The sequence below is a fragment of the Amborella trichopoda genome, chromosome 1 (assembly GCF_054954075.1).
Source record: "Amborella trichopoda isolate Santa Cruz 75 chromosome 1, AtrichopodaSantaCruz75HAP2 v2.0, whole genome shotgun sequence".
Lineage (NCBI taxonomy): Eukaryota > Viridiplantae > Streptophyta > Magnoliopsida > Amborellales > Amborellaceae > Amborella > Amborella trichopoda.
The window spans coordinates 20,911,103-20,983,191 of record NC_142336.1 but is presented as its reverse complement, the minus strand read 5'-3'; the positions used below and the strand labels follow the sequence as shown (position 1 = coordinate 20,983,191).

Sequence of the window (72,089 nt, the reverse complement as noted above, 5' to 3'; positions counted from 1 at the left end):
TAACACGAGTGCTATGGATGATTTGTGAGGGTGCACTGTGATGGTGCCTCTTGTACTGACTAGGTTATCTAGATTTAGTTTGAGTTGAAGCCATAGGGTTGAACCTTATTCTGCTATGATTCTGGGTCATGATTTCTAGACTCGACGCCTTAGGGTAGACCTAGTCTGACTCTAGGGGTAAAACCCTAAATAATCTCTAGGCTAGGCCTAGACTGGATGAAACCTGCTAAACTCGATGGGTTTTGGAACAGACTCTGAACTAGGGTCCTCTTAGTCTAGCTCTAAAGACAACTCTAAGCTTAGACCTATGCTAGAACCTAGACTAAGATCTAGACTAAATGGGTATGAGTCTCGGCGCGAACAAAGAGTGGGTCTAGGTTCGAACCTGGGTGTGAGGCTGGTTCAGACCTTGACTAAGCTGGGTGTAAGCCAAAACTTGAACCTAGAGAGTTTTGATGATCAGACCATGTGTGGACCTGGACTGGATCAAAGATGAACTAGGAACGAGCCTTCGACTTGGATTAAGAGGGGGCCTAAGTTCGAACCAAGGCGAAACCTAGTTCGGACTTGAGCTAAGCTGGGTACAAGCCTAGACTTAGACTTAGAGAGTTTTGATGATCAGACCAGGTATGGACCCGGACTGGATCAAAGATGAACTAAGAACGAGCCTTCGGCTCGGACTAAGAGGGGGACTAAGTTCGGACCAAGGAGAAACTTGGTACGGACCTGGGCTAAGCTGGGTAAAAGCATGGACTTGGACCCAGAGAGTTTTGATGATCAGACCAGGTATGGACTTGGACTGGATCAAAGATGAACTAGGAACGAGCCTTCGGCTCGAACCAAGAGGAGGCCTAAGTTCGGACTAAGGCGAAACCTAGTTCGGACCTGAGCTAAGCTGGGTACAAGCTTGGACTTGGACCTAAAGAGTTTAGATGATCAGACCAGGTATAGACCCGGACTGGATCAAAGATGAGTTAGAAAAGAGCCTTCGGCTCGGATCGAGAGGGAGCCTAAGTTCAGACCAAGGCGAAACCTGGTTCGGACTTGAGCTAAGCTGGGTACAAGCCTGAACTTGGACCCAGAGGGTTCAACTCAAACCAAAAGCGGGTCCAGACTGAGATCTAAGATTAACCAACAGAACTAAGCAAGCACAACATACGAAAACTTTTGACCTAGATTATAGGTAGGCTCGAATTGAGAATGGGTTCCTAACTATTGAAATGTGGCTAGATTGATATATGTCCCCACATAGGTCCTGACCTCCTGTTATAGAATTTTCACTAGGTCCTAAATACGCGAAGTTGCTTCGAGACAAAAGATTACGGAGGGGCGCTCACAGTTGAAGTTACGCGAATCCCAACCGCCTCGACTCTCAAAGCTAGGTTCCCCTCACGTCGTTAACGGGGATTTTGGGGGTTTTGGAAATATTTGTTTGTTGGTTTCTCGGGCATTCCCAGTCCGGTGTGTGTTGGAGTGTGTAAAGAAGCACACAATAAAAAATAATTGTCAAGCACACAATGCAATGAAGAAATAAAGCGAATGCTGACATTGGTCGTGCCAAAAGATGCGTGCTTCGAGGCGAAGCTCGCTTGAAGCACAGTATAGATGGAGGGGTAAGCAACCCCTAAGAAGGTATGGTCAAGACAGTGAGACCAAGCACAGTCCGTGCTATGTCGAGCGCGGCCCTAGTCGAGGGTGACTTGAATGGGACACGGTTCAGGAAAGGTGAAGCAACCCTCAATGTATTGTTTTTAATTTTTTTTTTATCTTTTTAAATTTGATGAAAAAAAATTAAACTAAGCATGGTGAAAGCAGGGAAAATATGATTTCAATCAAAATTAACAAATAAAAGTAAAATCAGAAGGCCAGGAACAGAATAGACCTACCTGAAGCAAAATATTTTTTTTATATTTTAAATATTTTATTTTAAGCCAAAAATTGGTGAACATGAAGCCAAAAGCCTCTAGAAGAGGTTTGTGGGGTCCCATGAATTTTCTGGGACCACTGCAACTAGGCGACACTGATGGTGTCGCTCGGGTGGCACTACTGGTGTCGCCCTTGCAGGTTGGGCGACACTGCTAGGGTCGCCCAAAACAATATTTTTTTTAAAAACACGATTTTAAAGTAAACTAATCAAAATAAATGAAAATAAAATTAAAACAATAAGAAGAAGAAGAAAGAAAGGGGAAGAAGACAATACCAAACCGGATCGATTGGCTCTGGACTCCCTGGCCATCGAGGGATCGCCCATATTAGAACCGGCATCCTCTTTGCCTCTTTGATTCAGATTTTGACCAGCAGATCTCTGATTGAAAAGGATTGTTGTGGCCTAAGGATGGTTTATAACTAGGGTTGTTGTGCCGTAAGGATGGTTTAGAACTATGGTTGTTGTGCCTTGGAAAGGTTACTTAGGCTTAGGGTTGGGGTTTTTCTCAGCTAACTCTTTTCTCTTTTTGAAGAAGTATGTCTCCTGAATAGCCACGAAAAAGGGTTTATGAAGACCAAGGATACGTTGGGAAGGGCATCTTTCCATAACCAACAGATCCTCTAGCCAAAAATTTCATTTTTGGGATTCGGGTTTGGGCGACACGCCTCGTGGCTCCAAAAAAATATGGTAAAAACCTTCCAAAAAGATAAGAAATTGAAGCCTTAGGGAAATTTCTAATTTGGGCCAAAAGGGACTGGGCGACACTCCTAATGTCACTCAAATTAAAAATGGTCTAAATTAAAAAATTCCACTTTAGGTATGTTCCTTAGCCTCTTGTAAAGCTTTCAGAGAAAATTTTGGTCAAAAAGATTTTTTTTTACTATTTTTAATGATTGTTTTAGTAAAAGAAGGTGTTTGCAAGATTCTGGGTCAAAACATAGTATCTGCAGGGTTTTGGGTAGGTAGAATGGTTCTGGGTCACAGGGTAGGCTGTGGGAGCTATGAATTTGGGTTTACTAGGACGGTGTGATCCTAACGGTTCAGGAACCCATTGAATTTGCCAGATTTAAAATGGGGTGTCTACAAACAAGGGCGGAGGGAGTTGAAGTCTTAACAAGGGTAGAAGGGTACTGAAGCTAAGGGAGCTCAATGTTGGCGAGCTTAGATCCGAGATTGAAGAAGTTGGCTCTAATACCATATAATAAAAATTCTATTTTTTATATTCGGGCCTTAAGCCCTATGAAAGATGTATTTCAGAGCTTATCGAAGATGTGAACAAGAGCCCCAATTTATAGGATTACAAAGCTATATACTACTAAAAAAAGGAACATATGCAATGAACCACCTTCTTAATATGAGTACACACAAAAGGAAGGAAAATATTATACTAAAAAATAAGTGCAGGTTTTTATAATTTCAACATGGATCTAGGAGAACCATATCGTGCTTATTTCAAGCTCCTGTTGGGCGTTTTGAACCTAGATCCATCGTGCGTATTTCAAGCTCTTGTTGGGTGCTTGGAATTACTGTTGCTAGATGCCTTTTTGTTGGTGGGAGTTCGGAGATGGTTTCCTTCTCCTTCCTTTTCTTTGGGTCCTTTTTCCTCCCCTCTGGCCACTCTCTTTTCTTTCCCCTATGTTTTTTCTCACCCTTTCTGGCTCTCTTTGGACCATATTTTGTTCCGTTCTCTTTTCTTTCCCTATGTTTTTTCTCACCCTTTCTGGCTCTCTTTGGACCATATTTTGTTCCATCTTTGGGGCTATGGGTATGCACCACCACCTTCCTGTTAGCCGCTATGTTCTGCAAGCTTTTTATATGGGTGCCAGCTCAGTGTTCGTTACATGTCGCTTCAACCCCCACCCATAATGTGTTCGTTGAACGATAGGTGTTCAATGGGTTTGGATTGAGTTTGTTTGGATTTGGTGTGGATTTCTTGGGGTGGATATGTTTGAGAGTACTTAGTGGGAGTGTTTTTTGAGGCCGTTGTGGGTAGAGTTGGATTTCGAAGTTTGATTTCTTGGTTTTGTTTGGATGTTTGTGATGCATTGTCTCTTGAAGTAGCGAGTATGGCTTGTATTCCCTTGTGTCTTCCTTTGTTTTGTTATTTAATAGTTCAAAAAACAAAAAATGATGTGGAAACATGAACCCTAAATATCGAGATTCCACTAGGTCTGGCATTTAATAAGCTAAAGATGAAATAAGCAAATAAAAACCGTAATACTACTATAAGGATTAAAAAATAAATACATAGATTTAGACATGATAAACTAAAATCCACTATATCAACCAGAGTCACATCACAAATTTTTAGACTTCTAAGTCACTTCCTTAACCTCAATAATACCATGATAATATTTTTTAATCATTTCCCTTATCATCCTTACTTGCCAATCTTCATTTGGTTTCCCCTTCACAACCTAATATAAATGTACACCGGCACACCGTTCTATATAAGAAACCACTCTCTCAATAAGAGGCACCATATCACTATTTTTTCATCTAAGAAGCTCACTATCAAGATAACCATTCTCTTTGGGCAGGAAGCCTTGCTCTCTCTAGTAAAGCCAATTTTCCATTTAGTGACCCAACTAGGGGCATAAAAGATCCAACAAAAGTGGCCCTACCATCTTTTCAGTTTACCTAGTTTTCGTAATAGATTATCCAAGAGATTAAGCCTCTTTTGTATCTTTATTTGTTGTTTCTTTGTGTTTCCACATAAAAATGGCAGAGGCGAGAAAGATCAGGCTTCCTCTGCTTATGTTTTATGCTAAACAAAATCAAAATAAACTCAGTAGAGATTGGCGTTGCTCGAATTACATATCATTAGAGGTTGGCCTCATAGCTTCCCTTTTGTGATCCGTCCGCCATGTCGCCATGAAAAACAAAGAGAGACATTGGATATTTTAGAAAACAACAAGGATTTAGACAAAAGCTTTAGAAAAGGGAAAAACAAGTTACACTAAGCATGCCACACAAAAAAATTTTTAAAAATGAAGGACACATGATTAAGGCGAGCTGATTGGCCCAAAAACCCAAGTTGGGGCCTTGATTAGACATAGAGAGTGGGGTGACCTCCTCCTTGATTCTTAAAAATTGCTTAAATGAAGAGATCACTTGGAACTGAATTCTCATATTAAAATTCAAATGAATTTATGGGGATTTGAGTTTTGCTTAGAGGCCTAGAGAATTTAAGTTAGGATTTATTGGGTTTTTAGAGGCCTCTAAGGCTACTGAAGTTATAGGGAAGCGAACCTAAACTTAAGTTTCTACAGTTTTGGGAATGGAAGGTCAAAATAGTAAAATGGAAATGGTGAAAATCTAGGGTTCCAACCCTAAGGCAATCCTAAAGTGGACATTTTAGTTTGAAAAGGGGAGAAAATAAGGAGATGGAGATAGATGGTTCAATTTGGGCCTTTGATCTACCAAAGATGCATTGGGCATTGCTAGCGGCCCTTTATACATCATCGCATTGCTAGGATCCGGATTGCAATGCGGTCCTTTCTTTCGAATTTTAAATGCTTGCTATTTGAGGCTCCCTCTTTTGAATTTGGGTAATTAACAGCCTAAATGGGATGATTTAGGGTCTTACATTATAGTTAGGCCAGGGTCGTTGGGCGATTAGAGCTGTTTGGGCAAGTTTAAGGACCGGTTCAGGCTAAAACTGGGCATTGTTGAGCCCAATTAGGCAGGTTTGGTGAATTAGGGCTTTCTTAGTGGTGGATTCCTATGGTACTTTTTAGGATATTTCTAGAGTGTGCAGACTAAGTTTTATAATATATTAGGGATTGCTAGGCTAGTATGATCCCTGGTGTGGTTTAGGGTTGCGTATTCCTAAGAATTTCCTTAGCCAAAATTAGGACGGGGTGTCTACATTTCCCTTAAAGTAATATTTAGGGATATGCTTGAATATTCCACCTCACTTCTATTACATACAACTTACTAAAGTTTATCTATGTTGACGTCAATTACATAAAAATTACCCATCCTTAAAAACCAAATATCAGCTTGTTGAACCAGCTGATTACTAGGCCCATTCAGAACAACAACCCCATGATTTGGCCCATCTGAAGTGCCTAGCTCCATGACAGCCTTGCCTATTCTCTAGCAGAATTAGGCAAAGAACATGGATAAGAAACTACTATTTCCCAGTTTCAGTAAGGAACTAGATCGGTCTTACACCAATTCTGATTCGAATAGGCTATTCTCGATTTGAGTCAATGATATCTAAAACACCAGAATTTGCCAAAATTAATCCATGTGAATCCCATTAAATAAAGAGCTTCATTTTGGTGTCATCGACTTCAATAAAGTGGCAAGCAAAGTTTCCTCAACTCAGTCAAGTTTTTTTCAGGGTTGATGAACGATATGGATGGTGATTGCATAGGAGTTGCATGAAATAAGGTCTAGTTCAAAAAACATCAGGAATGCAAAATAGGTATTCCCTGAAAGCATGGAATTCCATTTTAATCTCCATAAAATAAATATACTTTTTCTTTTCTGTTTTTATTTCTAGTTTTATTTTTTTTTTAATTTCTCTCCAAAATTTCTCTTTTAATGCATTACATTGGGTATCATGAGCCTCTATTTTGAGCAGTATGGAAAGTGCACAGATCTTCATTTCGATGTTTTTGGGATCTTCTTTTCCAGATTTTGTTGTTTTAGTATTGGGATCGCCAAGTTCACCCTTATTACAATGTACTCGCATCAAATTTCCCTCACACGATTGTTCCAATCATGGAGAACTGTGTGCGCGGGAATAACTAACAAAAGTCCGGATTTATGTACAATGTGAGCAGATGGGACCACCGGCTTTCTTAAAATCCACCAAACAATACAGGTGGGCCGAGGAGTGTATATTGTCACTACCTATTTTTTGGATGGCATAGTTAATAACCAATGGGTGGATACTGGATACGAACAATTTTGTGAATATCAGAGCGGACCAGAAGAATAAGACGCCGGAAGACTTTATACTCCCACGGGAGTGTAGTGTCGCATTACTCCCTCACGTAAAACCCCAATATAGGAGTAATTTTAGGACTCTTTTACGTTTTGAGGATGTAACCTTTCCAACCACCCATAGACTTATCTCATAAAAAAAGTCTTAATTGAGATCTCTATGTACTAGAGAAAAAAACAGTTTAAGACCCTCCTATTTTTGAAGGGCGGAGATTTATTTTTTATTTTTGACAAGAGTACTTATAATTTCATTTATGTCTAGAAAAAACTAAGATTTACCACAAAAGAAAGAGAAGTCAAAGAAGGAGTTCTTCAGCAACCACCAAATCATCTGCTATCGAATTTGCCTCTCTCTATACACATGTTGAAATGAGACTATCATCTGAACAATAATATCGAATTTGAAGGGAGAGATTTAAGTATCAAAAAACTCAAAATTTAATTTTTGTATTTAAAAACAATCATCTAGTGATTCTTTTGTGATTTTCAAAAAAATTTGACAAAAAAATCCTCCCAAATAGGAGTAGATGTGCAACATGCTCCCACATAAGAATAGTATACTCGCTAATACGAAAAAGGGAAAATTAAAACAAGCAACCAATTTCTTTTTTTTACGTATACTTCATAACATTAATCCCTAGGGATTTGATTCACATACATGAATCAAGACAAAGAATTCATCAAACCACAAAGGTTTTGCATTAAAAGAAGAGCTCTCTCCCCTCCCTCTCTCAAACTCCCATATTTCACCGACTCACTCACTAACTCGACCTCAATGAAAATCGAAAGAAAAGTGTGCCTCCCCCATGAATATCTTAGTCCAAAACCAATAATAAAAAACAAACACAAAATCTCGAGATAAGCACTCTTTGAGAATCTTCACTGAAAAATATCGAAGTGGTGTGTCCGGTCATGGTCAATCCCAAACCCCACTTGCAACGTCTGGAAATTCGAATTTCCAAATCCCACTTTACCGCAAGGACCCACGTGCCGTTTTATCGGTTTCCGTTTGATCAAATTAAATACAAATAAATGTTTTTGAAAGCTTAATTAGGTGGGGCGGTGAGGGACTATTTTGTGGCTTATGACTAAAAGTCAGTCATCGATTCTCGGGCCCACCGCTTGACCCAATTAAATACTGGTCCTTATTTTTGTTGGGACATTAAAAATACAATATATGTGACACATATATAAAGAGCCATAAATTAATCCTCTTTATTTTATTGAGAAAATTAAAAAATTATATGCATTTTCCTATAAGTAAAACCTCCCTCGTCTCGTCTCCATGTTTTCCGCACGTCTGGTTTTTCCGTGCATTTTGCTGCTCATTGCTTATAATTTAATCATTTTCATATTAGTGTTTTGCGAAAATATTTTCTACTCCCGCCGGAGGATATTATCCATTTCCTCCCCCATACAAAACACATGCTTGCCATACTTTTTGGATATCAAATTTTACATATGTAACATTTACAACCTATAGAATAATCTTGGCAAAACAAAATTTCTAAATAAGCTATCTGTATACAAGAAAAACAATTGTACCTCAAGATTGAATATGGACCGTCCAATTTTTTGAAAGGTGGAATCCAAGTATCACGAGAACATAAAATTCAAATTTCTTCCTTTAAAAATAATCATCTAATAATTATTATATATTTCTCAAAATTTTAGAATAAAAAAATCCCAAGTAGGTGTTTGGAGCGATGGAGGATATGCACAGTGTGCTCCCGTATGAGCATAGTAGACGAGCTGTTAATTTTTTTTAGTCGACATCTTTGGGCCGATATGACGATATCTTTTAAATTGATTTTATTTTTCTTATGAATTCTTATCTTCTATTTTCTTTTTGGTCCAATAAAACTACTTCGCGGATTGTACGGGTCGTGTCGCGGCAGTCGAAGATAGTGGAGTGACCGGCTGTTGCCGGTGGGCCCGACGGTGCAGTCGGTAACCGACGCACTTTGCGGCTTGAGATGCGCACGTGCCTTCCTTATGGTCAGCATGTGGCTGCGACGCGGAGGCCGGGCTTCGGGAACTGGAAAGGAACCATGTGGTCTTGCTGGAGCATGTTGTGCACTTGCTCCCTTGGCAGAAAACTTGGGGAGATCTTTCCACCATGAAATATTGGGAACTAAACCACTAGGCAAGTTTGGTACACACGAAAATATTTTTACTCGAAAGAACCCCCGTATTAGATGTGGCAATTGACCCGATATTGGGGGCTTGATAGGTATACCCGACCTCGGGTTTGAGTATAGGTCTAATTTTTGGATTCGAGTACTATTCGGACTTGGACCGGTTTGAGTATAGGTCTAATTTTTGGATCCGAGTACTATTCGGACTTGGGTCCAAGTCCTGTCGGACCTATGGTACTAGGTGGGAGTTTTTGTATGAATTGGTTGTCAATCAATGTGAAAAAACTCCATCTAATCACATAGACTAAGTTTTTTCATGTGAAAATATTTTTTTGAAAATATTTACACACATACCAAACATCATTTTGGTTCTTCTTTGACATATATCGCTGACTATGGCTCAAAAAGATTCAAGAAATGGGTAACTTCTATAATCGGATGTATCGGGAGTCTATATCTTTGTGACATTAAAGAAGCCATCTAGGCTCCATAAAACATTCTAAGTGAAGTCCATAAAGCCCAAAATCTTCAATATGAAAAGTAATAATATTAATAGTAGTAGATGTTCTAGTACTACAACTTCTACCTGTAACCATTATAATATAAATAACAAGTGAGAAAAGAGGCATTTAAATGTGGATTTGGTGAGCACCATCGTATAATTATATACACATATGACAAAATGGAAGAGAGATTACGATAAAAGAAAGTAAAAACAAGGATAGCTGTAACACAACTTCTTCATGGAGGTTTGTAGTAATAGTGGTCAACAAAGATTGGTTGGCATTGTGTACGCTGAACACTTGTAAGGCCAATCATACACCGGCATTTCATAGTGGAAGTAAGGTGGATTGGACCTGGACTCTTTCACCAGGAAGTGGAGGTGGAATATTTTGGGAAGCCAAAAGATTTCATATTCTTGCTGGAGTATCTTATCTATTTACTCCTTTGGGTAAAATACCTGATACGGATGCCTTTTAAATCTTAAGTGTTCAAGATAAAATCTCTATAATCCATAAGATAATCTCCGCAAAAAAAAAAAAAGATATTATGAAAAAATTAATGCCTCAAGATTGAATAAGCACTGTCTAATTTTTGAAGGGCTGGATCTAAGTGTCGAAAATTCAAAAATTTTACTTTTAATATAGAAAAGTCAACTTAGGTGTTTTAAACGAGGGGTAGATGCGCAATATGCTCCAGCGGGAGCACATTATATGCCCTCCGGAATTATATTCTATTGGAGACTTTTATTTCAGAATTTTTTAATGTATATTTTACTGGAGACTCAGATATTAGAGAGTATCCACCCACTCGTGTGCACGAATCCCTGTCGCAACCAGATCACTTGAATATAATGATAGGCACCAACAAGAGGCTCACACGTGCAGACCCACATTGAGTCCTGTGCGAATACTATAAAAAAAAGGAAAATGGTTTGATAGGGCTGCAGCCCTATCAAAATAAGTAAAGCCTCACCTCGTAACTCATCCAAAATTGAAATTCTAAGTGTTGAAATACAACTAAATCGATCATCTAGGCTTGAACATTATATTTCTACAAAATAATTAAGATTGCAAAAAATCATGTAGACCATCCATTTCTCTCTAAAAATATGTGTTTATATATCCACAAGATCTGTAGTATTTTTTGAGTTTCAATTTTTATTATCGGCGTTGGAAATTAATTTTAGAGGCATCATGAAGATTTCCGATGCCAAAAGTGCATTCCAGATGAGGATTTGAGGTGAGGCTTTATTTTGTCTTCATAAAGCCTAGGCCCTATGTAACCTTCATCGATAAAAAAAAAACACATGAAAGAAGAGAATCAATGATGTGTGTGTGAGAGAGTTTTTAGGGACCTAGTCTCACATTTGGGAGACAAGAAATGTACTTATTAAAATAAGTGTTTGGAATCACTTGACTCTAAGAAGGAGAGAGAGGGAGTCAATATTATCTAGTGGTAAAATAATGAATGTATGGGGGGATACTTAATGTGGAAAGTTTGAAAATATGGGTGAGGAAAGAGATCTCATGGCCCTATACATTTTTATCTCAAAGCTTATGGATGCTACCAATAAACAAATGAATATCAAAGGCTTTTATGAGCATGGCATGAATGGTTCAGGTCATAGAGATTTGCATTTCGTGCGATAAGATTTGGAACAAAATCAAAAGCCTCTAGGGTGAGCATGACCACACGTGTGCATAAGTGTGTGCTTGTGTAGTAGGGGTAATTTGGTTAAAAAATTTGTTTGGGATTTGGCATTTTTTGTGAACTTTTTCAAACGCCCCTTCCCTCTTTGTTGCGCTTCCTTGGTACGTACGAGTATTCATTTATTGTATTCAATATTTTTAGACACTCAATGCTCTTATTTCATTATATAGTGGCATTTTTGTTTAATGGTATTTTAGGAAATTAAACTGGAGTAAAATTGAAATTCTTCATATAGAAAGAAGAGCATTTATTTTTTATAGCAAAGAATGATGTCATCATCACATCATTTATATCGAACAATGATTCATTCTTAACAACTAATAAATACGACTACTTATTTATAAAAATATCTATCTTACTCCTATTTACGAAAAGTACCTTTACTAAAAATAAATTGTATTACAAAACAAGGGTATATGAATGTCCAAAAGAGTTGAGTACATTAAAGGAAGGAAAATTGTTTCTTGCGGGCTGGATCACATTTCTACAATATGCAATTTAGAAGTATAAAGCATCCCTCTAAAAACAATTGTAACTAATGGTCCAAATAATTTCTTAATATAATTATTCTTTCTAGTTTTCAATTTTTTGTACATGGTCTAATAATGTTGGTATTGTTTAAATGACTGTCAACCTTATCTTTCACGTTCAATTAAACATATTGAAATTGATTATCATTTTGTACATGACAAGATGGCTAGTAAAGATCTTAGCATTCAATACATAAACACTCACAATCAACTTGCAGATATTTTCACCTTGGGACTTAGTGGAGCTACATTTAATTCCTTTTGGGACAAGTTCAGTGTAGGAGATGTATTTCTTTTATTCACGATTTCCTATCCAATATTCTCTCCATTGGGTTGTTACCATAGGTCAATAATGAGTTCTTGTCCCAGTTGTTGTGTTGTAAACAATTGAATTGTAATTCCATTTAAAATTTTGAACTCAAGAATGCATCTTTTCCAACATGAGAGAGAAAACATTCTCCTATCGTTCCTCTCTCACCATTGAATTTTTAATGAATTTATGATAGAAATCTATAGGAAGTCCACAGGAATAGTGAACCAAACCGACTCCATCGATTTATTTCTTTGCGAGTTAAGAGTGATCCGGTTTTCCTATTATTCATGCCAAGCTTTTTTGTTTGTTTGTCATTTTCTCTAGGGGCGGGTTAGGTTGTAACCTTAGACAATCCAATTAAGGCACACCTACAAATTTTATCATAACATGTAATTTCGGTGTAAAAAATTCTTACGATTATCTAAAAATCTATTTTCATATCTAATTATGAAATTTTAAACTCTAAAAATGGTTAAAATCAAATAGATCTATAAACATATGAAAATATTGAAGATGGACGGTCTAGATACTGTGTTGTAAGATGCACTATTTCAGGGACTTGATTTTTTTATTTTCATATTCATACATCTCAATGTCAAGATGATCAATTAGATGGTTTTTCAACATTAAAACAACCTTTTCGATAGATTTTTGAGGTGCATCTGTAATTCTACATTTTTAAGGTTGCAACCTTGTATAAACTTTTCCCTTTCTCTAAAAGGATGCCGTTTTAAAAAAAGGACATGGTTTATATGCGGCCGGACCGCATATCGTAGAAATACAGGCTTGACAATAAATATATATTTAAATATAATTTGATCTTAATTTTTAGAGAATATATACTCTTTAACATGGAGATCATGAATATGAAAAAAATGCAATAAAATTGAAAGCTAAAAATAATAATTATATTAAGAAAACATTTTGACTGTTAGTTACACTTGTTTGTAGTTGGACCACCTATTTGCATCCATCTTTAATATGGATGCTTTATAACTGTGGGCCGCATATTGTACAAATGTAGTCCAGCCAACACAAAACAAGTTTTCTTTTAAAAGTAGTTTTGGAATTCCAAATGATTCACTGAAATTCCAAATGATTTACCGAACAGATAAGAAGCTTGAAATCCAAATGAGTTAACATGAAAAAGAAAAGCATGTTCGGATTTCTAACTACAACTTCCATTGTTAGGAATCATCAACCAAAAAAAAAAAAAAAATGGGCACTTGTCCTTGCATTTAGGATGACAAAAGGAGGGCATTCCAGCGTGTAGGCCTTGAATTAGGTTTGAAAAATCACCGATCCTGACGGGATTTGAAGGTTTAGTGGGCCGATGCTTACCAATTTCAGGAATGGACTCAACTCTCTAATTTATCATATTCTTTATTTTTATAATGTTTGTTTGATTATTTACATGTATTTATATAAACAATCAAACATAGAATAATGACTCTCTCCAACCTTTGTTTTTTTTCCTTTCTCAAATTTTATATTTTATTTTTTTTCTGGATTGCCAATCCACTAGTATGATCTGTTTTTCAAACCCTACTTGAAAAACCCGGGTTTCAAATCATTTATTTGGGCTTATAAGTTCAAAACTATTATGGGGTTGCATTTAGGATGACAAAGACTGTTTCTCTCTTCTCACTCTTTCTATATTCCTTTCAGTCTTTTGAGAGTGTCCTTCTATCATGTATACAGGAAGCAAATGACCTGGCCGATGCATTAGCAAAAAAAAGGTGTCTATCTTCCTAGTTTTGTTATCTTCCTAGTTTGGTTGTTTATGATGATGTAAATGTCTTATTGTCAGCTGAGCGATGTAATCTCATAGTTGATTAATAAAGGTACCGAATATTGTAAAAATAATAATAATTAATAAAAGAACAAAAGAAAGTGACTCTACTCCTTGATGGAGACTCCAAGCCATTTGTTAACCAATTGGTTCACAGTGGGAGATTTGATGGGGTCCACAGTGGGAGATTTGATGTAAAAGTAGGCTTGTGATAACCATTAGGTCAATCCATTGTCCATAGCGATATTGAAGGAATCATTAATAGTAGTAATGAGCATGATGCTCTTCTGAAGTTCGAATTAATCACAAAAAAGAAAATTGAACGACGTAAAACATCAATTGCCACTAGTATTGTAAAAACGCTTTTGAATATGGTAGAAGAGTGTAAATGCGAGGTAGCCAATTGTCTATGGTCAATGAATGCTTGTTATTTACTTAGAATTTATGAAACAGTTGTATAGTGCTTTAGATCTTCTTGAGAAGGGAGGGAATCAAAAGAAAAAGAAAAGAAAAAAAAGTAGGTCTAGTCTTTTGAAACGAGCTTGTAAGGCTTTGACCTAAATCATAGGAATCTCAATGGTACCTAAAAGAAAGCATAAAAAGTATTGAAAGGAGGCCTAATAAACTGGATCTAATTAAAATAAAATAAAATAAAGAAAAGAGAGCACTTGGAATGATTGATGATGAATCAATCTGAAAATTGACCTTTGATTCTAGAAGATGAAAGTGATTTGATATCGGTGAGCAGATCCCCAAGATGAAAGTGTACAAACTTTAATTGGAGAAATATACAGTTAAATCGAGTAGATCTAGGCTGCAGGAGGATATCTTGAGTTTTATGGTGAAAAAGGACTAGATCAATATTAGGAGAGGTCACGTATGATCAGATATATCATATATGACTTTCAACGGTTAGATCTAACTAGATCTCAGCTCAGGGACTGAGAAATTTGTAACTGGGTATGTGGCTAGGGAAACAGATCCCAGGGTTGAAACCTTGGGTTTTCAATCCCAAATCTAAGGCTAGGATGGAAGGGTATGGGGTGGAAGCTATTTTTTATAGAATTCTCTCCAGATTTTCACAATAATCCAATCCAAAAACCCCCAGATATATGACCTGTCCAAAAGTCCTCATAGCAAGGAATAACATATCCAAAGCTAGAATTATTTTCCCGTGGGGTTTAGGAGCTATTGCCTCCATGCAAAATCATTGATTTGCACTGCTTTCCAAAGTATTTTGGGGTTTTGAAGTATCATGAAGATGGATCCTACTAAAGTACATGCCATTGTAGACTGAACGACACCCAAAACAATGACTGAGGTGAGACGTTTCCATGGTTTAACGACATTTTACAGGAGGATTATTAAAAATTTCAGCAACATAATGGCCTCCATAATTGATTTTATGAAGTGAGATGAGGGGTGACAGAAAGAATGACGAGTACCTTGGTCTTTGCACTTCCAGACTTTGAAAAGGTTTTTCAAGTGGAGTGTGATGCCTTAAAGGAAGGAATTGGAGGTATGAGGGTTGACCCGTGGCCTTCTTTACCAAGAAATTGAGTGGGGCAAATATTAATTATTCTACTTACAATGTGCAGTTATATGCTGTAGTTCAAGCCTTGAGACATTCTAGGCACTACTTCATTCAAAGATAATTTATCTTATTGTAAGACAATGAAGCTTTGAAGTGTTTGAGTGCTCACAAGAAACTGAATTGTAGGAACAAGTGGGACTCTTACAAGAGTTCACTTTCATAATCCACCACAAATCAGGTAGCAAAAGCAAGGTGGTTGATACCCTCAGCTTAAGGTGTCATCTCCTTGTACAGCTGCCACCTCAATGGTAAGTTTTGACTCCCTGCCTGAGGCTTATATTACCGATCCATGCTTCTCTAAACTCCTTGAGCAACTTGCACAAGGAGAAAGGGAAACGTGTTATTTTTGTTCTGTAGAATGGTTTCCTCTTCAAAGGGCTTTGCATTCATGCGGGGTCGCTTTGCATTGAAATCATGGGTGAGATGCACGATGACAACCTCAGCGGTCACTTTGGGTGAGGTAAGACCACCACCCTAATGGAAGAGAAGTACTTTTGGCCAAAACTAAAGAGAGATGCCAACCACTTCGTGCAGCGCTGCCGATTGTGCCAATTGGAGAGGAGTAGATCTTAAAACACCGGCCTTTACACTCCCTTACCCATCTTTGACCGACCATGGATAGATGTGAGTATGGACTTCGTGATGGGGCTTCCCCGCACCTAGAGAGGCAGTGACTCTATTGTCGTGGAGGTAGATAGGCTCTAAAATGGCCCACTTCATTCCTTGCCAAAACACTTTAGATGCAACTCAAGCGGCTGATATTTCTTTAAGGAGGTGGTCCACCTTCATGGTGTGCCAAAGACCATCACTGCTGCTTGAGACATAAGATTTGTGAACCATTTTTTAGAAAACCTTGTTGAAAAACAATAGACAATAAACTGCAATATAGTAATGCCTATCACTCTCAAATTGATGACGAAACTAAGATCGTCAACCAAAGCCTGGGAGATTTATTGAGGAGCCTTGTCAAGGACAAGCCTTCTAAATGGGATCAAGTTTTACCTCAAGTAGAATTTTCTTATAACAGTTCTCTTAATCGATCCACTGGGAAGGTGGTCTATGGCCAGCCACCAAGCAAGGTGCTTGATCTATTCCCTATGCCGAAGGGGGGTGCGAGCTAGCGTTTATGCACAACCGTTAGCCGAGAACATTGAAGGACCCCATTAACAAATTATGGAAAGGCTACAAATGTCGTACGACAAGTACAATGCCGATGTCAACTTGTATAGCTACAAAAAGACCTTCGAAGTAGGAGACTTGGAAATGGTGTCCTTTGGCTGGGTGCTTTCCCAGAGACAATTACCATAAGCTTTACATACCCAAAACCAAAATTACCATAAGCTTAATCATAAGAAAATTGGCTCTTGTCGAGTACTTCAAAAGATGGGGCAAAATGCCTACAAGGTCGAGTTTCTTGAAGGATATAAAATCTCTCAAATTTTTAACATTTTCAATCTATATGAGTATTCTAGCGAGGTTGATGTGGAAGGTGATTCTAGGTGGGAAGCATATTGTCTATCTAGGGACAAGGTAGAGAGGATATTGGATAGCTAGATCATCTCTGACCGCCATAGATATTACATTTAGTATTTGATACAGTGGAAGGGCCAACCCAATGTAGAGAGTTTGTGGATTTCTAAAGAAGAATCGATGAAGATTGAGCCTTGTGATGAGATGCGGACATTCCCCATGCTGCAGTTCCCTCTGGTCTGTTCCCAGATTGGATTAGGAGAACATCCGAGTGATTGCCTTCACAGATCCAAACACGCTCTCACCAGTAACACAATAAGAATAGGACCGACGTAGTTGTTGTAGGGATCCAGAATTTCTAAACTCAATGTATTTAAGAGTCGTTTTGTTTATTGATCAAGGTTCAATGAGGAGCCCAAAGGTGCTTTTATAAAGATCAAAAAACCCTTGAGGAGTTCTTTGTGGATTTGAACTCGAGGACGAGTTCTCTTTAACCCGATGAGATTGATGAAGAAAATAAAATAAAGTCTTGTTGACATTTTGTGAGGTATTTTGGGTATCTTTTTTTGGAATGGACTTTTATAAATTTACAAAAAGGGTAGGAGATTCCATTTAAATTTTGAGCATGGGAAAAATTAGGAGGGAAAGGTTAGAAATTGAATCTTAAATTTTGTTTGGGAAGAAGTATTGAGCATGGGGATGGTGTCCATTAATACTCCTAAAAACTTTAAGTGTACATGGCTCAGGAAAAGGTTTATTGTATGGCTTGGAAAGGGGTAAGGTCCATTAATGTCCCTAAGAAAATTCAGAGAGCTTTGACTTAGAAGCCAAATCAAGTATATTAAAAGAGGGGGATTTTACCTTGTTGGAATCAATGTTTTTGCTATAAAATCTCATAAATGTGGAACTTAGTTCTCATTTTTTGATGTCTCTGAACCCTCATACAAGCTATTGAAGCTAGGCTTTGTTAGCTTTAACCTGTTATCTATGAATAAAAAAACGTTACATTTTCTGCTCATGATCAATAGCAATGAATGTATGCAAAAAAAAAAAAGTCATTTGTTGAAGGAACAGAAAAAAATACCTGTTGAAGAGCCAAACAAGGAAGGGAATATAAGGAACTTACCTTTCTCGCTCCTCATCCTCCTCGCTATTCTCTCTCCATTGAATCCCCAAGATATCTCAGATGAGCTTTTGCCAAAAATTACGAGAAAATCTCTCATTTGGAATGAATTTAGAGAGAGAAGAGAAGGGCGTAAGGGTTTACCCCTTTCTTTCACGGGAGTTATGGATCGGGTATATCTCATAGGTCAAAAGTTGGGTATTATAGTTTGGCGGAAACACCTTTATAAAGACTTTGGATAATTAAGCAACAAATTGGAAATAATTACTTGTTATAGACTTTATAAGGAAATATGACTATAGAACTTAAAAAAATAGTCCCTATTTTTTCTTAATTGGCACAAAAAGAAGAAGAAGAAGTCTTGTGCATATAGATCTTCCTTGTATCAAGTCAATGAAAAAAATAATAATAAAAAGATCCAGTAAGTTATATATGGGAGTAAGTGTAGCAAACTGACTCTGATACCAATGTTAGGACCCAATAATATATCAATAAATAAATATAATTGATAAACAACTTATTCGGACAACCTTAAGAGTCCTCATTGGTGAATCTCATTCACCATGCATCTCTATTTTTCATCCTTCTCTATCTTTTCTTTACTTAAGGGGTTAACCTCTTTTTACAGATAACCATTTGGTTGTAACTCTCACATTCATGGTCTATAGGAGTTGAGATCCAAGTATAACTCATACCTTAATTCCATAAAGAGCAGCTAATTAGGATTAACAAGTTGTCACCAAATTGTTAATCTTATGTAATGAGCTAAACTTGTCATTGGTGTAATGACTCACATAATAGGATGTCATCCAAGCATTCCTATAATTTGATAAAAGATATTTAAAAATTAAATAATTTTGTACATCTATAATATAAAAAAACAATTCTTACAAGGAATCCAAACATATCACTGGGTTTTCCCTCTAGTGACAGTAGGTTTTCCCTCAAATGCAACATCGTATAAAAGCTAGAAAATTGATCCTAGTATATAACAATGCCTCATGTCAACCACATGGGATTTCATATATACCATACAATATGGCTTTTGTACCATTATTGAAAAATAAATTCCCGGGAGAAAAGGGCTTGATAGGCCACATTTCCAACAAATTGAACTCCTTAGTTTCTACCTTTCTCTGTCTTTTATCTTTGTTCTACATCTCTAGCAAGAAAACATAACCAATAAAGATTGTTTGTCATGAACTCACACTTTTAAGAATTACACATAGTTGTCCATGTAACAAGTCAAACACCAAGTGCTCTATATGTGCCTGCTCACCAATAATGTATACTAGACTATCAACAAAGTGAACCACCACAAATTTACCAATACAATGTTTAAAGACTTGATTCATCACCCTCACAAAAGCATTAGGAGTATTAGAGAGGTCAAATGGCATCAACAACCACTCATAAAGACCCTCACATGTTTTAAATGTCATCTTCTACTTATCCCCTAGTCGAATACAAATTTTGTGGTACCCACTTTTCAAATCTATCTTCAAAAACACAGTAATACTGGCCAGCATAACTAACATATCATTAAGGCATGGAATTGGGAGGTGGAACTTGATCATGATCTAGTTAATAGGCCTGTGTCTACACACATGCGCTAAGTCCCATTTTAGGTGTCAATAAGGCCGGGATAGCACATGGACTCTTTCTCTCTAATAATCGCCATATGTAGAAGCTTTGTGACCAGTCTCTATAATTCTTTATGCTTCTTTGGGCTGATTCTATTTGTGGCCTTTTTTGGTAGGCTAGACCCAAAAATGAGGTCTATGTAATGTTGGATGCCCCATATGGATGGTAATCCCTCAGAAAGCTCATCCATATGATATCAAAATAACCCCTCATTAATAGCCCTAACTATTGTAGAACTGAACTAACATGCTGCTTCTCCACTGCATACAACATTCTGGACTCCACCAACCATTCTATAAACTTGATGGAGGGCAAAAGTCTTTTTATTTTTTATTTTTATTCAATTTCAATGATGTATATTGTAGTTTTAGTTTTAGGGTTTATTTCTAGGTTTTTAGGATTTCTAGGGTTTTTATTTTTTTATTTACTATTCACTCATTATTGTTCATGTGTTACTGTTCACGTGTTACTATTCATACGTTACTGTTCACATGTTATTGTTCACACATTACTATTCACGTTTTACTTATCACAGGGGTATTTTTAGAATTTTGATAATTTTTTAGGGGTATTTAGACTATTAAATATTTACTTCAGTCACAAGTTAAGGGTTTCATAGGCTTATAAATGTTGGATGTCATAGTTTAGAGGAGATGTTACTGAAATAAATTTTATTTTGTGAAAGAGAAAAGTTATTCTTCTCTTGGCTTGATATAATACAGCCATGTTCTTTCTCTCTTCTTGCTAATTTTACTGGTTTAAGGTTCAGGAGAACGGTGGATTCAATTTCCCACAATTTCTCCCTGCATCAAGTGGTATCAGAGCATGGTTCGAGGACGACTGGAGATTGTAATGCCTTATCGTAGAGGTCTTAACCATAGGGAAGCCCATCCGATCCGACTACACAAGGAAATCAACAAGTCCTACTGCTGCGCAAGCGGTGCCAGCAAAAGCATGCCCCAAACAAAGAGGAAACTACAAGGATAGATCCAAATTGTAAGGGTTTTTATGGAGAATGGCACAAATCAAAGTCCAACTCAGAGTTGGAGCGGAATGATGAAGTTGCCTTCAACCACCCGTCCTACGCACGCGCTCCATGTTGGAAGCCTCATGTTCGGGAGAATAAATTATAAGATTTAGTCGATTTACATAATTTGAAGGAAAACGAAGTTGATCTTGGTGTAGGTTGCATTGAAAGTCAGAAGGTTGTAGATTGGGATCTGCCACCAATTTTGATACATACTTAGATGATGAACAAGATTTTAGAAGAGATCTAATATCTTATGGTGATCAAGATTTCGTGTGTGAACCGATCTTTGACGAAGAAAGATAAAGATCTAGAACATCTAGGAGATTTACGTTATTGAAATCAGAGTAGTGTAGTTGAAGTGTGATCGACTCAGAATCAGCAAATTGTGGCCCTGATTTCAAAAAGTGATCAAATAAATGTTGAGAAAACCTCTAAGCCTATAAATTGAGTTTAAAAGTATCTTACATGACTTTCGATGCGAGTTTACAAATAATTGAAATTGATAAATTTGCATGGATTCCTCATTATCCCTATCAGGACACATTTCTTGATGAATTTTTTTTTACCTCGAATAGTATATGAACCGACAAAGAAAAAGAAAGTCAAAGAATGGGGTTTTGATGTTGAATTCATCTTAACACACTTCAGAACTCAAGGACGAGTTTTCTACAACAACGGGAGAATAATTGAGGGAAAAAATCTTCTTATTTTGTATTTTTATTCAATTTCAACGATGTATATTGTAGTTTTAGTTTTAGGGTTTATTTCTAGGTTTTTTGGATTTCTAGGGTTTTTTTTTATTTATTTACTATTCACACATTACTCTTTATGTGTTACAGTTCACGCGTTAGTATTCATGCATTACTGTTCACATGGGTATTTTTGAAATTTTTGTATTGTTTTAGGGGTGTTTTAGAGTATTAAATATTTACTTGAGTCTCAAGTTAAATTAGGGTTTCATAGGCTTATAAAATGTTGGATGTCATAGTTTAGAGGAGAAGTTATTAGAATAAATTTTATTTTATGAAAGAAGAAAGTTCTTATTCTCTTGGCTTGATTTACAACTATGTTCTTTCTCTCTTCTTGCTGATTTTACTTGTTTAAGGTTCAGGAGAGCAGTGGATTCAATTTCCCACCTTTGCTCCCTACTTCAAACTCCACCAAAGAAAGGAGGTTAGTACACTCATCATCTGATTTAGAGGTATTTTCCTTCTTAGATGGACCATTTGACAAATGAATAAGTATTTATAAACCCATCATGAATAGTATGCCTATCATATTTAGAGGTATTTTCCGTCTTAGATGGACCTTTTGACAAAGGAATAGGTATTTTTAAACCCATCATGAACAGTATGCCTATCATATTGCAACGGTCTACCTAACGATAAATTATATGCATTCATAGATACGACAACACCCCATATCTCATCTTTATAGTGCTCTGCAATAGAAAAAGACACGAGGCTGTTACCTCATTTCTTTTCTTGAACCAAGCTATCTTGTATGGCTTTCGGTGGCTTTCATCTTAAATTTCAACTTGTCCATTGTCTTCTAAGAAATAATATTTTTTCAACTTCCTCTATCAATGATAAGATTACACACCTTCCCATGGGCAGTGCATCGTATGTGAAAAAATATTAGTGTGCAACCATTCAGCCTTGTCTACTACTAGAGTTATGGTCATGTTGCGTCAGGTCACCAAAGCCTCCCCATGGTCATTAAATGTCACTATAGGCTCTTCTTCCTCAAGTTCTTCATCATAAGTAGGATCACCATCAAATGACAACTTGTTGTCCGCTTCAAAAACTTCTTCAGAAAAAGTGTAGCCGACTTCTTATTCGGATACTAAGAAGAGATGTGTCTGATTCATGAACACGTAAAGGACTTAACAATGTTATTATTTAAGCAATTTGGGCGACTAGAACTACCCCTAGTACCCGCAGTACCCTGCTATTTGGGTGAACCAACAGACCGTGAGATCTGTTAAGCCATCAAATTCCCACTTTTTCCTCTAAAATCGCTTCCACAACCACTTGTACCACCTTGAGCTACGCTCACCTTGATGATGGATGCCTTTGCTAAGCTTCAACATTAACTGTAAGGTTGTAAGCTTCATCTAAGGTCCAATAACATTGTAGCATCACCAATCTTGTATAGATGCTCTCAGTCCACTACATAGCGAGCTAGGGATTATTCCACTCTTTCAAACACATTACTTCAAGCCATCAATTGATAAAATTCATTTGTGTACTCTTTCACACTTTTCTCCTTGATAAAAGGTATTCATCCTATGATATAGGGATTGCAAATAGAGTTTAATTAAGTATTTCTACTTTAAAATCTTTTTCATTTTCTCCGAGGTATTAATTTTTGGACTTTCTCATTCTCCACCTTCTAGCTCTAAGTTGTTCCCACAATGTCAAGGCACATTTCTTCAATTTTATGCGAATAATTTTTATTTTTTATTTTCAAGTGCCTCCTTAAAATCAAAAACTTTACTTGGAGTATTTAGTCTGTCTATGAACTCCTCAGGTTGAGGCTTACCATCAAAGTCGAGGATATAATCCATGTCATAAACCTTAGAGTCATGCTTCCCACCTCTAGGCTTTATGTCGTTGTCCTCATCACTCAACTCCTCATGCAGAGCGTGACGATGAAAATGATTGAATTCGACATCTTCATGGGTGGAAAGATCTTTGTCTTGCCCACAATTGATATTTGCGAGCTACTGCATAAGTCGTTGAACTTGCCTTCTAAGATGATAAATCACCTCATCCTTGGGATCACATGGTAGATCTATGAGAGCTCCCCTTCTCAGCTTCGTCCCATTGCTTTGAGCTTTTCGAAATCACAAATCCTAGTATCGAATCAATAAACCTAGTTCAAATCAGTAAGTTTGTAGGCTGAATTTAACAAACCATAGCAAAACTCAACAAACATTTAGCTAAAGAAAAAACAATCCTGGTCAAAAATCAGCAAATCGTAGGCTTCACTGTAGTTTCTTAGCATTGCTGTTGAAGAAACCTAGGCTGACTCCTGATTGATGTAGAAAATTTGAACAGAAAATCAACACAATTTTACGCAAATCAAAGCAAATCTCCTGAAGAAACTCGAGGTTTCCCCTACACAAAACCCAAACTAAGACTCACCAAAGCACCAAGCTTCTCTTTCTTTCCCTGGAAATCACATGAATGACCCCTCAAGGTCCCACGGACCTTTATTATATTATTATTTAATGTTCAAGATATTAAATGTCCATATAATAAATAAAATGACCTAAAAGTCCCAACTTGAGTGACTTTTAAATTAAATGATTTTGAATATAAATAAAATGGCTAGAAAGTTCCTAAATGGTCCAGAAAATAAAAGCAATTAAAACTAGTAGAAAATAATAAATGTAAATGACACTAAAATAAATAGAAAATCATCCCTAGCAACATTTGTTCCTCTTGTTCTTCTTGGTAGCCCTCCTAGGATTCACATCCTCTAAATATACATGAGAATAACGAGGAATATACTAGAAGATACACATACTTTGTCAACTTGATGCACTTTGCACATCATAAGCAAAGAGAGCATAAAATGCTCATGAGAGTCGAAATGTAGATGAAATGTAAATCAATAGAACATCTTAAAACCTCTTAAACTAGAGTATACATGTAGGCATCATGATATTAGTTCTTCACTCATGCCCAAAACTAGAATATATATCATAGAGTTTATAGCCTTCATCCTATTGTACATATCATTTAAGAATTAAGATTAATATAACCGGTGGCTTCCTATGAAAACCCCACTATTTAACTTTCCCAAAACTATAATTTAATAGCTCTTTGAGTCCATTTTTCCTATCCCAAAACTTGTTGGCATTGGACCACAATCAGCCACTGATTTTATCATAGCCATTCTCCTGAGAAGTTTGAGATACAGCTGAACATCAGACCCATTGGCCATTCAAAAAACATAGCAATCAATATTACAATTAGAAACACATATCTACTATTATTCCACAATAGTTAAAACAACTGAAGTAACCGTAGCAGAACTAAGAACCAAGGCAGACGAATATACAAAAATTCCTTCACAATTGAGATCATTTAGTCTGATATACAAAATACATACCTGATCTCAAACCAAAAATTTCAAGAAAATTGAGGTAGTAAACAATAACAACAGAACCTGACTACAACCATGCCTATCCAGCAGTGCTTACAACCCATCAAATCAAGCAGCACACCAAGAAGAACAAGAAACTATATCCAGAAAGAAAAACCAATCACATACCACCTATTTCCTCAAAGGTGCACTGCCCTCCTGATCTAAACTCAGTAAAGCAGCAGCATAACTATCCTCTAAATCTGCAAAACATTTCACCCTCGTCTATGAAACACATCCAAAGAACTTCTGCAACTACGAGAAGGGATACCAATCTCAGCGACTCCTTTATAATTCATAGAGAAACAATCATTTCTTCTGCATTTCCCATCACCTATTCTTGCCACATGCTCGCTAACAGCAGCCCTCTGCAGTTGAAGCAGTGCAAGCATGCTCCCAGCAACCACTATAAGTCTTTGAAACATCGTTCTATTCCACAGAAACCTAAAAGATAAGCTAAATAACCACCTCCTCTTACCATGCATCCTCATATTAATACTTTTCAGAGTGTTTTGCTCAGGAGTATTTTCTGGGTTTTCAGGTAATGCGTTCTTAGGAAGTGGGCAATACGCACATTCAGAGAATGAGTCTTTTGATTTGGGATTGTGGAATTTCAACACATCAGTTGCTTGTTGCCTCTTTAGGAGGGACAGGCGGCTCTCTTCCAGCCTAAGTATGGCCGTATGCCTTTGTGATTGATGCTGTGAAAGCAGTCTCTGGACATAGAAATCAATAATCAAAGATTTAGTATCACAGAGAAAGGGGCATCTTTTTCAACTCATTGAAGAGAACTGTTCCAAAACATGTGAAAGGATTAAGTTGAAAATACCAAGAAAGAAAAGAAAAGCAAAGGAAACCATAACTGTATGCAATGCTCTCAATGCATGATAGCTGCACGGTAGTGGTAACAGCAGTCAGAAGCCAATAAGAACTATAATGACAAAAAAGAAACAACAAAATTAAAAAGGGTGTTTACACAAGGTTGCAATCTCAAACAATCAAATTAGGGTGCACCACCAAACTTTGTCATGGGATAGAATTTTGGTGTTGAAAATTCTTAGGATGGTGTGAGAATCTACTTTTTTCTCTTATTAAATTCCAGAAATGGTTCAAATCAAGTAGATCTATAAACACATGAAAATCTTGAAAATAGACGGTCCAGATAATGTGTTGCAAGATATATTATTTTTACATGAAATCTCTATTTTTCTCCATATATATACATCTCAATATTGATATGATCAACTAAATAGTTTTCCAACATCAAAACAACCTTTTTCAGAAGATTTTAGAGGTGCACCTTAATTCTACATTTTAAGGTATCAACCTTATATGAACTTTTTTTATTTAAAAATAATAGTAATAATAATGAGAAATCTTGGTCTTTCATCATGCCTTCATGCTGCTTGATAGAATAGGAAATATCAGTAGCTAAAATCGAACGAGTAAATTATTTGAAGAGCTTTGGGGCATTGTTAAAGAGGAACTCATGGCGTTCAGTCAAGTGTTTTTTGGGAGGAAGAGTATCAATAATAGCTTGAACTCCAAATACATAGCTTTAATTCCGAAGTAGTAATATAAAAAATCTTAGTATTCATAGAAAACAAGTATACGTAGCTTGAACTCCACAGTCATGGCTTCAATCTTTCATAGGATTTTAGGCTATTAGTCAATAGGGAATCATGTATAAATTTTTTCCAAATGTGCTAGCATTGCATGAGAAGGTAAGCTTCAAATATAACATATCAATGTTTTAGGGTATTTTTCGACACTTGTATTCCCGATATGAATAAGGAGAAAGCCAATCGTGACCTAGGCCCGTAGGCGCTAAAGGGCCTGCGGACCGTGGAAGCATTGTTGAAATAAACCTTGATCCGAAGTGAATTTTTGAAAGGCAATAGATGGGTCCCAAAAAGCATGTGTAGGTAGAATTTGACTCCTTAAGGACACCCGCCAAGTTTCGTGGCGATCCGACGACGTTAAGGTGGATCAAAGACAAAACCAGGTTTCAAGTTCGGCCTCTAGCATGCTGAAAATGCACCTTATAACTACAACCCTATCACCGGAACTTCAGATAAGCACCAGACCACTTCCAATGGATTCTGAAGTTCTGAAAGCCCCAGATATCAAATTTCAATTCATTTGGACGCTTCTGGACCATCATGTGGACGACTTACCCAAAAAAGGTGGGTTACACACTATTCTGGTGCACCCTCGGTAAATCAGTTTCCCTTATAATGGAAATTGTATAATATGATTTCGGGATCACCTTTGAAAGGTCATAACTTCTTCATCATAAGTTGGTCGAGCTCAAATTTCAAGAGAGAAGCCATATTAGAGAGAAGCCGCTTAAGAAAACTCATGCTTTACAGATTTTTGCAAAGAGATCCCTTCAATCAAATGGTCATATCACAAAGCCCCGACTCGGATCGACTTGAAAATGGGTCTGTTGCGATCGTGACGTTGAGGGCTTCGATCCAAAGTACCATCATACATGATAAGTGACCGAAAATGCCGTATTTTGAGGATGCAAAAAAGGGTATTTTCCGGCGACTGGAATCCATATTCCGAGCAAAATTCCCCAATTCGAAAAGTGAGAGTCCGGCCACCAAATTGAGCCATTCTTGTCACCAAATGACTGTGACGACTTCCCGTTGTTCCATGATAGAAAGATCGAACTAAAGCACCAAGAAAAGGACAAGATTAGAGATCTAAGATGGCAAAATCCCCATCTTTTGTTGGATTTCACCAAGAGCTCAATACTTCAATTTGAGGATCAAAAAATATGTCAAAACCATTGCCTTGCCAAGACCATCACTTTCGCGACATTCTTTTTGCTTGAAGGTTGCCGACAAGACCCAAAACGGGCCTTGGATGACCACCACAGCCTATGGCCCCTTTTAGGGAACCATCTTGCCATTTTCGAGATTGTGAGTAAGGGCAAAATAGTCATTTTGCCCCAAAAAAGGGATTCAATTTAATTCATAGAAAATGTATTTTTTAGCAATTTTAGTTACTTTTGAGCATCCATCCTTGTTTTTAAGGGAGTGCTATATAAGAATTTGTAACCCTAAGATCAAGAGGAGAAATTAATGAGATTTGTCCCTCAAGCTTAAGAATTCAATTGATTTTTACTTGGTTTGGCAATATTCTCCCTACCCCTTTTTCACTCAAAGAGAGGAGAGAGAAAACTTTCTCCATAAGCCACTACCCCTAGAACTTCCCACTTCCAACTTAGCTACCGGCTCGGTCCAAGGAGCCCACTAGGTAATTCCTTCCTCTTTCTCTCTCTTCTCTCACTTTCTCTCTCCCTTCTCTTTCCCTCTACATTTCCCTCTTTCTCTCTACCTTTCCCTCTTTCTCTCTCTTCCTCTTCCTTTCTCTCTCTCACTCTCCCGTTCTCTTTCTTTCTCTCTCTTCCCTTCTCTCTTTCTCTTACCCTCTTCTCTCCCCTCTCTTTCCCTCTTTCTCTCTCCTCTCTCTTCTCTTCTCTCCTTCTGTCTCTGTCTCTTTCTCCCTCCTCTTTCTTCTCTCTATTCTCTTCTCTCTTTCTTTCTCTTTCTTTCTCCTCTTTTTTCTTTCTCTTCTCTCTTTTCTTCTCTCTTTCTCTTTTTTTCTCTCTTCCCTTCTCTCTCTTTCTCTCTCTCCCTCATGGTTAACCGGACTGGCAGCTAAGCTGCTGGCTTGCCTCTCTCCCTTCCTTTTTTCTCTCCTCACTTCTTCTTTTCTCTCTCTTCTTGCCTTTCTTCTCTCTCATCTCTCTCTTTCTCTCTCTCCCTCATGGGTAACCGGGCTGACAGTTAAGCCGTCAGCCTGCCTCTCGCCCTTCTCTTTCCTTCTCCCTTTTCCTTCTCTCTCTCTTCCCCTTCATTTCTCTCATCTCCCCCCTCTTCTTCTCTCTCATCTCTCTCTTTCTCTCTCTCCAAGCCCGACCGACAGCTAAGCCACCGGTCCCTTCTCTTTTCTTCTCTTCTCCTTCTCTCTCTTTTTCTTCTTCTCTTTCTTCTCTCTTTTTTTTCTTCTTCTTCTTCTTCTTCTCTTTCTCTCTCTAAAACCAATCGGCAGCTAAGCCGTCAATCCCTTCTCTTCTCTCTTCTTCTCTTGTCCTTCTCTCTCTATCTTCTTCTTTCACTCTCTCTTTAAAAACCAACCGATAGCTAAGCTGCTGGTCTCTTCTCTCCTCTACACGTTCTCCCCAGCTCTCTCTTTTTCTTCTTCTCTCTCTATCTAAAACCAACCGGTGGCTAAGCTACTTGTAACAATCCTAAACTTAAAAAAATAAGAAAATAAAAATAAAAAAGATAATAAATAAAAAACCTTTTACCTTTGATGGTCCATACAAATAATTTGGTCCTTAGGGACCATCATTTTTTTTGCACTTTACTTTCACTTTTTGTTTCGTGTGCCACGTCCTATAGGGACGTGGGCTTTAAGTGTTAACGTAACACCTCATGTATGAGGTGGGTTAATAATATATTATAATAATATTTTTTTGTGTTTAAAAAGAGGAGAACGAGTTGGATTCTCTCTCTGCAAAAACACTTTCTCTTACGCCCCTCCCTCTCAGTAACGTTGAGCCCTTTTTGTGAATTAAAGAACGTAGTGAACTCCTTCTCTCTAGTAGAATTTTACCGAAAGTTCCCTCTCAAATATTATAGTAAATGATTTCACTATCCTGAAAAAATAGTCGGTTCTCCATTTTTATACTTTAATTCTGTGAGCATATGGTATCATTTTTTTCTATTAAAATTATTATTTTTGTTTATTAGAAATTTAGACATTGTAAAATATTAAAAATAAAATTTCTGCCTATTATTATGACTTTTAGACACTGTAAAATTTATGTGTAAGTGATGTCATTTCTGGTAAAATCATTATGTGAAAAATTGATATATCTACAATTAATTATAATACTGCCAATACTGTGAGATTTATGCATTTAATTGTATTTTTGTTTGTCTATGAATTTTAAATACTAGAAGTTTTACCTATTCCTGTAAAATAATTAATTATGAAATTACATTCCATAAAATTGTGATATTTATGTGTTTAACCTACGATTTCTATAAAAGCTCATTGATAATTGACTGCCTATTGGATTCCAATTCAAATATGCCTGTTCGATCTGCTACCTTTCTGCAATTTTTATCCAAATTGTTTGATTGGTTACTTACAAATATTTCAACGAAAGTAATTATTTAAATTGCTTCAAGTGAATTCCTGTTAATGATTTCAACGATCCTTTGAATATACGATGTTGATGCTTTCTGATGTTAAAGAGTTTCTGAGAAATTTTAAGTATGCGTCGTGGTACGCCGGTGAGGTAAGTTTGGACCTGCAGGGATTGTTTGGACCTATCCGATTATGCCCGTAGGGACTATTTGGACTCACCGGGACGCCGGTGAGGTATGTTTGGACCTATCTGGTTACGCCTGTAGGGACTATTTGGACTCATCCGGGACGTCGGTGAGGTATGTTTAGACCTGCAGGGATTGTTTGGAACCATCCAGGACGCTGGTGGGGTATATAGGTGACCTACTTGGGACGCCAGTAGGGTATTTTGTGAAATCCTTTGAGTTATGCAATGCTGTTAAAATATTTATATGCATTTCAATCATTTGGATTATGTTTAATTGTGCATTTCTGAAAGTGAAATTGTTATCCATAAATGCCTTTTGGCTCGCATTGTTTCTAATAGACCTCCCTTTTTTAAAATGCTTACATCTTCCGACTATGATTATTTTTGAGGACTATGATGATTACTTACTGAGTATCCAAATACAAGACCAACTTTGGAAGAAGTCATAGTTATGATGAAATTTTCTCTCTGTGACTTCTGTTCAAATTCACTATTGTAAATTTTGTCCCATCAAAAGATGTATATCTAAACCTTTATGTTAATACTAGTTATGAGTAGACTTTGTATAGACTCTTAGAAATGGAAAAATCTGTTTTAGTTCAATTAATGGTGAAGTAGAAAAATTTCGTTTTGTTAAAGATAGACTGTTACATTTCAGGGATTCCGGTGTTATAAATTGTGAATTAAAGAACGCAGTAAACTCCTCTCTAACCGAATTTTACCGAAAGTTCCCTCTCAAATATTATAAGTAAATGATCTCATTATCCGGAAAAATAGTCTGTTCACCATTTTTATACTATAATTTTATGCGTATATGGTATCATTTTTTTTCTGTTAAAATTATTATTATTAGAACTTTAGACATTGTAAATTATTAAAAATAAAATGTTTGCCTATTATTACGACTTTTAGACACTATAAAACTTAAGTGTAAGTGATGTCATTTCTGGTAAAATCATTATACGAAAAATTGATATTTCTGCAATTAATTATAATACTGCCAATACTGTGAGACGCATTTCTGCATTTAATTGTATTTTTGTTTGTCTATGAATTTTAGATACTTTAAGTTTTACCTATTCCTGTAAAATAATTAATTATGAAATTACATTCCATAAAATTGTGATATTTATGTGTTTAACTTTGGATTTCTATAAAAGCTCTTAAATTGATAATCGACTGCCTATTGGATTCCAATTCAAATATACCTGTTCGATCTGCTACCTTTCTGCAATTTTTATCCAAATTGTTTGATTAGTTACTTACAAATATTTCAATGAAAGTATTTTTTTAAATTGCTTCAAGTGAATTCCTGTTAATGATTTCAATGATACTTAGAATATACGATGTTGATGCTTTCTGATGTTAAAGAGTTTCTGAGATAATTTAAGTATGTGTGGACCTATCCGGGACGCAGATAGGGACTATTTGGACTCATCCGGTAGTAAAACAGATTTTTCCATTTCTAATAGTCAGTACAAAGTCTACTCATAACTATATCAACATGAAGGTTTAGATATACATCTGTTGATAGGACAAAATTTACAATAGTGAATTTGAACAAAAGTCACTAGGAGAAAATTTCATCATAACTATGACTTCTTCCAAAGTTGGTCCTGTTGTGCTTTCAACTAAGGAGGCTGCAATTACCTTGAAATTTTTTTACCATAGTTTGATGAGTTTGGCTACTCAGTAAGTGATCATCATAGTCCACAAAAATAATCATAGTTGGAAGATGTAATCATTTTCAAATAGGGAGGTCTATTAGAAACAATGCGAGCCAAAAAGCATTTATGGATAACAATTTCACTTTAAAAAATGCACAATTAAACATAATCCAAATGATTGAAATGCATATAAATATTTTAACAGCAATGCATAACTCAAAAGACTTCACAAAATACCCTACTGGTATCCCAAGTAGGTCACCTATATACCCAACCAACGTCTTGGATGGGTCAAAAAAATCCCTGCATGTCCAAACATACCTCACCAGCGTCCCGGATGTGTCCAAATAGTCCCTACCGGCGTAACCAGCTAGGTCCAAACAATCCCTGCAAGTCTAAACATACCTCACCAGCGTCCCGATGAGTCCAAATAGTCCCTACCGACATAACCGGATAGGTCCAAACAATCCCTGTAGGTCCAAACGTACCTCACCGGCATTCCAAACGAGTCCAAATAGTCCCTATCGGCGTCCCTGATAGGTCCACACATACTTAAATTATCTCAGAAACTCTTTAACATTAGAAAGCATCAACATCGTATATTCAAAGTATCATTGAAATCATTAACAGGAATTCACTTGAAGCAATTTAAACAATTACTTTCATTGAAATATTTGTAAGTAACCAATCAAACAATTTGGATAAAAATTTTAGAAAGGTAGCAGATCGAACAAGTATATTTGAAATGGAATCCAATAGGCAGTCGATTATCAATTTAAGAACTTTTATAGAAATCCAAGGTTAAACACATAAATATCACAATTTTATGGAATGTAATTTCATAATTAATTATTTTACAGGAATAGGTAAAACTTATAGTATCTAAAATTCATAGACAAACGAAAATACAATTAAATGCAGAAATCCGTAAATCTCATAGTATTGGCAGTATTATAATTAATTGCAGAAATATCAATTTTTCACATAATGATTTTACCAAAAATGACATCACTTACAAATAAATTTTACAGTGTCTAAAAGTCATAATAATAGGCAGAAATTTTATTTTTAATATTTTACAATGTCTAAATTTCTAATAAATCAAAAATAATAATTTAACAGGAAAAAAAATGATACCATATGCGTATAAAATTACAGTATAAAAATGGTGAACATGCTATTTTTCAGGATAATGAGATCATTTACCCATAATATTTGAGACGGAACTTTTGGTAAAATTCAGCTACAGAGAAGGAATTTACTGCATTCTTTAATTCACAAAGAGGGCTCAACGTTACTGAGAGGGAGGGGCATAAGAGAGAGTGTTTTTACAAAGAGAGAATCCAACTCGATCTCCTCTTTTTAAACACAAAAAAATATTATTATAATATATTATAACCCACCTCATACATGAGGTGTTTAGAAGGTTTTACATTAACACTTAAAGCCCACGCCCTTAGAGGACGTGGCACAAGAAACAAAAGGTGAAGGTAAAAAGAGCAAAAAAAAATGATGGTCCCTAAGGACCAAGTTTGGGATTGTTACATCTCTCCCCCTTAAAGAAATTTAGTCCTCTAAATTTGTGTACCTGATTGCTGAAACAGATAGGGGTATTTTTTTCTGATTTCGTCTTCTTGTTCCCAAGTTGACTCCTCTCTCGAATGATGCTGCCACAATACGTGGACCAAAGGAATATCTTTGTTGTGCAATACATGCAACCTCCTATCCAATATCAAGCTTGGCTGCTCAATAAAGGTCAGGTCCTCCCTGATCGATAAAGGTTCATATTTCAGGACAGGGGATGAGTCGGGCTGATATTTTTGTAACACTGGAATCCCTAAGATGTAACAGTCTATCTTTAACAAAACAAAATTTTTCTACTTCACCATTAATTGCACTAAAATAGATTTTTTCATTTCTTTTTTATCTCAAACAAAATCTGGGAAGTAGTTTTCCTTAAATTTCTCTAGAAATACTTCCCAAATCAAAGGTTTATTTTCTAGACCAATACTCCTTTTGCCATCCGCCACCAATGTTGAGCTTCACCTTCCAACATAAAGACTGCAAAAGTGACCTTATCATCAGGACATTCCATTACCTCGAATATTTTCTCCAATTGCATAATCCATCCCTTAGCTTCTTGTGGGTCTGCAGCACCTTTAAAAGAAGGTGGGTTTAATTTCTTAAATTGTTCGATATTACACCCACCATTTCCCGCAGCTGACTGCCTTGGTGTATTATTGTTTTCCATCTGATGTTGCATATGGGCAACCATATTTTCCAAGGCTTTATGAATTCCCTCCATATTACCTTCAGTCATTCAAGATCTTAACCTTGTACTAATCTGTACATACAATAAATATGACTTAGAGTACATTCTTTTCAAATTTCCTAAGAATCCGAAACCTATTGCTTTGATACCGTATGCGCATAAAATTACAGTATAAAAATGGTGAACAGACTATTTTTTAAGATAATGAGATCATTTATCTATAATATTTGAGAGGGAACTGTCGGTAAAATTCGGCTAGAGAGAAGGAGTTCGCTGCGTTCTTTAATCCACAAAGAGGGCTCAACGTTACTGAGAGGGAGGGGTGTAAGAGAGAGTGTTTTTGCGGAGAGAGAATCCAACTCGTTCTCCTCTTTTTAAACACAAAAAAATATTATTATAATATATTATTAACCCACCTCATACATGAGGTGTTTAGAAGGTGTTACATTAACACTTAAAGCCCACCTCCCTAGAGGACGTGGCACAAGAAACAAAAGGTGAAGGTAAAAAAGCAAAAAAAATGATGGTCCCTAAGGATCAAATTATTTGTATGGACCATCAAAGGTAAAAAGTTTTTTTTTTTTTTTTTTTTTGGGTTTAGGAATGTTACATTCTCCCCCCCTTAAAGAAATTTAGTCCTCTAAATTTGAGTACCTGATTGCTGAAAAAGATAGGGGTATTTTTCTCCGATTTCTTCCTCTCGTTCCCAAGTTGACTCCTCTCTCGAATGATGCTGCCACAATACGCGGACCAAAGGAATCTCTTTGTTGCACAATACTTGCACCCTCCAATCCTGTATCAAGCTTGGCTGCTCAATAAAGGTCAGGTCCTCCCTGATCGATAAAGGTTCATATTTCAGGACATATGATGAGTCGGGCAGATATTTTCGTAATGAGAATACATGGAAGACATTATGGATGTTTGCTAATTCAGGCGGTAAGGCAAGTCTATATGCGACACCTCCGACTCTCTCCAAGATTTCAAAGGGTCTGATGTAACGGGGGCTCAACTTTCCTTTCTTGCCAAATCTCATGATGCCCTTTATTGGCGACACCTTCAGGAAGACCCGATTACCTTCCTCAAATTCAAGGTCTCTCCGTCTGTTATCGGCATAACTCTTCTACCGACTCTGAGCTGTCTTGAGCCTTTCTCGAATTAATATTATCTTATCTGAGGTTACTTGGACGATTTCTGGCCCCAAAAACCTTCTTTCACCAACCTCGTCCTAACAGACAGGTGACCTGCATCTCCTTCCATACAGGGCTTCATACAGTGCCATTTGAATACTGGTTTGGAAGCTATTGCTATATGTAAACTCAATCAGGGATAAATGGTCATCCTAACTTCCTTTAAATTCAATGACCACGCCCTTAGCATATCTTCCAAGGTCTGGATGGTCTTAAAAAATAATCATAGTCGAAAGATGTAAGCATTTTCAAAAAGGGAGGTCTACTAGAAACAATGCGAGCCAAAAGCATTTATGGATAACAATTTCACTTTCAGAATGCACAATTAAACATAATCCAAATGATTGAAATACATATAACTATTTTTACAACAGTGCATAACTCAAAGGATTTCAAAAAAATACCCTACTGGCGTCCCAAGTAGGTCACCTATATACCCCACCAGCGTCGTGAATGGGTCCAAACAATCCCTGCAGGTCCAAAGATACCTCACCGGCGTCCCGGATGAGTCAAAATAGTCCCAACCTGCATAACCAGATAGGTCTAAACAATCCCTGCAGATCCAAACGTACCTCACCGGCGACCGAATGAGTCCAAATAGTCCCTATCGGCATCCCGGATAGATCCACATATACTTAAATTATCTCAAAAACTCTTTAACATCAGAAAGCATCAACATCGTATATTCAAAGTATCATTGAAATCATTAACAAGAATTCACTTGAAGCAATTTAAACAATTACTTTCATTGAAATATTTGTAAGTAACCAATCAAACAATATGAATAAAAATTGCAGAAAGGTAGCAGATCGAACAGGTATATTTGAAATGGAATCCAATAGGCAGTCGATTATCAATTTAAGAGCTTTTATAGAAATCCAAGGTTAAACACATAAATATCACAATTTTATGGAATGTAATTTCATAATTAATTATTTTAGAGGAATAAGTAAAACTTATTGCACATGGGTTAGTCGATTCTAAGAGTCGGGGGAAGCCCGTCGTGGGGAAGGTTCCATGTGAGGACACTTACACATGGGTTAGTCGATCCTAAGAGTTGGAGGCATCGCATATAGACTTGTCTTACCGCCTAAATTAGCAAACATTCATAATGTCTTCCATGTATCCTCATTACGAAAATATCAGCCCAACTCATCCCATGTCCTGAAATATGAACCTTTATCGATCTGAGAGGACCTGACCTTTATTGAGCAGCCAAGCTTGATACTGGATAGGAGGGTGCAGGTATTGCACAACAAAGAGATTCCTTTGGTCCGCGTATTGAGGCAGCATCATTCGAGAGAGGAGTCAACTTGGCAACGAGAAGACGAAATCAGAAAAAACTACCCCTATCTTTTTCAACAATATGGTACAAAAATTTAGAGGACTAAATTTCTTTAAGGGGGGAGAATGTAACAATCCTAAACTTTAAAAAAAAAAAAAAAAAAAAAAAAGAAAAGACCTTTCACCTTTGATGGTCAATACAAATAATTTGGTCCTTAGGGACCATCATTTTTTTTTGCACTTTTTACCTTTACCATTTGTTTCTTGTGCCACGTCCTTTAGGGACGTGGGCTTTATATGTAAATGTAATACCTTCTAAACACCTCATGTATGAGGTGGGTTAATAATATATTACAATAATATTTTTCTTGCGTTCTCTCTATACAAAAATACTCTCTTACGCCCCTCCCTCTCAGTAACGTTTAACCCTCTTTGTGAATTAAAGAACGCAGTGAACTTCTTCTCTCTAGCCGAATTTTACCGAAAGCTCCCTCTCAAATATTATAGGTAAATAATCTCATTATCCTGAAAAATAGTCTATTCACCATTTTTATACTGTAATTTTATGCGCATATGGTATCATTTTTTCTGTTAAAATTATTATTTTTGTTTGTTAGAAATTTAGACATTGCAAATTATTAAAACTAAAATTTCTGCCTATTATTATGACTTTTAGACATTGTAAAATTTAAGTGTAAGTGATGTCATTTCTGGTAAAATCATTATGTGAAAAAATGATATTTCTGCAATTTATTATAATACTGCCAATACTGTGAGTTTTATGCATTTATGCATTTAATTGTATTTTTGTTTGTCTATGAATTTTAGATATTATAAGTATTACCCATTCCTGTAAATAATTAATTAGGAAATTACATTACATAAAATTGTGATATTTATGTGTTTAACCTTTGATTTCAATAAAAGCCCTTAAATTGTAATTGACTGCCTATTGGATTCCATTTCAAATATACCTATTCGATCTGCTACCTTTCTGCAATTTTTATCTAAATTGTTTGATTGGTTACTTACAAATATTTCATTGAAAGCAATTGTTTAAATGCTTCAAGTGAATTCCTGTTAATGATTTCAATGAAACTTTGAATATACGATGTTGATGCTTTCTGATGTTAAAGTATTTCTGAGATAATTTAAGTATGTGTGGACCTATCCGAGATGCCGATAGGGACTATTTGGACTCATCCGGTACGCTGGTAAGGTACGTTTGGACCTGCAGGGATTGTTTGGACCTATCCGGTTATGCCGGTATAGACTAATTGGACTCATCGGGATGCCGATGAGGTATGTTTGAACCTGCAGGAATTGTTTGGACCTATCTGGTTGTGCCGATACGGACTATTTGGACTAATCCGGGACGCCGGTGAGGTATGTTTGGACCTACAGGGATTTTTTGGACCCATCCAAGATGCTGGTGTGGTATATAAGTGACCTACTTGGGACGCCAGTAGGGTCTTTTGTGAAATCCTTTGAGTTATCCATTGCTGTTAAAATATTTATATGCATTTCAATCATTTGGATTATGTTTAATTGCGTATTTCTAAAAGTTAAATTGTTATCCATAAATGCATTTTGGCTTGCATTGTTTCTAATAGACCTCCTTTTTTGAAAATGCTTACATCTTCTGACTATGATTATTTTTAAGGACTATGATGATCACTTATTGAGTAGCTAAACTCATCAAACTATGGTAAAAAAATTTCAAGGTAATTGCAGCCTCCCTAGTTGAAGGCACAACAAGACCAACTTTAGAAGAAGTCATAGTTATGATGAAATTTTCTCTTTGTGACTTTTGTTCGAATTCACTATTGTAAATTTTGTCCTATCAACAGATGTATATCTAAACCTTCATGTTAATACTAGTTATGAGTAGACTTTGTACAGACTCTTAGAAATGGAAAAATCTGTTTAGTGCAATAAATGGTGAAGTAGAAAAATTTCGTTTTGATAAAGATAGACTGTTACATCTCAGGGATTCCAGTGTTATAAATCTTAGGGTGTGACACTACCGGTCCCTTCTATTCTCTCTTCTCCTCTTCTCTCTCTTTCCTTTCTCTCTCTCTCTCTTTCCTTTCTCTCTCTCTAAGATCAACCAGCGGCTATCCCTTCAGTTCTCTTCTCCTCTCTCTTTCTTCTCTCTCTATCTCTCTCTATCTAAGACCGATCGACGGCCAAGCCACCGAACCATTCTCTTCTCTCTTCTCTTCTTTTCACTCTCTTTCTCTCTCTTCCCTTCTTCTCTCTTTCTCTTCCCCTCTTCTCTCCCCTCTTCACCTCTTTCTCTCCCTTCTCTGTCCTCTCGCTCTTCTCTCTCCCTATCTCTCTCTCTCTGAGACCAACTAGTGGCTAAACGGCCGGTCCCTTCTCTTCTCTTCTCCTCCCTCTCTCTCTTTCTTCTCCTCTCTATCTCTCTCCCTCTTTGAGATCGACCGGTGGCTCCATCTCTTCTCTCTTCTCTTCTTTCACTCTCTCTCTCTCCTCTTCTCTCTTCTCTGCTTTTCACTCTCTCTCTCTCTTCTCTTCTCTCGTTCTTTCTCTTTCTCTTTCTCCTCTCTTCTCTTCTCTCGTTCTTTCTCTTTCTCTTTCTCCTCTCTTCTCTTCTTTCTTTTCTTTTTCTCTCTTCCCTCTCCCTCTCTCTCTCTTGCCCTCTTTCTTGCTCTCTCTTCCCTGGTTTTCTCTCTCGGCCTCTCTCTCTCTCTTGCTTTCTCGTTTGCTCTCTCCCTCTCGGCCTCTCTCTCTTGCGCTCTCTCTCTTACCCTCTCTTTCTTCCTCTCTCTCTTTCTCAGCTCTTGCACTGTCACTCTTGCTCTCTCCCTCTTGTGCTCTCACTCTTGCTCTTTCTCTCTCTCTCATTTTCTCCCTCTTATTTCCACCCTTTTTCTCTCTCTCCCATCTCTTATGAAATTCCTCCTTTTTGTCTACTTCTTCAACCCCCACACTATCTCCTCTATCATCATCTCACCGACAACATTTGGCTATATTTATTCATTTCATTTATTTATTTGTTTGTTCGTATGCCTATATGAGGATGTTTGATAAGACGGCGCCGAAAGGCCGTTTGAATTGGTAAATAGTCTCGTATCATCCCACCATTCTATATATCTCTAATGACAAATCAAGGTCTTCTGACCGACGTATCTGGCGACCTTATATGTGTGTGTTCATGAGCCGCAGAGTGCAGCAAGGGGGCTAAAGCCGAACCAGTCTCAGACTAGAGGGCTTTTCGTCGCTAAGAGGGCGTCCACAAAACGCCCAAGCGTGTCACGGAACCGTCGTGACGTAGGTCCCACCTCACACCACACAATCCTCTCATTAGTTGGTACCTGTCCGTACGTGCAGCTCACACATGTCGCAATTCTCGAGAGAGCGATCACGAGCCGGACCCAAATCTGGGTCCCAGCGTGGTCATACGACCCAACGAGATCGAGGCCCAACCAATCAGCCCAGGAAGCCTTCATCAAGGGACAACAAACTTTTAAGGGGCATCATTTGGCAGATGAGTATCTATGCTGGCATAAGAAAGAGAGTAAACTTGGAGTAAGATTGATATGGAAAAGCCTATGATCATATAGATTGGGAATTTTTGGACTATTTGATAGGAAGAATGAGCTTTGGAATGAGATGGAATCTACATCTCTTTTATTTCTAGTTCATGAATCACCCAAAGGATTCTTTCACAGCTCTCAAGATTACACATCCACTCACTATTTCTTTTCACTCTCACTAGGTAAGCCTTTAGTCGTGTGATGAAGAAAGAAGTGGAGATGGTTTAACAACCAACCCAGTCCTTTCGAATTTGGAAGTCGCTAATGATAGTTTTTTTTTTTTTTTTTTTGCCATGGTACTTTTTTGTAAATCATATCCCATTGGATTAAACTTAGAATGAATATATATGAGGAACCTCAGGGTAGCTCCAATAGGCAATACGATGAGGGAAAGTAGACTTAGGTGATTTGGCTATGTGCAGCTCCAACCTAGAATAGCACTGGCTAGGAGGAGTGATTTGGTTCAAGTGGAAGGCTCTAAAAGGGTAAGGAGAAGACCCAAAAGGATATGAATGAAAGTACTGACGAGAGATATGGTAACTTATAGTCTAGCTAAAGGTATAGCCCTTGATAGAGCGAAATGGCAGAACAGGAATCTTGTAGCCGACCCCAAATAGTCGGTATAAGGCTAGAATGATGATGATGATCATATCCTATTCGATTGAGAATGTGAAGCTCAATATTAAAGCGTTGGAGATTGTATCAGGATAAAGAGAAAATCGGCTTAGCAATGGTGGGGGTAATGTACAGAAATTACCTAACAATTACCTTGGCCTACCCATAGTGCAATGGGAGACAAAGTGATAGACAAAAGGCTATCGACACCCATTACACAGAGATATGAAAGAATACATCGGACATCGAAATCTTATGTTCTATCATTTGCTTGTAAGGTAACAATAATCAATTTGACCATGAGTAGTATTCTGGTTATTTCATGTCCCTTTTCAAAATTTACGATGGCAATGCAACAATGAAAATCATAAGTTCCATTTGCTAAGTTGGGAACGTTTACAAACCAAAATCAACAAGGTTTAGCATTAAACATCTCTGACTAGGAAGACAAAAGACTACTTGGTACACACCATTAGAGATTCTTGGTATATAAGAACGCATGGTGGTAAGGATTTTAGAGAAAAAATATGAGAGAAGGAGGGAGTTTTGCTGTGAGAAAGCTTAGTAGGTTGTCTAGGGTTGTGGGGACGTGGGGTATTGATTCCATGGAGTCAGATTTCGTGCGCGGATTAGATTAACGGTGTGGAATGGAGAATTTTGGTTAGTTAAGTGGGCTGGAGATTGATCTATGGGTTACTTTCTCTGGGTCAGCTTGGGATGGCTACTAAACATTCAAGACAAGGTGGTGGAGTTGGAGATAATGGAAAAAGGGAAGAAAGTACAGTTCAGTGTCCTTGTTCTACAAGGAATCTTAGGAACAAGACAGTCTTTACTGATAGGAGGAATAAGAAAGATGCAGAAGAGAGGACTAAAGTTAGTCATTTCTTGGACTCTAGCTAAAACCAAGTTCTAGGGCTTCATGATGCTAGGTTTTATGTTAGATTGAGTACAAGTAACCAAAAAAATCTAGCTAATAGAGAGAAGGAAGGTTACTTGGGTTCCACGCTTAGAGGGTATTAGTACTCAAACTTGCACAAATCACTTGGAATCAACACCCTATCAATTCCGGATGACCCATACTCGGATGATTTGAGTCTGACCCTACCAGAATTTGCCCGAGTCGCATAAAACATCTAAAAAATATTCTTCAAAAAACAATGTTTTCTAAGGATGGGACTCACCGACCCGACTTGGACTAGCACTGCCAAGTTCTATACCCTATTCAGGGTTTTAAAACATTAAGGCAAATATAACCTCAATTTCGATGCTATCTCTTGTGGCAACTTGAAAGGGGATGGTATTTATTGTTGGGGATAGCTTGGATACGATGAAGTTGACCTGTTCAGGACTGGTGGGTATTCATGGCCCAACAATGGCATAAAATTTGGCTCCGCACTGCCCTCGAGGAGAATCCCTTTTGATTCTCAAGACCATTTATAGTGGATGGGATTTCCTAAATGTGATGAAATAGGCAAGTGGTGAAAGAAGCAATTTATATTGTGGGTGGCACCTAGAGAAATTGCTTTTTGTGAAGATACATGTCTCAACTTGTCTTTAAATAGGCTCTCAAGGAAGGCATATACAAAATGCATACATCTTCACAACAATGAATTACAGTTCATCATCATCATCATCCAAGCTTTATCTCCAACTATTTGGGTCGGCACAGAGTTGTTGGAGGCAAGAGTGGGCTCGGTTCGGGATTCACCGAACCTCCCTATAGTGGAAGCTCCCTGGGGTTAGGATCGGTGTCCATACAATGAAGAAGACAATGAGCGAGATCCTTGGGTGTATGGGAGCGAGATCCGATGTCAATGTGTTCAATGTTTTGATTAGCAAGAATCTAAGCTCCACTATACAGAAAAATAAGAATGTAAGTAGAGGTAGACGAGTTTCCTTGGTTCAGGAATCGAGGTTTAACTATGTCATATAATGGGGTTCCTCCTATTCTAGTATCAATATTTTTGAAGTATAGGAATCAAGGTCCTTAACTGGATTGGCCCTAAGGCCCGCAAGTGCCATTTACAAGGATCCTTTATCAAGTGCCCCCCCGGCCCGTAATAATGGATTTATTTATTTTTACGTGAATAGCAACGGGCTAATTATGCAGTTCTATAAGTCGGTCTTTCTTATGACCACTACATCTTCAGGCCATGACTCAAGTTTGGCATGCACCATACCCTTTGAGTCCTCAGCAACCCGGAATCCTACCACACAAGAGTCTTCTTCGAATATAGTCGCCTCTGCTTCCATTGTTTCTCAAAGGCTAGCACTCCGAAGGGGCAAGAGGACAAGATGAACTACTGTCTCTCTCTCTCTCTCTCTCTCTCTCTCTCACACACACACACACACACACACACATACACACTGATGTAAAAGAAGCTTTTTAAAGCTTGAAAGGAAAGAATATATTCTCATCTCACACTCGGATTTAAGACTCTAAAACAATAAAGCATCATAAACATAAGATTTTAAATGAAATATACATTTTCACAATTAAAAGGGATGGCTTACACAATAAGACTTAGTAAAACTATGGGTCACTCTAGACTATGCCTAGTTCAAATTAAAAATCTAAAATAATAGAACTTTGTTCGATGCGAAAATGGGATTGGATCTTAAAATCATGAAACTTATGATTCCTAAATAATGGGAACTTCGGACAATGGCAATCGCTAACCTGGTATCATCCATTAATGAAAGTAGAACCCACAAACAAGGAACCCAAGATTTTAATGTACCAAAACCTTGGACCATGGTTGATAAGAGCGGGGATCTATTTCAAAATGGAACTGGATTCCACTGATGGATGGAACATGGTCCCCATTTCCTAGGAGCGAGTTCCCAAAATCGAAAAAACAGGGTCCCCACAAGATCCCTTGTAGGAACCGTGGGATCGAGGTTTTGGAGCGCGATCGTCACCTTATCCACAAAGTTCCCTTAACTATGGGTCGGCACGACAACGTATATGACAATTGATTTTTTTTTTTCTTAAAAAAAAGGGAAATTTACATACAGGGCCGTTTATAATACTGTTATAACGAGCTAAAAATAAGTCGTTATTACCTGGAAGGATGGAATCCCAAATTTTTTTATATTTTGCTAAGTTTACCCCTTGTCTGATTTTTCAAACCTCAGACTGCTTTGTAACCCCGACAAGTTTGATTTTTTACCAAGTTTTCCCTCGATTTGATTTTTCAAAACTCGAATTGCTTGGTAACCCTGCATTTCTCATTTTTTGCCAAGTTTGCCCCCACATTATTTCCTAAAAAATTCAACAAAAGGTGTTCTGTTGTTTTGGACATCAGACCGCCTTCTGTTCTATTTTTTTAAGTAGACCAAGCAGTCCGATGGTTCGAGCATCAAACCGCATTCTGTTCAATTTTTTTCACTAAACAATGCGGTCCGATGTGCGAACCATCGGACCGCTTGGTTATCTCAAATATCACTACCTTTGTAATTAATGATTAAAGATCTTTCCACATCTTTTGGTTGTCTAAAATATTCCATCTTTCAAGAACATTTGTCTTATTGTTTGCCTGATAGCTCTCAAAATAATTGTTAAGATAAGTTTTTTTCTTTCTAATACTTGCAGGGTTAAATTGTTAGGACATGTTTTCTTCTTTCCAATACTTCTCCCATAGACCTGCGGGGTTGAGGTCAATTTCTGACTCGAACTTGCATGAGACTATTTGAGACAACCAAATAATTCGATGATTCGAACATCGGACCGCATTGTTTAGTAGAAAAATTGAACAGAATGCGGTCCGATGTTCGAACCATCGTATCGCTTGGTCTACTTAAAAAAATAGAACATAATACGGTCTGATGTTCAAAACATTGGACCGCTTTCTGTTGACTTTTTTTAGTAAATAATGCAAGGGAAAACTAGGCAAAAAAATGAAAAATGTTGAGCTTACCAAGCAGTTTGAGTTTTAAAAAATGGGACTGGGAACAAACTTGGCAAAAAGTCAAAATTGTCAGGGTTACAAAGCTATCCGCGGTTTGAAAAATCAAACCGGGGGAAAAGTTGGTAAAAAATAGAAAAAAATTGGGATTCCGTCCTTCCAAGTAATAAAAGCCTATTTTTGGGTCATTTCATTATAACGATATTATAAACCAGTCCGTACGTAAATTTCCCAAAAAAATAAAGGAAAAAGAGAAAATTAAATAGGCTCTCAAGGAGGGCCTATAGATATCAACCTTGAAGCCGCGTAAGTTTTGATCCTTTAAATGGATATCAATCTCCGGAAATAAAACAAAAGTAAACAAATAAATCGCAATATAAATTAACAATAAGAAGAAATGGACAAGAAATTATCAATTTAAAGCACATAAATCCTGCAACATCATATGATTAAAACCAAAAATCAAATAAAAGACTACACCTCAAACTTTAAGGTTTCACTCTCCAATGCATTAAAATATTTCATAAAGGTTTTCCCCTAAAAAACACCAAGATTTCATACACAAAATTCAACCTCATCAAATGTAGAAGAATCTAAAAATAAGTGTCTAGAAAGCTAAAGGACTTTAAAAGTTTTGGAAATTGAGATCTTGAATTCCAGACAGCCACCTAGGTGCTTAACTAAGATTCTTGTTGCAGTTTATTAGGGTCCATTAATTATTTGTATTTGTGTCTTAGGATTCCAACACATATATTAACATTGGGTACAAAATTTGTTGCCTAAGGCCATATCTTGCCTGTCAATATTAGCCCAAGTGCATGCTCATTCTGCTGTAATGTATATTCAAACATACATACTTAGTGCTCTACCTTGCATATTCCAGTTCTTTATTGAGCATGTGAGGGATCTTGTGAGTAAACAACTAGAGTGCAGTTGTCTTGTGAGTGCTCGTCATTCAGTTCTTAGGTTATGAATGATTTTCTTATCAGTAATGAATTATTTAGGATCACTAAGATCATTGCAATGCCTCACTGAACAATGTGCAGACCTCTGACCTTTATGCCCAAAAATGGGCCATATGACTTAAGTGTGCCTACACGTCCTTTTGACGAGGAAACTGTCGACAAAAACACCCAAGAGTATACTTTTACAAGAATGGGGGAGGAAGCTGAATTTATCGACCCAGCTCACAGAGAGTGTTTGAGACCAAAGCATTTCGAAGCGCAAAAAATAAGATAAATCACGATGAGAAGAGGTATCAATGGGTCCTAAAATAGTAACGGACGAATAATTGGGTATTCTTAATCAATGAGAAAATGATGATGAACTTGAAGGTATCTGGATCATAATGATGGTCTCCTATTTCATTTCTCCATAATTCAAAATAATAGTTTTAATTGATTGTACACAAATTGTTCTTCAAAGTGGGGAAAAAATATTCATTAAAAACAACTGAGAAGTATCACTTGTATAAAAAATGATGAGGAACTTGATAGCATCTGGATCTCAACAATGATATCCTATTTCGTTTCTCCATAATCGAGAAGAATAATTGGGTATTCTTGAGGAGAATCTAATTTCATTTCTCTGTAACCTAAAAGAACAATTTTAACTGATTGTACACAAAATTGTTCTTCCAAGTGAGGAAAAAATATAAAAAAAAAAATAACAGAGAAATATCACCTGACTCGAAAAAATTTGTATAATATTATGGACAACTTCCAAAAATCAAAAGACTCATTCGCCCAACTGCTAATAGATGAAAGAGTGAAACATGTTACTAGGGAAACTAGATCCCAAATACCCAGGGACCGCAATCGATATAAATTGGGGTCCTCGATCTATAAATATAAAGCATCGCAGTCCCAATGCTGAAGGAAACTAGATCCCATTATGCGACAGACAGGGTTCCCAATTCCAAATTCCAATGGTGTTTGCTTTAATTATTTTAATTTTTTATATGATTTATGCATTTTACTACTCTAGTAGCAATCTAAGCAATTTAATTCTTGATGTTTGGGATCAATACATGATAAGGATGGAGATTCCCAAATATAGGGATCAAGATCCCGATAAGGATGAAGATCCACAAATATAGCGATCGGGATCCCGATAAGGATGGAGATCTACAAATATAGGGATCGAGATCCTTGAATCGTAGGATCGAGATCCGAACATGATAGGGACCAAGAACCACAAATAGAGGGATTGAGAACCAAGTCCTTACGAATAAGGAATCGAGATTCCCATAAGAGCGAGCTCCCTCGAGAAAAAAACAAGGGGCTCCAGTCAAGATCCCTGCATAGAGGTACGGGATCTGCACTTCGGAGCCGGAAGCAAGCGCTTTAGGGGCGCTCTTGGCAACTAAGGGTTAAACAATTCTTCTAAATTATATTGTCCAATGGAAGTAAATTCAAGGACAAATTCGGATTTTAAAGAACTAACACATACTGAGAATGGTTCCTTTACAGTTAAATTCTATAATTATGTTTTTTAGGTTTAATGTGATGGAAGTGATGGTATAGGCGATTCGTTGTATGACCTCAGGTGACATGGTGGTCATATGGTGCTAATGAGGAGGAAAATAAGTCAAACTAGATTAAAGGTGGGTCTCAGCATGCTTGTAATGATGGATTGTGGAAAGCATAGAATCTCATGTACCACCACACTTGGGTTCTCTAGTGATAGTTAACTTACAATTGCATCGTAGCTCCCTCTTGTAAGGAGGAGAAATATGCTCCATTATACCACATGAATAATATTGGAATCCAATTGTAAATAGAAGTGATCGATAAGGGCACATTTGTCCTTTATGTATATTTTTGTACTATGCTTATTTTTTATTTATCTACAGCTCATATAAAGACTCAAGTGTACAGTAGAAAGTCTAAGGGCAGTGTTTTTAAATGCTACAAATACAAAATACATGAAACGGTGCTAAAATGGTGAATGTTCGATTCCTTTCCTCTCTCTTGTTTCTCCCCTTCAACATTGTTGTATGGGCCAGCATCAGTTCAAAACTTTCTCATCAAATAATCCATTAGAAAATTGTTTCAGATTAGTCACCTTAAACCCACTGCTTCTACTTTCTTGTACATACATACATACATACATACATTATACATACATACATACATACATATATGTTTTTTTGGTTCATATCCCATGAAACTCTATCAGTTATATTTAGAAAAAGGGTGTGAACTTTTAAAATTACCTTACTTCTCCATTTATTTATTCCAAGCTATAAAATGAGTAAGGGCACTTTTGTCATTAGGAAGGATCTGGTTGATATTTTCATTAAAAGACAAGGGCAATTGTGGAGTAAAACTTTAGGTATTTTATTACTATAAATACCATTGTCTTTTAGTAAATATTTCAAAAATGCTCTTCTCGAGATGACAAACACGCCATTTGTCTTTGAGTAAAAATATCACCAATAACCTTCCCAATGACAAAAATGTCGTTACTTTTTTTTTTTATAATAAATTCCGTTACTTATTTTATAGTCATGGAATAAAGAAAGGGATTCTTAAAGTAATTTTTATCATTGACACCCCTTTCTAAATGTAACCTACAGGATTTGATCGGGTGTGAACCATAGAAAAACCCATATATGTATATACGTATATTGTCTGTGTGTATGTGAATATATATTGTTGCTCAGATCTATGCATTAGAATCTCAGGCAGATGTCAACAGTACAGACTGCTGATGTCACCTGCTCCAATCCCTTCAAACCAGAAATTTGACGACGGCTTCGAATCGACACATGGAGTGGATTTTTTTACAGATACATTGAAGAAGTTGGATATCTAATCAAAAGTGTTTTGAAGGAAACAAGGTTTGCACCCTGTATTAAGGGTTTTTCAAAAATGGTACTTGTTTGAAGCATCGATCAAGGCAAACCAGTAGTGCATCTTATTCTTTTTTAACATTCAAGTAACATCTGAGATCAAAAGAGCATCAAGTTGCATGCTCTCTTAACCCTTTAGTACTGCCTGCTTGGACATGACATGTTTTAGAAATTTATGCACATGTATAATATCATATTTGGATTCGCGAGAGAGACGAATAATTTTGCCCAAGTCTTACTCATCTAAGACTGAAGTTTTGTGAATTTTGAAATTTTGGAATTTTGTTAATTTTTGGAAATACCAAAGGGCAAAAATTAAACGTAACTAAAAGTAAAGCTTTCTTTTTTGGGGTTTCCATGAATACAAAACATTTGATCTTGAAAAAATTGGGGTTTGGTGAGGGTTCTCTTCCAGTAAGATACTTGGAAATGCCTCTGTTCCATGGTAACCTGAAGCACCATAATTGTCAGAATCTCGTAGGGAAATTCATTAGCAAGATAGGAACATGGCAGGCTTTATTCCTCTCTTATGCAAGTCGGTTACAATTGTTGAGATCGATACTAAGTTCATCAACCATTTTTTGGGTTCATCATTTATACTGCCAAAGCGCACATGCAATATGTTATAGCGGCTTCAGAGAAATGTTTTATGGGTTGGTACAGCTCATAAGAAGGGGGTTCACTTGGTAAAGTGGAAAAATGTATGTTTGCCAATGAAAGAGGGGGACTTGAATTGGGGATTTTCTTTATGAAGACAGACAAGGCCTTTTGGGGATTGGGGAAAGCCATTCCCATTACCTTGATGGCTTGGAGAACATCTCCTTGTGCTTTGTCAAGCGCCTCCAAAAAACTATTTTCTTTGATGAAGTCAGACAAGGCCTTCTGGGGCTTGGGGAAAGCCACTCCCATGACCTTGATGACTTGGAGAACATCTCCTTGTGCTTCGTCAAGGGCCTCCACAAAACTAGAGCCCACTGAGACTTGATCAGGGGATCCCAACGACTCTGAAGATTGGCAAGATTGAGAGGGAGAGGGGGCGCATCTCCTTGAGATCGAGCGAGGGGAGAGAGGAGGAGAGATGGGGGGTTGGGAAACACTACTGGGAGCAGGCAAGTGAGGAGAAGGTGGGGGTAGAGGGTGATCTGCAGGGGGTTTCTTAGGGGTTGGGGGAGGCTCAGAGCACACCCCAGGGTGGGCAGAGAGAAATAGGGCAGAGATGCCGAGGGAGAGGGGGGGATGGAGAGGGGGAACCTCAATGATTTGGGAAGAGAAATGGGAGACACTAAGGGGGGGCGGGATCACAGAGAGGGGGGGAAAAAGGGAGGTGGGGGATGAACGAGGGTCCTCCGAAGGACAAGATAGATGGGAGAAGGCAGGAGACCTGGGGAGGTTGGAGGGGGGAAAAGGGAGAGAGGTAGCTACAGAGGGGTCTTAAACAAAGGGAGGGGGGGCGAGGTAGGGGGGAGAGGAACCAAAAACTCATGTGAGTCACTAAGGGGGGTCGAAGAGTGAAGGAGAGGAGGGAACTATGAGGAGGATGTTGCGGCCTGGAGAGGAGGGGAGAAGAGGAGCAGGAGCGACACCTTACCCCTGAAGGGTGGAGCGCTAGCAGGAGCAGGGGAGACTGAGGACTTCGAAGCCGCATGCGACTTGGATCTGTGGGCTCCTAACGGGGTCGTAGAAAGGGACGCTCGAAGGGAAGAGGGGCCGCACGAGGGGCGAGTAGAGGGTAAGCAGGATGCCAGGGATTGGACCAACAAGGAGGGCGAGAGAAGAGGGAGAGGGTACAGCTGGCCCCTCGGGCAGGGGGGGGCGGGCAGGGAACACTTGTCCTGCTAGCATGAGATGCATGGGAAGGGCCATTAAAGGGGGATGTGAAGGAAACACGGGATGGAGAGAGACGCTAGAGAGAGGGATAGATAGAGGAAGATGAAGGAAAGCTCACCACATGGCCTGAGGAAAAGGCGAGGATGGGCGCGTGGCTTAGATTAGAAAGGCTACTCAACAACTTACACAAAAAGGAGGACACCGAAAGGAGAGAGCCTAAGCCAGAGCTGAGAAAGGAAGACCTTTCATCCAATGGAGGAGGGGTGGGAACCCGGGCCTTGGACCTCTCCTTCTCGAGCCCTTGGATTGAAGTAGTCTATGGCAGATGATGATGGGGCCATGTAGCTGCCGGGGATGGCCTGATGCCGAGAGCTTTGGCTGGAGGGCAAAGGGGGTGAGAACGCACTCTGTGGCTGGCTTGAATTTCTAGCTATGATCTTTCCAACGAACAAGGTTCCAGCCCTCCTGGGATCTCGGAGGAGGAGGTGCAACTATAGCCTGCTGGTGGAGCGAGGATGAAGTGGCTGTCAGAAAAGATGACTTAAGGGCGGAGAAGTCGGAACCCAAGCCAAGTACATCCTATAGTAAAGGCCATTGGAGGAGATCCAAATAGTTTCAGGAATAAGCTCCTGGGAGTAGCGCACGAGCAGTTGGATGGATCCAACCAATGGATGCTATTGAAACCACCACAAGCATCATCAATGAGCTTGTAGGTTTCAGGGGTGCAAGCATGGAGACGGATATTGAACACTTGAAGCCAGATATGTCGAGAAAGGAAGGCATCTAGGCTGGAGATTCATCTAGAAACAGAAAGCGAGGCCCCTTTGAAAGGGGTATCGAAATTCGTAGGGCGTTTAACGCCGCCTCCTCAAAGGGAAAGGAGAAGAGGATTCCCCCTCGCTGTAAAGATCTGCATTCGAGGTGAGGTTTGTTCCAAGATTTTTTGACCCATTTTTTCAGTGCCCCTAAGGCCAGCTCTAAGTGGATGAAAATGGCCCACGAGAGAGATTTTCAGCACCTCGAGGGTATACGATTTACTGACTTGGAGATGAATAATCAAATCACCGCTCAGCAATGACGACAGGGGAGACGGGTACGAGGGAGAGGGAGAGGGGGAGTGAGAGGTTGCTGCGAGGGGGGGAGGAAACAGGGAGGGGATGGCTACGGAATAGGTGGATGTAGTTTTGGTAAATAGCAAGGAGAGGAGGTGGAGGGGGAGCAGGGGTGGAGTGGAGGGAAGCACTCATGGTTCCTCGTCTTTAGGAGCCTTTTGGTCCCCTTTCTCTGCAATTACAAACTCATACACAATCTCACCAATCTCAATTAAGCTTTTTAATCGTATGAATCGGAATCAGGAATCGGAAATCAGGAATCAAGTTAAAAATAAAGCAAGAGGAGCACAAATATAAAGTATCGTTCGTCGCTTTGCCCAGCATAGAAACCAACACAATGGTGCCTAGGATTTCCAAGCAACACAAGTCATTGTTGTGTAGGAAGTAGGGTATCAGGTTGTTTTAAATACTCTAACCCAGAACCGCTGATGAATCCAAGTTGTAGAATTTGTAAAGCAAAGACATTCTCATCTCTAAATTGTAACCAAGTGTTCCACAAGCGCCTGAGTGTGGGCAAACATGCCTAGGATTCCATGCAACAAAAGCCATTGTTGTGTAGGCTACACTGAGCATCTCATGAAGTCTCCCACCACTGTTGATGTTATTGTGTACCCACAACCAAATAAATCATATACCTGGAAAGTTACGAAACAATTATATCCACATACTTAAATTGCACCAAAGATATCCAGCCATAGCTGCCAAAACCTCCAAGAAAGGGCAGCACCACAATAGAATCTCACCATGTTTCAGCCATTATATTGGCAGTTTATATGTACCAAAAGCTTTAGGTGGTTGGATGAGAGAACGTAGATATCAAACCGTTGAACTGCAAACAACTAGCAAAAGCTTTTACCATAGTGACATCCATTCCTTGAAACCCTTTCACAACACCAAAGGAAGGCACATGCCAAAACTTTTAATAGTAAATCGAAATTAACATGTACAGTATTAAGGTGTTCGGAAGTCCCATCCGAACCAAAGAAAAGAAGGACAATTCAAGAGTAAGTCCAAACTAGACAGAAACCCCAATACCCCCTTTAAATGTAGTTTGTATACATCCAATACTTTTCACGTCACACCTTTAACTCAATTATTGTTTTTTCTTGCTTTTACCCTCCCCCGAGTCAAAAACTTAATATGTTAAATACTAAACTACCCTTTCAATCTTCCCTTACCTATTAAAGCACACTCTCCCTCCCTCTCTCTCTCTCTCTCTCTCTCTCTCTCTCTCTCTCTCTCTCTCTCTCTCTCTCTCTCTCTCTCTCTCTCTCCTCGTCCGAAATGGGAAAGTACGGTCTGACACAAAGTGTGTCAGACCAAGATAAGGCTTCTGGAATTTGAAGCCTGAATGCGTCCGCACGTGAGCCTCATACTGGTTCGACACACTTTTGGGCCAAACCGTGTTTTTTCATTATTTTTTCCACGGTCCGGCAAGAATGTTCCGGACCAGAAGAACATGGCAAATAAATGCAGTCTGGCAGAAAATGTGCCGGACCAGCTTGTAGTTTCTGATGACCGGTCCAGTACTCATTTCTCCTAGACCAAATTTTTGGCCATATTCTTTCAATCCGCCACTTGTTTTACTGTGCCTAAGCCAAACCACATTTATGGGCCAATTCTGCCCATAAATTTTGTGCCAAATCGATTCCCATTTTTGCTTCGAGCAGTGTGCCACGTGAGTTGACGGAAACATGAGAGTACGTGTAGTAAAAAGGGTAGTTTTGTCATAAAATTACCACTGTTTGCATGGGGGGTAACAGTAAGAAAAAGCAGCAATTAGGTTAAGGGTGTGACACGAAAAGATTGTGGGGTTGAATGTCTACAAAGCACATTTCAAGGGGGTACGCATAATATTCTCCCTTGTTTTAACTTAATGCAAACCTACATGTGCTAAACCTTGTATTTCAGAGCATAGATGGTGAAAAGAGCATCCAAAATTATTATAGCCAAGGACAAAAGGCCACTTTTACTGGAATAGCATAGGTGACTTAGAACCATCAATACTCTCACTATAGTATATTTCTAGGCTGAATCTGAGACACTCTAAGGGAGAAACAGATCTCTTCTAAAACAGTTGCATACCTTAAGCAAACATTAATGCTGGAAATCAAATGTTAATATCCAAACCTGTCATACATAGGGGAAAAAATACAAGTAATGCCCACTACCACAACATGTCAGGCACCTCAGCCACCCAATAGTTTTTCAAAACTATCTTAAACATGAAAAACTATCTTAAACAGGCCCATCCATGTCTATGTTGTGGTGAGAAGCAACAAGAGAAGTGAATAGAAATAACACAAGAAATCAATAATGGTCCTATCTAGAAATTACCATCAATCTTCCCACCACCAAAACACGCGAGGAACCAGAACACCCTTAATTTTCCAAAAGTATCTTACATAGGCATCTATGTCTATGTTGTGATGAGAAGTATCAGAAGAAGTAAAAAAGGAACACAACAAAGCAACAATGGTCCTGTCTAGAAATTATCATCTCTCATCAAAGCAAGGCATCTTCATACACAAACTTCTTAGAAGCATAATTCAAAACTCCTAGAAATAGAAAAACCCTTTCAATCAAACCATATGTTATGCCAGTCACCTCTGGTGCCAGTTGGACCTTTTTCTTTCTTTTCTTTTCTTTTATATGATTCATATGTTCATTTAAGATATTTTCTGATTACCACTAACAATAAACAAGTCAATGACAAATACCTCAAAAGTGAAATATTCATACAAGAGTTTCAGAGTTCAAGGATTGCTTATTTATGTGAACATACCTACACAATATCGATGATTCTTTTTTCTTTCATCAGTGATTCAATCACAAGAAATTCGTTAAGAATTCTGATGACTCACCAATGCAAACTATTTCAAAACAGAATGAGTGAGCAATAAAAATAGAAAATGAACTCGTCTCCATTATGCTTTTGTCATGCCAGCAAACAAAAACACTATATGGTATAAAACTCCACCAATGTACATGATAATATGAATAAGAACTCGCCAACTTATCACCAAATAAAAAATAGTAAAAGAACTACTTGTAGCACCAAAAAAATAATATCAGTACCGAAACAAATGTCAACATCGAAATTAAAGAAAGCAGAACGAGAATCAAAATGCAGTGGTTCATCAAACAGATACCGCACTGATCTTAAGATGCCAAACCGAAGTACGTCCATTTTTAACAATAAATGTTCACAAAGAAAAGAAACAGCACAGGGCCTATGAAAAGGAAACAACACAGTGCACGCGTTCACGTCTATAGAGAGAGAAAGAAATTACCTGCAAAAGCTCCAGTAGTTCTTCCAGAATGTGTAAAGCATCCCTAATTGAAGAGAGACTTTTCATCTCACTTAATGAATCGTCAGAATCATTCTCTCTCATCAATTTGGAACTGAAATCATGTGAATAACAACAATTGGGGTGTTGTTGTGCTCCTATTCCCAGTAAATCGCGGTATCCATCATCACACATTGTCGCTTTGTTGCTGCCCCAACAATAAACTTCTTGTTGTTGATGGTGGTGGCTGTTTAGGCTTTCAACCCTGTTATTGTTATACTTGTATCGCTGAGCTTCTCAAATAGGAACCAAGCCCGCTCAATAACAGGCTCAAGCTTTCCCACTTCCATCTCTCTCTCTCTCTCTCTCAAAAAAGGGAAACTACACTACTTTCAGATATTTCCCACTTCCATTCTTTCAAGGGAAACTGCACTATTTTCAGATGCTAGGGAAATGCAAGTGGGCTCCCTCCAAAGCGCCCACAGAGTTCAGGCCATTCTTGTATTAATTACTGGTCATGCTCTTGTGTTACCGCGCGACCACCTTTTCGCATGATCCCAAGCCCGAACCTGGGAAAACCTTTTCCAGCTGAAAATTTGCGGTTTCATTGTTGATTCACCATGTGAAAACTTTCACCGGAAAAATAAAATAAAAATTAAAGAAAATTTGTCAGTTTTAGCTGTTAAAAACAAAATTACCTAATCAACTAGAGTCGGGCATTTACCTGAGAATAATACTCTTTGAACTCCGAATCATATTTTTGGTTTCCACTCTTGGATAGATATGGTCTGACTGATAAATCAAAAAAGGACACGGTTTCTGTTAGTCCTCGGACTCTTATATAAAAATGTGGTGCCCATTAATAATCAGAATCAAAATAAATTTTGAATCTGATTTTTAAGGAATAGATTATTCCTATCATGGGAATTATAGTATTTTAGAAGGAAATATTTGAACAATTGATTTTATTTTATTTTTTTTTAGAAAATATTTAAGCCATCGATTTTAGAAGGAAATATTTGACCCATTGATTTTAGGAACATCGTCCCTAAGGTATGAACTACTTTCCTTTTAAAAAAAAGCGGGGGGCCATGTGTTGATGGTGATCTGACGAGACCACCGGCTCTTTTCCCCTAAATTATTAAATGTAGAAAATAAAATGCATAGTTAGTGGTTCTCAACACAAAAATTTTTAGTCGAGTGGGGTTAAACGTGTGAACCACAAGAGTCGTGCTTTTGTTGTCGTAGAGAAGATCATGAACAAGGAAAACATATGCAATTGTTATATAACGGGAAAATATTAGAGGTTACTAGAACGGAAAAAGGAAGGCCAAGAGTCATGGGCCATCCAAGGATGGAATAAAACGTGAGGAGAGCTTGAGGCTGAAGGCAGAGCCCAATACTTTGTGTGTCCCGTGGGCTTTTTCTTATGATTTTTTCCCTTTAAATTATAAATTTGTGGTGTACAAATAAATAATAAAATAAATTTAATTAAAAACAGGTGGCCTAGATAATGTTAAAAAAACAAGTGACCTAGATAATTTAAGGAAAAATTTCATATAGAACTTTAATTCCTCGTATTATTTTATAGTAGACCCTCTTTCCATTTTCTTTCAAGCAGCATAAAGAAATCCCTAACGATCCCTAAAAGAGAGTCACTGAATCTTCAATGTCTACTATCTCTTAGACAGAGTAAAGCCGAATTATTTAATCCTTCTCTAGTTAATGGTTTTACTGCTATTTGTACAAGACCTATATGAAGATAGTTATAGCCCTTTTTGATATGATCTGTAATCATTCTAGTTGAAAAGAGTTGAAAGCTATCTTGATTTTCCATAACTGAGAGAGTTTCTGCAATTGTTTTTATTGAAAAACTGCTTTTAAACTCAAATGTTTCTCTTTTATAAATATCATTTGAGGGACCGTTGGAATATTCTAGTTTTGCAATTGTTTCTCAATATTATCTATTATTGTTTCTTCACTATTATTTACTCGTCGAGTATTATTACTAGAACTACCAGAAGCGGATCTATTCGATAGTGTTCTAAACAAATTTGTCATTTTATCTTAGTTTTTTCTTTGAGTCAACCGGAAACAGTCGCTGCACCTTATGGCCTTCCTGGCTCACGGTGGACTTTGGGTCACAACAACTTTATGTATGTTAACCAGATAAATGTACAAATTGGTTCAGTTTTCTACTGAATAAACTCGGCTCTGATACCATCAATAGCGGAAGAGGAATAGATAAAATTTATAAAGAAGAACGAGTAACATTCATACATAACAACATTGATTATAAAATAGAAACAGAAGTACAGAAGCAAAACAAAGATAGTCAGTTACGTGAAAGCTCGAAGTAGAGATGAGAGGCAGAAAGTAAAAGCTCGAAGTAGAGGGAAGAGGCAGAAAGTAATCACTCAATATCATTTGAGGGACCGTTGGAATATTCTAGTTTTGCAATTGTTTCTCAATATTATCTATTATTGTTTCTTCACTATTATTTACTCGTCGAGTATTATTACTAGAACTACCAGAAGCGGATCTATTCGATAGTGTTCTAAACAAATTTGTCATTTTATCTTAGTTTTTTCTTTGAGTCAACCGGAAACAGTCGCTGCACCTTATGGCCTTCCTGGCTCACGGTGGACTTTGGGTCACAACAACTTTATGTATGTTAACCAGATAAATGTATAAATTGGTTCAGTTTTCTACTGAATAAACTCGGCTCTGATACCATCAATAGCGGAAGAGGAATAAATAAAATTTATAAAGAAGAACGAGTAACATTCATACATAACAACATTGATTATAAAATAGAAACAGAAGTACAGAAGCAAAACAAAGATAGTCAGTTACGTGAAAGCTCGAAGTAGAGATGAGAGGCAGAAAGTAAAAGCTCGAAGTAGAGGGAAGAGGCAGAAAGTAATCACTCAAACTTACAACAATCACTCAGAAAGCACTTACTTACAAAGTATTAAACCCTAGCTATGATATTTAGAAGGAAATCCCAAGGTCTATTTCTAAAGCATTTATTTTCTTTTTTACACGACATTTATTTTTATAGTGTCCTACTTTCCCACAGTTTATAGCAAACTGGTATTTTTCTTTTTCCCTTTTGTTTAAAGGAGTGATCTTGTAAAAAAAAATTTAGGAAAGGTATTTTTCTTTCCTTTTGAATATCTAGACTTTGTCTTTCTAGAATCTCTAGAGTCTCTAAATTTCCATTTGTGAGAGGGGTTGGAAGTAGGTATTGTGCTAAAGCCTAATTACTCACAAAAATTTCCCAATTCTTTTTTCCCCGTCATTCTTTATTTCTCCAATTGTCTTTTCAATTTTAAGTCTGTGCATAAAGCAAGACCTTCAACACAAATTTCTTCTGATAATTCTCCAAGAGTATACAAAGAATAAGGAATAATTCCTCCATGTTTATTTTTCAATCTTATCTTAACTCTTTCTCCAAACAAATGAGGAAGTCTAGCATTGAATTTTTCTTTCCAATGGTCAACTTTACTATCTTCTCTAGGTAGCAGTCTGGAAATAAATGCATCTTTATACCATTTGAAATGTGAGAGAGGTGGACAACAAAGATTTGAAAGTAGATCTTCAGATCTAGCTGATAGAATTGTCGTACTCCCCACAAAGTGAAGTGCAATAGTATATATTAGAGTATTTACTGCATCTCTATCAGTGTCTATATTTTCAAGGACTTGTCCAGGTCCTACCTCACTTCTAACAGCCCATTGTTTAGTAGCATTTAATATTTGATTTTTTGCTTCTTTGTCCACATGAAAATCTCATCATCCTCTATGCCATCTAGTAAAACCACATATAATAGCTTTAGCAATTTCGTGGTCTTGGTTTCCACTCGCTTTACATGTTGTGGCATACATAGTCATATGTTTCATGAGATCTTGAATTTGTTTCTATCTTTATTAATGATATTTTGATTATAATCATGCACGATTGAGGAATTTAATAATCAAATTCATGATTATAATCAAAATATGTTACCACCCGAAAATGGAAGATACACTCCCAAAAGTGATAGACGATCCACAAACTTCCAATAACTGTAATATGTTAAGGAAAATATAAGATTATACATATGTCAACCTCCTGGATAAAGTAATAACCCAAAGATGGTTTATCATCATAAAAATAGTGGTACAAAAAGAGTTCACTTTTTAAATTACTGCTCTTATAGATTTAGGAGCCGATCTAAACTGCATAAATGAAAGACTAGTTCCCACCAAATGTTTCAGCAAAACAACAAAGGTTTTGAACACTATTGATGGTAGTAAAATGATAATAAAATATAAACTATATGATGCAGCAGTTTGCAATAATGGTGCATGCTTTAAATTTCCTTTTATAATGGTGAAAAGATTAAGCCAACCTGTAATACTTGGAATTCCCTTCTTAAACATGCTTTACCCCATTAGAATTGATAATACTGCGATAAAAGTTGATATTGAAGGATATGAAGTAAAATTTGACTTCATTGATAAACCAAGAGTTCATGAAATAAATAACATCAAAAATAAGATTTCTATGAAAGAAATATTTCTCTTTTATTTAAAAGAAGAAGTTAAGTATAAGACTATTGATGAAAAATTAACATCTCCACAAATACAGAATAAAATTAATAACTTCAAAACGATACTTGAAAAAGAAGTTTGTGCAGAAATCCCTAACGCTTTTTGGAATAGAAAGCAACACATTGTGAAACTTTCTTATGAACTAGGCTTTAACGAACAGAAAATTCCTACTAAAGTCATACCAATATAAATGAATAGCAGACTCCTAGAAATTTGTAAAACTGAAATACAAAAACTTATTAACAAGAAACTAATTAGGAAAAGTTCTTCACTCTGGAGCTGTGCAGCTTTTTATGTAGAAAAGGCTTCGAAGATTGAAAGGGGAGCCCCACGCCTTGTTATAAATTATAAAACCTTGAATAAGGTTTTGAGATGGATTCGCTACTCGATTCCAAATAAAAGGGATCTCCTTGATAGATTAGTCAATGTCTGTATTTTCTCAAAGTTTGATTTAAAATCAGGATATTGGCAAATTCAAATTTTGGAAAAAGATAAATATAAAACGACATTTAATGTTCCTTTCGGGCATTTTGAATGGAATGTAATGCCTTTTGGGTTAAAAATGCTCCTTCAGAATTTCAGAATATTATGAATGACAGTTTTAATCCATATACTAAATTCATTATTCTCTATATTGATGATGTCCTCATATATTCTGATAATATTGACCAACTTTGAAAACATTTAAATGTATTTTTTAAAGCTATAAAAATTGCTGGATTGGTTGTTTCTGATAAGAAAATAAACCTTTTTAAAACCAAAATTAGGTTCCTTGGGCATAATATCTTTCAAGGAAGGATAATTCCTATCGATAGAGCAATTGAATTTGCTTCCAAATTCCCTTATATCATAAAAGATAAAAAAGAATTACAGAGATTTTTAGGATATCTAAATTATATTTCAAATTTTTATAAAGATTTAGCTTCAGATGCTAAACCTTTATTCCAGAGACTAAATAAGAATCCTCTAGATTGGACTAATTAGCGTACCATGACACTTAGAAAATTAAAACAGAAGGCCAAAGAATTATCTTGTTTAGCTCTATCCAATCCTACAGCTTTTAAAATCATTGAAATCGATCCTTCTAAAATAGGATTAGGAGATATCCTTAAACAAAAAATCCTAGATGATTAATAACTTATACGCTTTACCTCTAAAGTCTGGAATCCGGCACAATAGAAATATTCTACTGTTAAAAAGGAGATCTTAGCAATAATACATTGTGTCACGAAATTTCAAAGTGATCTACTTAAAAAAAAATTTCTCATACGGACTTATTGCAAATCAGCCAAAGACATTTTAGAAAAAGATGTTAAAAATCTCGTCTCCAAGCAAATTTTTGCTCGATGGCAAGGTATTCTTTCCGCTTTTGATTTTGATATTGAACATATTCAAGGGAAAAATAACCATCTTCCTGACTTTTTGACTAGAGAATTTTTACAAGGAGGGAAGGAGAAGCCAATAGCCGAGAATACAGCCGATGGATATTGTCCCTGGCTTAGGAAAAAGCCTGACTATATATAATAGCCCAAGAAAACACTTGGCTACAAATAGTTCTAGCCCAGGAAAATCCCTGGCGTCCTCATCAAATCCAAATGCTTTAATAAAAAAGCAAGATCAAGAGATTCAAATATCTCCCCAACAATCCCCTTTGAACTCTAATAGTCCAAACCCTGATAAAATTCCATTACTTGATACAACTTATATCCCGCTAATCATAATAGAAAATTGAACACTGGGAAAAAGACTCGGTTGAATTAGCCGCCATGTATCTACGTCATCATCTACATCTTAATATGGGATAAAGATGTAGAGAATGGTATGAAGCTATTTTAATGGAAATCGGGTCGGTGTCAATAATACACACTATAGAAACAATGACTCGGAAATAGCATATTCAAAATTCCAAATACATAAAATTATCTCTTATAATAACTGGAGCCTGAATCCCTTAAAACCAAGGGCACTAATTACCAAAGGATTTAAAATCAAATTCTATCATTATTTTGAATACATTAAGGCAAGGGACGAAGTCTTTACCTACCAGAATGCAAAAAATACGCACAGCTGGTATGTGCAGTTTAAAAGAATTGAGCCAACAAAATTTCCAAATTGGTTTAGAAGTTGGTTCTTGTTATGGGGATCATTAAGCCAAATACTTCCAAAAAAATTCCAAATGTCACAGAGGAAATTCTCTGAATATAATAAAGTTAGTCTAAAATGAGACTATCACATATATTTCATGACTCTATATCAGATTCCTTGGATTTTAAAATGGTTCTACCTAGTTTCTGAAGATGATTCAGACCGTGCGATTATATTCCAGAACTACAAAGATAAATTTCAATTAAATGGTGGAACAACTATAAGAATGATTCTCTAGATCCCGATAAAATCTATATGAAGGCAATTCTATATTCTTCACCAAAATCAGATATGGGATTTTCCTACTACATTTGCTTTGATGCAACAGAAAAACTCCACTCTGTCAAAAGCCGAGCTCAGGAAAAAATTATTCTTTGCCCTGGAAGAAGAAGTAGAAGTTAAAATACCAACTTCTGCAAATGATATAGAAACCGAAGATTTGGATCCTCCAAACGAAGATGATTGCATGGGAATATTTTCCCAACTAAATTAGACAAAATATCAAGGACGGTACGACTCCATCATCATTCAGTACACATGTCCCAAAAATAACTTTAAAAGAAGACTGTCAACACACCAATCACTATTGCTACAGTAAAAGACCAATCTAATTATGAAAAGGTGCATGATGACAAAATTATTTTAGAAGAATTAAGAAAAATGAAAAGCAGCTACAACATCTAGTTTATACTGTAAATACTCTCAGCTCTTCTCAGACTGAGCCTGATGAGCCAACCATGTCTGGATTTGATTTCAAAGTTCGGACAATTCAAACTCATTATAAGTTTGTCATAAATAAAGAATAGGTGAAAAGGGATTTTCTCTCTGAAGAAAATAAACAAATAAGGGAATGGTTCCTCAAATAATTTAATGAAAGACTGAAAGAACTCTTTCATAGTAAATTTAATAAATTCATGATATAACATAAAACAAATATAAATTTTTTTAAATGGCTTAGGTATATCTTTAAAAAGGAAGGAATGAAATACCCCGAATTTCAGGATAATGCTATCCAGAATATTAATATTATCCAAAATATCTTTCAAACCTTTCATACAGTTAAAGGAGAAAGCATTGAAGTTATCCATCCTCCTGAAACTAGTCTAAACCTAAAAAGAGAAAAACAAGACATAAAAGCTTCACCTTTTAAAATTGGACCAAAAGATTCCGACAACCAGATGGCTAAAATTGAAGCCATACCCCATATAATAGAACAAAATAATTATACAAATTTATTCCTGCAGACTATAAGGAAACAGACCAATCGAATAGAAAACGTCTTAATTAAAATAAAACCTCAAGAGAAGAAAGAAGATAAAAAAAAGAGTGCAGTTTTATTCAAATCACTTCCAAGTATTGCCGCAGGAAAATAAGTGCCTATCTTTGTTTTGCTTCGGTACTTCTGTTTCTATTTTATAAATCAATATTATTATGCATGAATGTTACTCTTTCTTCTTTATGAATTTTATTTATTCCTCTTCTGCTATTTATGGTATCAGAGCCATGTAGTCGGAAAATCTCATATCTGATTTTGGTGAAGAATACGGAATTGCCTTCATATAGATTTTATCGGGATCTAGAGAATCATTCATATAGTTGCCCCACCATTTAATTGAAATTTGTCTTTGTAAATTTGGAATATAATCCCACCGGTCTGAATCATTTGCAGAAATTTGGTAGGACCATTTTAAAATCTAGGGAATCTGATATAGAGCCATGAAATATATGTGATAGTCTCGTTTTAGACTAGCTTTATTATATCCAGAGAATTTTCTCTATGACATTTGAAATTTTTTTGGAAGTATTTGGCTTAATGATCCCCATAACAAGAACCCACTTCTAAACCAGTTTGAAAATTTTGTTGGCTCAGTTCTTTTAAACTGCACATACCAGCTGTGCGTAGTTTTTGCATTCTGGTAGGTAAAGATTTCGTCCCATGCCTTAATGTATTCAAATAATGATAGGATTTGATTTTAAATCCTTTGGTAATTAGTGCCCTTGGTTTTAAGGGATTCAAGCCCCAGTCATTATAAGAGATAATTTTATGTAATTGAAATTTTAAATATGCTATTTCCGAGTCATTGTTTCTATAGTGTGTTTTATTGACACCGACCCGGTTTCCATTAAAATAGCTTCATACCATTCTCTACATCTTCATCCCATATTAGGATGTAGATGATGACGTAGATATATGGCGGCTAATTCAACCGAGTCTTTTTCCCTGTGTTCAATTTTCTATTATGATTAGCGGGATATAAGTTGTATCAAGTAATGGAATTCTATCAGGGTTTGGACTATTAGAGCTCAAAAGGGATTGTTGAGGAGATATTTGAATCTCTTGAGCTTGCTTTCTTATTAAAGCATTTGGATTTGATGAGGATGCCAGGGATTTTCTTGAGCTAGAACTATTTGTAGCCAGGTGTTTTCCTGGGCTAATATATATAGTTAGGCCTTTTCCTGAGCTAGGGACTATATCCATTAGCTGTATTCTCGGTTGTTGGCTTCTTCTTCCCTCCCTGCAAAAATTATCTAGTCAAAAAGTCAGGAAGATGGTTATTTTTCCCTTGAATATGTTCAATATCAAAATCAAAAGCGGAAAGAATACCTTACCATGGAGCGAAAATTTGCTTGGCGACGAGATTTTTTACATCTTTTTCTAAAATGCCTTTGGCTGATTCACAATTAGTCCGTATGAAGAATTTTTTTGTTAAGTAGGTTACTTTGAAATTTCGTGACGCAATGTATTATTGCTAAGACCTCCTTTTTAACAGTAGAATATTTCTGTTTAGGTGGATTCCAGGCTTTAGACGTAAAGCGTATAAGTTGTTCCTCATCTAGGATTTTTGGTTTAACGATACCTCTTAATCCTATTTCAGAAGCATCGGTTTCAATGATTTGAAGAGCTATAGGATTGGATAGAGCTAAACAAGGTAATTCTTTGGCCTTCTGTTTTAATTTTCTAACTGCCATGGTATGCTCATTAGTCCACTCTGGAGGATTCTTTCTTATTCCCTGGAGTAAAGGTTTAGCATCTGAAGCTAAATCTTTATGAAAATTTGAAATATAATTTAGACATCCTAAAAATCTTTGTAATTCTTTTTTGTCTTTTATGATGTCAGGGATTCTAGAAGCAAATTCAATTGCTTTATCGATAGGAATTATCCTTCCTTGAAAGATATTATGCTCAAGGAACCTAATTTTTATTTTAAAAAGGTTTATTTTCCTAGCAGAAACAACAAAATCGAACATTTTTTATAGCTTTAAAAAATATATTTAAAATAATGAATTTTAAATATTATCAAAATATTATCAATATTATTAGAATATACGAGGACATCATCAATATAGATAATAATGAATTTAGTATGTGGATTAAAAATGTCATTCATAATATTTTGAAATTCTGAAAGGGCATTTTTTAACCCAAAAGACATTACATTCCATTCAAATTGCCCGAAAGGAACATTAAATGCTGTTTTATATTTATCTTTTTTCAAAATTTGAATTTGTTAATATCCTGATTTTAAATCAAACTTTGAGAAAGTACAAACATTGACTAATCTATCAAGGAGATCCCTTTTATTTGGAATCGGGTAGCGAATCTCTCTCAAAATCTTATTCAAAGGTTTATAATTTATAACAAGGTGTGGGACTCCCCTTTCAATCTCTGAAGCCTTTTCTACATAAAAAGCTGCACAGCTTCAGGGTGAAGAACTTTTCCTAATTAGTTTATTGTCAAGAAGTTCTTGTATTTCAATTTTACAAATTTCTAGGAGTTTTCTTGTCACGCCCAAAGAATTTACAATACTGATATTCCTGAGATGTGACAGTCAAAACATATATACACCTCTTTTTAGGACAAATTTACCATGGCGACATCTTACAAAGTAACAACAGAAAGTTTAAGCACAACTACAATATCTTCCAGAGTTAAGCCTGACGAGCACTCAAAATGAAACTGCAGTTATCCTGAAAAAATGTTTACCATAGTTTGATGAGTTTGGCTATTCAGTAAGTGATCATCATAATCCTAAAAATAATCATGGTTGAAAGATATCATGATTTTAAAAAAAAGAATATCTATTAACAGAAATGCATTAACAGTTTCACTTTAAAAAATGCATAATTAACTATAATCCGAATAATTGAAATGCATGTAACATTTTAACGGCAGTGAATAATTCAAAGGATTTCACAAATTACCCTACTGGCGTCCTAAGTAGGTCACCTTTATACCCCATCAGCGTCCTGATGAATCCACTTAATCCTTATGGGCTTCCTAGATAGGTCCACTTAATCCCTGCAGGTCCACGTATACCTCACCGGCGTACCGGATGAGTCCACTTAATCCCTACTGACGTCCCAAATAGGTCCACTTATACCTCACCAGCGAACTAGATGAGTCCACTTGCATACTTAAAGTATTTCTAAATCTCTTTAAACATTCGAAAGCAGCAATATCATGTACTCAACATATCACTGAAATTATTAATATGAATTTCACTGAAACCATTAATAACAATCACTTTCAATAACATCTCAAAAATAACCAGTCAAATATTTTGGGCTCAAATTTAGAAAGGTAGCAGTTCGTAAAGATATTTTAGCATAATTACTAATCTAATATGTATAGAAAAAGTCTTATAGAAATTCAAGAATACAGAATTATCATAATTTATGGGATGTCAATTTGCGAATAAACATTTCACAGACAATGCTATAATCAAATGCAAAAATATCAGTTTTCAAATAATATGACAGTCATTTGCATATGAATTTTACAATGTCTAAATATTCAAAAACAGTAGAAAGAAATCTCACAATTTTACTAAAAGCAGAAATATCACATTTATTTCTAATAATTTTACAGTATTTAAAATTTTCTAACAATAGACAAGAAAAATAAATAAATTTATTTTTCTAAGAATTTGCAGCATTAAGATTTCTAACTTAGATAAAATATCACAATTTTATTAAAAAGATTATTTTTCAAAATAATATGGTTGCTTGCACATAAAATTTATCGTGCCTAAAATTCATGATAATAAGCAGAAGTAATTATTTCATTTCATTTTTAAAAAGAACGGATTATTTTTCAAGATAATGAAGTCACTTACCTAAAATATTTGAGGGGGAGCTTCCGATAAAAATTCGGCTAAAGAGAAAAAGAGCTCATTGCGTTTCGACTAGAGAGAGAATGATCTCAAAACGTTTCTAGGGTGGGAGTCCTCACCTCTCTTATTTAAATTCTTAAGATACCTTATTATATTATTTTATTAAATTACACCTCATATATGAGGTGTAACAATTATATTACACCTGAACGTTTAAAGCCCATGTCCACTAAAGGACGTGGCAAGGCAGCAAAACTTAAATCAAAAGATTTTGAAAGTAGTGATGGTCCCTAAGGACCATCATGCTCATATGGACCATCACTTATTAAACGTTTCTGGTTTTTCTTTTTTTTGAAATTTTAGAATTATTACATAGCAATTCATTTGTATTTGCCTAGCTTTAGTTGGAATTTTCTGTTCGTTAAAGCTTAGTTCATAAGGAAGTTCCACAATGTGTTGCTTTCTATTCCAAAAAACGTTAGGGATTTCTACACAAACTTCTTTTTCAAGCAACGTTTTGAAGTTATTAATTTTATTATGTATTTGTAGATATGTTAAATTTTCATCAATAGTCTTATACTTAACTTCTTCTTTTAAATGAAAGAGAAATCTTTCTTTCGTAGAAATCTTATTTTTGATGCTATTTATTTCATGAACTCTTGGTTTATCAATGAAGTCAAATTTTACTTCATATTCTTCAATATCACCTTTTAACCCAGTATTATCAATTCTAATGGGGTAAAGTATGTTTAAAAAGGGAGTTCCAAGTATCACAGGCTAGCTTAATCGTTTAACCATTATAAAAATAAATTTAAAGCATGCACCATTATTGCAAACTGCTGCATCAGATAGTTTATATTTTATTATCATTTTACTACCATCAGTAGTATTCAAAACATGTGTTGTTTTGCTGAAATATTTGGTTGGAACTAGTTCTTTATTTATACAGTTTAGATCGACTCCTGAATCGATAAGAGCAGTAGTTTGAAAAGTGAACTCTTTTTGTACCTCTATTTTTATGATGGTAAACCATCTTTGAGTTATTACTTTATCTAGGAGGTTGACATATTTATAATCTTGTATTTTCCTTAACATATTGCAGTTGTTGGAAGTTTGTGGATCGTTTATCACTTTTGGGAGTGTATCTTCCATTTCGGGTGGCAACAAATTTTGATTATAATCATGCATCAGATTATGATTATAATCATGCATCAGATTATTAAATTCTACTTCATGACTTTCTTCCTCATTTCCACCTTCATTTTTAGTGGCTGCTATTTCAAAAATTTGTATCCTTGTTTTTAAAGTTATCAATTCATTTCGAACCTCATTTATTTCATTTTTTAGATCATGAATTGTAGGTTCTTTTTGGTTTTGAGTTCTACTTTGAACTCTTTTCAAGATATCACTAAAGCTGTAATCTTCATTAGTAAGAACAAGAGTCGGTTTTGGAACAAGAGAACTTGAAGGTTCTTTGGCCATGTTGATATAATGAATTAAGGCTTCTCTTTTAGCCTCAGGGTAACTTATTTTATCAATTAGGTCAATTATGAGATTTTCTTCCTTGGTCAAAGTATTTAAGTTTAGGCCATTCAAGAAATTACACTGACAATTAATATCTTCAGAATCTGTTTCAAAATCCGAACTGGAGAAAATCAATTCTTCATCATTAATCTCTATGATAGGCATTTCTTCATCAGAGTCAGAAGTTTCTTCAGAATCATTTCTTTTAATTAAGAGGACATCAAATAATTGCTTTTTTTATTTCAAGGTCTATTTCTAAAGTATTTATTTTCTCTTTTTCACGACATTTATTTTTATAGTGTGCTACTTTCCCACAGTTATATCAACCTGATATTTTCCTTTTTCCCTTTTGTTTAAAGGAGTGATCTTGTAAATTTTTTTTAAGCAAGGTATTTTTCTTTCCTTTTGAATATCTAGACTTTGTCTTTTTAGAATCTTTAGAGCCTCTAAATTTCTATTTGTGAGAGGGCTTGGAAGTAGGTATTGTGTAAAAGCCGAATTGCTCACAAAAATCTCCCAATTCCTTTTTCCCCATCATTCTTTATTTCTCTAATTATCTTTTCAATTTTAAGTTTGTGCATAAAGCAAGAGCTTCAGCACAAATTTATGCTGATAATTTTCCAAGAGTATACAAAGAATAATGAATAATTCATCCATGCTTATTTTCCAATCTTATCTTAACTTTTTCCTAAAACAAATGAGGAAATCCAGCAATAAATTTTTCTTTCCAATGGTAAGTTTTACTATATTCACTAGATAGCAGTCTGGAATAAAATACATCTTAATACCATTTGAAATATGAGAGAGTTGGACAACGAAGATTTGAAAGTAGATCCTCAAATCTAGCTAATAGAAGAGACGTACTCCTCACAAAGTGAAGTGTAATGGTATATATTAGAGTATTTACTGCATCTCCATCAGTGACTATATTCTCAAGGATCTGTCATGGTCCTACCTCACTTTTAACAGCCCATTGTTTAGTAGCATTTAAGATTTGATTTTTTGCTTCTTTGTCCACATGAAAATCCCACCATCCTCTAAGCCATCCAGCAAAACCACATATAATGGCTTTAACAATTTCGTGGTCTTGGTTTCCACTTGCTTTACATGCGGTGGTATACATAGTCATATGTTTCATGAGATCGAGAATTTGATTCTTAGACATTCCATCTATATTTCAATTTATTATAGATCATCCTGAAGAAGAAACAGTAGTAGTAATGAGGTCATCTTCTATTTGTAGATCTACAGGAGTGGGTCTAGGATAATACATTCTTGTTGGGCCTACAGGCCTAGTCTTTCTCCCATTGTCAATCCTATTAAGCTCCAACCATTCTGGTTTAAAAGCTTCTTCTATTTTAAATATTTCAAGATTCGAAAAACTTTTGTCTTGTTGAAGTACTTGGACATTACCTGATTTTCTTTTAATATCTAATTTTTCAAATCTTTTAATCAACTCATCTATCAATTCTTTATTGTCTTCTTTCTTTTTAATTCCTTGCAGGTTAAATTTTCCTGCGGCAATTCTTGGAGCTGGTTTGAATAAAATTGCACTATTTTCTTTATCTTATTTCTTCTCTTGAGGTTTTATTTTATTTAAGACATTTTCTATTCTATTGGTCTGTTTCCCTATAGTCTGTAGGAATAAATTTGTATAATTATTTTGTTATATTATATGGGGTATGGCTTCAATTTTAACCATCTGGTTAGCAGAATCTTTTGGTCCAATTTTGAAGCGTGAACTTTTATGTCTTGTTTTTCTCCTTTTAGGTTTAGACTAGTTTCAGGAGGATGGATAACTTCAATGCTTTCTCCTTTAAATATATGAAAGGTTTGAAAGATGTTTTGGACAATATTAATATTCTGGTTAGTATTATCCTGAAATTCTGGGTCCTTCCTTTTTAAGGATATACCTAAGCCATTTTAAAAAAATTATATTTGTTTTATGTTGTATCATGAATTTATTAAATTTACTATGAAAGTGTTCTTTCAGTCTTTCATTAAATTATTTGAGGAACCATTCACTTATTTGTTTATTTTCTTCAGACAAAAAATCCTTTTTTACCCATTCTTTATCTATGACAAACTTATCTTGGGTTTGAATTGTCAGAACTTCGAAATAAAATTCAGACATGGTTGGCTCATCAGGCTCAGTCTGAGAAGAGCTGGGAGTATTTACAGTATACACTGGATTATGTACCTGCTTTTCATTTTTTTTTCATCTATCTAAAATGATTTTTTTATCATATGCCTTTTCATAATTAGATTGAGGTACAGAAGAAGTCGAACTTCTAGGAGTATAAGTTGAAGGTATAATATTCTTGGCAGGCAGCCTAGGAGTTAAAACAATATTTGGAATACTCAATCTGGTTCTTCTAAGGGATGGAAATTGGATTTCAATTTCTCCATTTTGATATTCAATTATTTGTTCTGGCTCTCTATTTTTGGGAATAGGTAAACGAGTCGCAGTTTGTAGAGACCAATTTTCAAGTAAGTTTACCCTCTTCCAGCATATAGCTTTAGGCGTGACAAGATTGTATTTTTCCATATTAGTTTGAAAAAATATTGTTTGTCCCTTTTTATCCATTAATCTTGCATTAGGACAGAGAGTGTTCATGACCTTATAACAAATTCTATAAACAAAAGCCAAGTTCTGGGATCCAGGGTCTATGTCAAAACCTTGAGTTTTAAGGTTAAGGGTTAGCACTTTTCATAAATTTGGATTGGAGAAGGACACAGAAAAATTTGGAAAGCAGTTGAAATATATAGGTCCATTGCAGACACTCGAGTCAACGATCCCTAAAAGGGAGTCACTGAATCTTCTATGTCTACTATTTACTAGAGAGAGTAAAGCCGAATTATTTAATCCTTCTCTAGTTAATGGTTTTACTGCTATTTGTACAAGACCTATATGAAGATAGTTATAGCCCTTTTTGATATGGTCTGCAATCATTCTAGTTGAAAAGAGTTGAAAGCTATCTTGATTTTCCATAACTGAGAGAGTTTCTGCAATTGTTTTTATTGAAAAACTGCTTTTAAACTCAAATGTTCATCTTTTATAAATATCATTTGAGGGACCTTTGGAATATTCTAGTTTTGCAATTATTTCTCAATATTATCTATTATTGTTTCTTCATTATTATTTACTCGTAAAGTATTATTACTAGAACTACTATAAGCTGTTCTATTCGATAGTGTTCTAAACATATTTAACTAGATAAATATACAAATTGGTTCAGTTTTCTACTGAACAAACTCGGCTTTGATACCATAAATAGCGGAAGAGGAATAAATAAAATTCATAAAGAAGAAAGAGTAACATTCATACTTAATAACATTGATTTATGTTAATAAAGATAGAATATATATATATATATATATATATATATATATATATATTTATGGAAAAGGCTTCTGTGAACCAATGGGCTCATGACAAAAAATGAGCCCAATGGCCTAGATTGAATCTGGGCCGATCCAACAATCATAGATGCCCGATAGTGTTCGAATTTTAATTTTTTTTTACAAATCCAAATCACTTAAAATTTTAGAAGTGTGTTCATAAAAAATAGGTGAATATTAAAAAAATTTCAAAAAACTATTTTACATTAAAAAAATGATCAAAATACCCCCATAAATTTCAAGGGTATTTTGGTTATTTTTAATTTTTTGGATTATTATTTTTATATTTTTATTAGGTTCTGCTTGATGAGAAGAAATTACCTAAAATTTTAAGTGATTTGGATTAGTAGAAAAAAAATTAAAATTCAAACACTTTTAGCTATCAGATCGGCTCAGATTCAATATGGGCCATTAGGCTTGTACGGATAGTATAAGCTAGTGGGCTCAGCCTAACATCTTCCATATATATATATATAT

The 72,089-nt window shown here is 36.3% G+C and overlaps 1 protein-coding gene across 1 annotated transcript; it reads right to left on the bottom strand.

Annotated features, from left to right (window-relative positions):
• Positions 1-24,710: 24,710 nt before the first annotated feature.
• Positions 24,711-56,038, bottom strand: LOC105420308 (uncharacterized). Its single transcript, XM_011623501.3, has 3 exons — positions 55,554-56,038; positions 54,833-55,458; positions 24,711-25,605 (listed from the first exon to the last, which is right to left on the bottom strand). Exons 2-3 carry the CDS (start codon positions 55,022-55,024, stop codon positions 25,105-25,107), a joined length of 693 nt encoding a protein of 230 aa, XP_011621803.2. The 5' UTR covers positions 55,025-55,458; positions 55,554-56,038; the 3' UTR covers positions 24,711-25,104.
• Positions 56,039-72,089: the final 16,051 nt, after the last annotated feature.

What these genes read in the sequence shown, in the direction of transcription:
- LOC105420308 (XM_011623501.3), bottom strand. Translation starts at nt 55,024, where the DNA reads ATGTGTGATGATGGATACCGCGATTTACTGGGAATAGGAGCACAACAA. An exon ending in AACTACTGGAGCTTTTGCAG is followed by an intron (nt 25,606 to 54,832) that starts GTAATTTCTTTC and finishes TTCTATGTCCAG; the next exon opens with AGACTGCTTTCACAGCATCA.